The sequence below is a fragment of the Amyelois transitella genome, chromosome 17, assembly GCF_032362555.1.
Source record: "Amyelois transitella isolate CPQ chromosome 17, ilAmyTran1.1, whole genome shotgun sequence".
Classification (NCBI taxonomy): Eukaryota; Metazoa; Arthropoda; class Insecta; order Lepidoptera; family Pyralidae; genus Amyelois; species Amyelois transitella.
Window position 1 is genome coordinate 289,592 of NC_083520.1, and position 72,089 is coordinate 361,680.

Here is a 72,089-nt window from a genome sequence, read left to right on the forward strand (position 1 = left end):
GCGCATAGCAACAAGAGGATATCCATACATATAATAAATCTGTAACTAAACTTTGTCTGTACATTGAAGATATTTAAGAAAAAAAAACTATAAGGGGTCTTTTAGGGTCAATAGAAGCCAAAACAATTTTTTTTTGAATTTTTGTCTGTCTGTCTGTCTGTATGTTTGTACGCGCATCACGCAAAATCTACCGAACGGATCTGAACGAAATTCGGCACAGATATAGTTAGTAGCCTGGATTAGAATATAGGCTACTTTTTATCCTGAAATTCTATCCCAAGGGGATGAAATAGGTGAGGGCTTCAATAATGCCCAAAATGACTATTCCACGCGGGCGAACTTGCGGGCACAGCTAGTATGTAATAATTGTAGGTCCGGCAGACTGTGTGTCTGTCCGTCACGCGCCAGCTCCGAAACGATTGTTTGCATGAGTACCTTACTTTGTTGTTTGATGGCAAGTACTTACTGTACTTTTTTTGTGTAACACTATTTTTCTTGTACTTATACTGTTTAGAATAGATTTGTTTCAAAATTGGATACAAGGTATCACTTATTGACGTCACAACATCACTTAACTCTAATTGTAAATACTACCGCTTCTAAAGCGCATGTGTAGAAGAAGCGGCGATTATTATACGTTATATTTTAAGACGATTAATTCAGCAGATGACCTGTGAAGAGGTTACAAACAAACAAACTTACTATCGCATTTAAAATGTTAGTTGATTATTTGATATCTAACGGATGCTCTTACGGTGACGGAAAACATCGTGAGGAAACTTGCACATTCAGGCAACTGGACGTTCAATCATGATCCATTAATCCAAAAATTACTGCTGGTATTTTTGTGGCCTATCATTCTTTAAGACCGCTGGCTCTAGCTACCCCGCAAGGTAAGTAAACGTGGTTATATGAATGAATGAATGGTAACGTACCCGGTAGGGTATAAGAGATTGTGTTGCTGTAGTAAGATCAAAATACTATATATGGATGGAGTCGAGAGCGAAAACTAGTTAAAGATACTATATTAGGTACAAAATATACATAATTATATGATTTTATGTATATACTAGCTGTTGCCCGCGACTTCGTCTTGAATCTTGATCATACAGTCAGATACAGACAGACAAACAAAAAATTTAAAATAAAATTCTCTATCCGTTTCAGTCAAAAATACTAAATGTACAGACAAAATATTTTTACTGTTTTATTATTAGGTATGTATAGACGTATAAGCGATGTTACTAAACGGAACTTTTGGTAAATAAGAACGTTCCATTTAGATAATTCCTTGGCCCCACACCACGAACCCCGGCACCCCACATTTAGACCATAACAGTAAGTTGGCTCAGCATCCAGCTATCTTGGCGTGCCATTGTCCAAAGCTGTCATAACTTAAAAACAATATGGCGGGGGAAGAAAGATTATGCCAAATACGTAGTTTTCGCTAGTGATGGGACGGATGTCATAAATTATATCGACAATTTTTCAACGGCCCAACTTTAAGCAGAAAATGTTCGTATTAAATGTTAACTATGATATATTTTAAATAACACGTGTAATGTTTATTTATTTTTTCTAATGAGCACTTCAAAGTCAAATGTGTTCTTTTTTTTAAATTAGACATTATCCTTATGTATCTACAGCACAAATATCGCTTGAACATCGTGTTTCTCGTACAAAAATGTAACTGATACATTAGTTTTTAACCTTCAAACTATGTTCAAATTGAACTCACTAAAACAATAGATCAACAATACACCGAAATGTTTTTAGTACAAGCATCTGTTAAAATATTGTTTTTACAGTAACTTGCCATTTTCGAGGTCACATTATTTATATTCGTATATTATATGTATGTAGCTATCTTATACATATTCATTATACACTCAGAATAGTATACCTATTTCTGATGTAATATCTATAACAAAAAATAAGAGACGTGATAGATAATAGCGTCGATACATCATCCTGATTTATGTCAGTTTTAATTATGCCGAATAATTATTTCACAATTTAAAAGATATGACAAAAAAATTGGTTAGATTTGGTTTTAAAATTGTATAGAACATACTATTTAGAATATCGAACGAATGCTTTACTTTTTAACTGCTAACTTTATAAGTATAATACGAAAGGTTTACTAAACTAAATAACTATTTGGTCAACTCCCGCCTGAACTCCACCAAGAAAGGCTCTTTTTATGTCTCACTTTCCGACTTAAAAAATATGTCGATATTTTCGCATCACTAAAATCAACCATCAAGTGTGGAAGTCGACATATCGGCAGCAACTTATCGTGCGAGATTATTCCGGCAGGATTGCCGGAGGGGAAGAGAGGGGCGTTGCGGGTAGGGTGGCTAAAAGTCAGGAATTTTTTTTGAAATTAAATGGAATATGAAAAAAAAAATTTATTGTCATTTACCATATTAAAAGTCATGGCTCGTCCACAGAATGCTGCATGCATGCAGCATGCAGCAGAAGCCAGGTGAACCCTTTACTAAGGCCCTTCAGTTGGTTTTTTGCATGAATGAGATATGTAAAGAAGCCGAAGACCAGACGAAGAAGTGAAAGGAAATGCCCAAATGTGAACTGAAACTGCCACCTGCAAAGATTTAAAAGAAACTTACTAAAAAAAAAATAAGCGATATTAATTTTCAATATAGCAAATTAGGTCTAATCGTAAAGGCATAGGAATAAAAACAATATTTGTCCAATATCTTATTTACTTCTTCTTTAAAAACGTTTAATATTTTTATATACATATATCCCTTGCGGGATAGACAGAGCATACAGTCTCGAAAAGACTGCTTCTCGTCAGTTCAGTTGTATGGCTAAATAATAGAATTGAGATTCAAACGTAACAGGTTGCTATTCAATCGCCCACAAGACAAATCCCAAGTTTCTTAGCCTACCCCTTATCGCCTTTTACGACACTCATAGGAAAGACATGTATCAATTCTAAATTGCCGGAAATCACACAGATTTTCATTTATAATTTTCTGTAAGTAATATTTTTTTTTTAAATTCTATTTTGTTTTGTAAAAAGTAAAAGTGAAAAACCATGGTCACCCTCACCACCAACTACCAACAACAAAGAGACGCATTTGTGACGTCAAATTTACGAGGCACTTTTACGAGTGCAAAATAGGTGGGTCCCGGGTTTACGACCAGCCTGTATAATAAGGGACGCCGTGGTATAGCTATACGCGCTCAGATGCATTGTTCGATTCTCTTTCATGTAAAGCCTAATGACAAATAAAAGTTTATTGCCGATAAATTTTATTTTTGAAAAGACTTAAGTCCTATTAATTCTTTTGTCAGTATTCGGTTGCGATTAGCGGTAGATATTACGTGCGGTGTGGTACCCGGCACCTATGGAAAAAAGGAATAGGAGCGCTCTATCGCTTTTCCGTGGATGTCGTAAAAGGCGACTAAGCGATGGGCTTATGAACTTGGGATTCTTCTTATTCTGAAAGGCCACTTCCAAGGTATTTTATTAACATTTAGATTCAAATATTGACAGGTTGCTAGCTCATCGCCTAAAAGAAGAATCCCATGTTTCGACGACGACATCCATGGTTAACAGATATTGTGGTCCTATTCTTTTTTTTTTATTAGTACCAGAAGCAATACGGTAAAATGTATCCGCTGCTAACGAAAAATAGTATGCGGCTATATAATATCGTAAATTTTGCATATACTATGCAAACGCAATGATCTGCCTACTCTTTGCGACCGTTATGAGCTATACAACTAATTTGGGCCAGCTCCTCACTTTAATCATACTTATACCTTGTCCCGGAAGCCACTATAGTGTGGGGTTGTCTAACTATATTGCCTTTTGCAGGACATTAAAGTCCTGTTCCCCGTAACATGGTAGGTACGCGCGACGCCGTTTATATAGCGCGGTAAATTATCGCTGACGGCGTCATAATAAAAAGTGAAACAGGGATAGGTCTTCGCGCGACTAAACTGTACTTTGATAGTGTGTTAGCGAAGAAAAAATATAGTGTTAAAATCAATTAAGGGAGAGGCTAGTTAGTAGATATACTTGGGATTCTTCTCTTAATATCAAAATGTGGTTAGTATAGTAATCTTGATCTTGATTGGTCAGAAAAAAAAACCATTGCGATTTATTTCTTTCATAACCGCGTACTATTTCTTGTGCCGCGATCGATAGTGCCCGTGTGATCAAAAGATGTGCATCAAAAGAAAAAAGAATAGGACCGCTCCATCTCTCTCCCATGGATTTCGTCAAATACGACTAACTGTCACTGTCACTGTTTAAATGTCAATTCTATCATGAAGCCAAACAGCTGAACGTGGTCTTTCAGTCTGTCGAAGACTGTCCGCTCTGTATGCAAAGGATATAGACGTGATTATATGTTATGTTATACTATTTCTTGTAATTGTGTATATTTCCAAAGATATTACAAACAAACAAACAAACTAAAAAGTGTCTGCTAAGTACCAAGAAAGTCTCTTAAAAAAGTTATCAACTTCTACCTCCTGGCTTTAGTTCATGTTGCAACCTCACCACTCCGGAGATAAAGCCTATGATGACTTTGACCATGGATCCTGGATTGGGTGAGTCAGGTTTTAACACGAAGCGACTCCCGTCTGACCTCCGCAACCTTTGCAAGGGAACATAACCCGAGTTGGATCGATCATGTTATCACATTCAGTTGCCTGAATGTGCAGGTTTCCTCACGACGTTTTCCCTCACAATAAGAGTAAAAAAGTTATCAACTGTAAAAAAGTAGATATATCACTTAAATTAAAAAAAAAGTTACCTCATAAACATAAAGTAAACGAAATCTTCAGGCGAAATAGAATTTCATTAATTTAATCACGACCTACCCTCAACCTTCTGAGGGTGAGATTCACCCTCCCATTGAGGGAACTCCATTGAATACCTGAGACCAGAATGTCAAGACCTCTGAAAATTCAATTTACAACCGTAACGCGTACTAAAAGAGAAATCTTAGAGGTCAATTTTCGGTGGACGTTAGACGCCCTTGTATAAAACCAGAATCCAAAGACCCCTAAAACCTGTTATGTAGGGTACGAAGCAAGGGCCAGTTGAAGTTGGTCAATTATTTATAGGCAACAAGGATTTTTGTTCCTAACTGGAAATTGTTTGAGATAAGATTGAGAAAGTCACTTTATTGTTATTTATTATGAAAATTCCATTGAAATTGAAGTCTTAGCATAGTAGTCTTATGCTGTACCTACATACTTATTTTAAACTTACAGCTGTCCGCGAATTCGTTCGTGTGTTCTTTAATTACATACATAATACACGCCTCTTTCCCGGCGGGGTAGGCAGAGTCTAAATCTATCCACTTGTCACGATCCCCGAATACCTACTTCTTTCGTTTCATCCACATTCATAACTCTCTTCATGCAAGCTTGGCGATTTTGGTCCATTTAATTAAAATTAAGGCTTTAAAATTAAAAAAAGAATAGGGCCACTCCATCTCTTCCCCATGAATGTTGTACAAAGCGACTAAGGGATAGGCTTATAAATTTGGGATTCTTCTTTTACGCGATGGGCAAGCAACCTGTCACTATTTGAATCCCAATTCTATCATTTAGCCTAACAGCTGAACGTGGCTTATCAGTCTTTCAAGACAGCTGACTCTGTCTTCCCCGCAAGGGATATAGACGTGATTATATGTATGTTGAGCTTCATAAGATCTAGCACAATCACTATCATGAATTTAAAACCTAAACAGTGCCAAATAGCTGAACGTGGCCATTCAGTCTTTTCAAGACTGTTGGCTCTGTCTACCCCCAGCAAGGGATATAGACGTGGCCATATGTATGTATTTATGTGCAGTGTCTAGGCTATTCTTTATTTTAGCTTATCCCTTAATTGGCCTTCACAATCTGCATGGAAAGAGAAGCAGATGACACACACAATGTTTTTTCTTCGTTAACTGGGCAGTAGCTTATACTAGATGAATGTCCTAATCTTAATACCTTTATCGCCTTTGACAACATCCACGGGAAAAGTCCTATTGTTCTTCTACTTCTTCCTGGCAATAGTCCCGGTTGCATCCTCACCACTCTGGAGAGGAGCCCGGGGTAAGCCTTTGACCATGGATCCGTAAGAGCATCGGTTAGTAACTAAACTAATGTACATAACTTCTAAAACAGTCATTGGTAACATGGCCGCAGTGGGATTCGAACCGGTGCCTTTATGCGCCACCACGTTTTAACTAGGCAACTTACCGATTGGACCACCGATGCTCCTGGTCACGCTGACAAATTAAGCCTATTGTTTAGTACTCAAAAACCATTAAACTTTAACTGAGAAATAATAAAGTCTATTAAGAGTTAATTAAATAAAAATTAATCCACTTACAACTGGACTTCGAATTAAAACCGGAAAGATAAATTAATTGACTCAGTTATATTTAACGTTACAATGCTGACCTAATAATAACTGGTTTTATCGATAACCTATTTAATATAATCTGATTTTTAATGATCATTTACTTAACCGTTCAGTTTTGTAACAGTAAATCAGGGATAGGCTTATAAACGTTGTGATTCTTCTTTTAGGTGGTAAGCTAACAAATTGTCGCTTTGAGTAAAAAACTGACTGACTCACTCGATCCAGGTTTATGGTCAAAGGCGCACCCCGGGCTCCTCTCCAGAGTGGTGAGGATGTGACCGGTCAAACGCGTAACCAGGATTATAGCCAGTACAGCTTTTCAGTCTTTACAAGACTGTTGACTCTGTCTACCCTGTAAAGGATAAAGACGGGACTTAAAGACTTCATCTGTCGCTTTCGTGTCTGAGCGGCTGGATCGATTTTGATCAAATACTGAATAAATTGAAAATATCTTCTGAAAATTCTGTAGACATGTTAATATTATATAAATATAAATAAAAGTGACGTGTTGTTCCTGATTCTTTTTGGAAAAGGACCACTTCTTGCCATATCTGCCCATGGTTGTCGTATAACGCGACTAAGGGGAAGGCTCAAAACTTGGGATTCTTCTTGTAAGCAATGACTGGCTGTCACTATTTTGAATTTCAATTTTCTATTGACTCTGTCTACCCCGCAAGGGATATAGACGTGATTATATGCATGCATGTAAGCATCCTATTCGTTAATACAATATTCAAATTGAAATCTTTAACCCATCAATTACCAACGCGCTCGCTTTGGAAATTCACCCGCGGGACACAATAACCGCTATGCTAGGTACATATCTAGTAATCTAGCATCTAGATCGGGTGACGAATGCGAGCCGAACGGCTAACCGAACACAGCCGAACGCCGTCCCCCGATTCAGTATCCGCGCGCGGCGAACGAGCCACCACGCGCGTCACGAGCGAATTCGCCGCGCCCGTCGCCGCCATTTTTAAATCTCCATTTTGTGTGTGTTTTTCTCTCACTAATAATAATGTCCGAAATAGGATTGGGCTGGAACCAAGACACTGTAATGCGTTTGGTTGACGAATACAGAAAAAAACCCGAGTTGTGGGACACATCGCACGATTCGTATCGTGTGCAAACAGCCAAGTACGGCGCGTGGTCGCAATTGGCGGCCATGTTTGAATGCGATGTCGCCGATTTGAGACGCAAGATGAATTCGATTCTCGCTTCGCTCCGGAGGGAGAAGATTAAAGTTCGCTGCGGAGGTCACTCTACGTGGTTTCTGTATGAGCACCTCAGCTTCTTACCAAGACATTTGCCTAATAATGCCGTTGGTAGTTCGGTAATTATCTTATTTATAATGTTTTTTAGACTTACATGCATACATGATCACATCTATATGCCTTGCGGGGCAGACAGAGCCAAGTGCAGCTGTTTGGATTAATGATAGAAATGAGACTCAAATAGTGACAGGTTGCTAGCTTTGCCGTGTGGTTCCCGGCACCAATACAAAAAAGAATAGGACCACTCCATCTATTTCCCATGGATGTCGTAAAAGGCGACTAAGGGATAGGCTCACAAATTTGAGATTCTTTTAAGGCGATGGGCTAGCAACCTGTCACTATTTGAATCTCAATTATATCATGTCGCCAAATAGCTGAACGTGGCCATTCAGACTTTTCAAGACTGTTGGCTCTGTCTACCTCGCAAGGGATATAGACGTGACCATATGTATGTATGCTAGTCCATCGCCTAAAAGATGAATCCTAATTTATTCTTCTTTATTACTGTTTATAGAACTATATAGAATTTATATGCTTATACAAACTTTTTCTGTCGTAAAAGGCGATTTAGGGACACGCTTATAAAACGTGATTATAATTACGTATGTATGTATGTTAAAGATAAACATGAACAGCATGTAAATATCAGTTCATGGTAGGTACCTACATACTTAGTAGGTATTTTCATGTTATTATAATATAGATTTTGAGGTCCACTTTTTTATTGAAGTTTAATGTTATTTATTTTTATGGGAACTACGCATTTGTCCAGGCTTTGCTTATGACGGAAATAAAAACAAACACTTTACTTACTTGTAGATATAGTCCGCGGAATATTAGAACACTAATTCATGATGGAATTGAGATTCACACAGTGTAATAGGTTCCTAGCCCATCGCCTACAAGAGGAATCTTAATTGTATAAGCCTATCTCTTAGTCCCCTTTATGACATCCGTGGAAAAGATATGGAGTGCTTCTTTTATAAAGTGTCGAAAACCACACGGCACTGAATGCATATAAAATGCTCATAATTTTATCCATATTTAGAAATAAAGCTGTGATTTTATTATTTATTGAAACTTTAACTTTAGCTCTCAAATCATCACTTATCACATATGCTAAACTTAACTTGATAGGCCAGTAAAGGTCAAGATTCTTCTTTTCACTAAAGTAGGTACTAGATGAGCCATCATATTAAAATATTTTTTTATTTTACAGCCATACAAAGCCACAAAGAAAACTGAAACAGAAGAATCTGACCAGTCGGACCACGTCAATGACAACACTGAACAATGTGATGATGATGATGAAGAGTACAATGATGTAGAAGATGAAGAACAAGAGTTAGTTTTCATCAAGGAAGAACCCACGGTGAAATCATATGCCAAATCTTATAAATATATCGTCCGTCAGCCAATAAACAAGCCGCGGCTTACAAGAAGAATTAGAAAGAAACCTGTTAATAATAGCAGCACACTTGATAGTAAAATTCTGGAGACTCTGAGACTAATCAGAAGATCAGATTTTGCCAAAAAGAAAGATGCATGTGATAGCTTTGGACATTACGTAGCCGATTCATTAAGGAAACACGATGAAAGGACGCAGTGTATGATCAAACAAGCTATAAATAATATACTGTTTGAACAAGAAATGAAGAAATATGGACATTATGAAGTGTTGATAGCTACTGATGATAATCCGTTAATTTTAGAAGAAAATTCTAAATAAATTTCAGTTTAGAAATTACTGCAGCATGATCAGTGCGTCTTTTTGTTAACCTATAAGCATCACTTACGAGTAGATAGGATGACTTGGTATTTGTAAATAATCGTTAAACAAAACAGCTACAAACTTTTGTTTAATCTTCATGAGTATGAGATCGTAAAAATCATGTAAGTTTACTTGTGGTTGCGGTGTGGTTACCGACTCTTAGGACCGTATTTTTCATGTCGTAAAAGACTCTATTAACTAGTGTTTTTAAATTATTATTAAAGTTTGTTAAGGTTCACCTCTAAGCGTTTAATATTAAAACCTTTTTTCCCCAATTCAATAAATTTTGTAGCTGTGAAGTCTTATAATTAATTGGGTTGTGCAAAAATTATTGTCATTATACTGTAGCCATTAACTTGTAGGTTTTCCGAAAAAATAAAAATGGGAAGGGCTTATAAATTTGTAAATATTCTAGACGATGATCTAGCAAACCATGACCAAAAGCTAAGCTTTTAGAAATCAGCCTCACCCAATCCAGGATCCAAGGTCAAAGGCATACCCTGGGCTCCTCTCTAGAGTGGTTAAGATGAAATTTCAACTAAAGCGTGGAAGAAGACTATTAAAATCTAAGGCATAAAGCAGTATAAATCATTCTTAGTTCATGCGGAGCAAAACGCTTACTATTTAATACTAATCGAACTATTTCTAGTTGGTTTTGTGCACTGTGATTTTCTTAATACATACCTATAATTCTTCGTGACATTTCCTCAGACAATTAGTGCATACATACATACATACATACATAAACTCACGCCTCTTTCCCGGAGGGGTAGGCAGAGACTACCTCTTTCCACTTGCCACGATCCCTGCATACTTCCTTTGCTTCATCCACATTCATAACTCTCTTCATGCAAGCTCGGCGGTTTCGGGCACTTTTGACCTGACCCTTCACCAGGACGTCCTTAATTTGATCAAGATATGTTCGTCTAGGTCTTCCCACCCCGACCTTTCCCTCCACACTCTCCTTGTATATCTGCTTAGTCAACCTGTTTTCATTCATCCTCTCCACATGACCGAACCATCTCAACATACCCTTTTCTATTCCTGTAACTACATCTTCTTTCACATCACAACATTCCCTTATCACGCTGTTCCTTATCCGGTCACTCAATTAGTGCATCAATAAAAAATCTAAAAGCTAATACCGTTCTCATGCACAGAATCTTCCGTAACTAGACAATAAAAAATACAAACACAATAAAACATTCCATACAAAGTGTAATAGAGCGGTGAATTTTCTTTAAAATTTTCCTTGACTTTTTGCGACGATGTGGAACTTGCGTACGTGAGTCGACGCACGACGCGATGCACATTCAGTAATTACTTCAGACACGACAGCAAAACCGGTCCTCTTTCCATTACCATTTATCTTCTAAAACGCTTCTCGTATCTTCAAAGTAATCAGCAATGGTAAATAAAGACTAGTTAACATCAGTTTCATTCTTAACGTTCCCATTAGCAACAGTTGCATCCAATGGTGCTGCATCTAATTCGTTAACCATTACTTGTTTAGTTGTAAGATTATTATTTGTTGCTGTGTTGAGTTTGTGTTGGTTAGCGTGTTCTGCACTGGAGGGAGTGCATTGATCACGCCATTTGACGTCATCGGCCACTTATTTTTGCCGTCAGCAATTTGTGCGCATGAGCACGCTTTCGTTGCCATGCGATCCGTTAAATCATGCCTCATAATTTGTTTAAGACCGACCATTTCGGGATGTTTTGCGCCGATAACTGAATTAGCATCCACGGTTTAATGTGTAAAGCAATTATTTGCTATGATGAAAAACATGTTTTGAAAGAAACTGTCACAGTTATGTGTAGTTATGTTTGTTGTTACTTTGTTTTTATCGTTATTACTTTCGCAAATTGGCTTGTTTTGCCTCCTCTGAGAGTTTGAGTGTAACAAAAAGTTGCTAATAGTCGTAATGATAATATTTGTGTGTACTATTCCATGATCTTGGGTTATTAAAAGTAGATGGGTATGAAATTTGTCCCTATTTTTTTCAAATAAATTTTGTTGGCATAGGTAATATTTATGCTACATAATCTAATATATAAAATTCTCGTGTCACAATGTTCATTCCCGTACTCTTCCGAAACGGCTTGACCGATACTCATGAAATTTTGTGAGCATATTGAGTAGGTCTGAGAATCGGCCAACATCTATTTTTCATACCCCTTACCGATAAAGGTTGTCCACAATTAACATTTTTTTTTTAATTACTTTTTTTTTTATTATGTCTATTTAGGATTCCTCTTTGGGCGATGGGCTACCAACCTGTCACTATTTGAATCTCAATTCTATCATAAAGCCAAACAGCCGAGCGTCGACTTTCAGACTTTATGACTGCTGCCTCTGTCTACTCCGCGGCGGATATAGACGTGATTATATGTTATGTTATGTTCCAATTCAAACATTTCTCTTACAGCAAAATAGTGAGAACATTTCATCATTTTCCAAAACGTGTCAGAAAGAGGTCAGCTGAACAGATAAAAAAGATCACGGATTTGCTTCTGTTATTGCATCAGATAGGTGCATGCATCACCTTTGGGGAAATATCGACAAGCGGAAAAATTACTATCATAAGAAAACGATTATACATACATATGATCACATCTCAAGCGGCCTCTATGGCGCAGCGGTAGTGCGCTTGTCTGTGTCACCGGAGGTCCCGGGTTCGAATCCCGGCCAGGGCATGATGAGAAAAGAACTTTTTCTGATTGCCCTGGGTCTTGGATGTTTATCTATATAAGTATTTAATATAAAACATAGTATCGTTGAGTAAGTATCTCGTAACACAAGTCTCGAACTTACTTCGAGGCTAGCTCAATCTGAACGCTCAAACCACACGGCTATTAAGTGGGTGGGTTTCCAAACAATCCACTTGCTAATAGCCGCCTAGACTTATAGAGTGCCTGCCACACTTGTTTTTATAGGTTTCCAACAAGCAGCCATCTTGGTGTTGCTAACTAACAATTAATCCATAATAGGAAAGACGGGTTTCAGGGTACTCTGCTGTATTATTGCAAAGTAAATGTTGACTTAATACACTTGAAGGCAAAGTAATATGGCCGCTACCGTCGGCAAGGCTTGTAAATACAATAAGTACTTAAATATTGGAATTCGGGCAACGAGATATTATGATCAACCTCTCTTTTCCATGAAGTGCCGTGTGGTTCCCGATTCTTCAGAATAGTATCGCTCCTTCTCTTTTCCATGGACAACGTAAATAGCGACTTAGGGCACTCCATGGAAAAGAAAGTGTAATCATGGCATCCAGTTCCTTGAATTTGCAGATATTTTTTACGATGACTTCCCTCACCATAAAACCATTGGTCATATCAACCCTATAAATATAGTCATATCTGTATCCCCTGCGGGGTAGACAAGGCCACGTTTATGATGGCTTTATGATGAAATTGAGATTCAAGTAGTGACAGGTTGTTAGCCTATCGCCTGTAAGAGGAATCCCAAGTTTATAAGCGATGTCTTGAAATAGACGATCAAATTAAGGACGTCCTGGTAAAGGGTCAGGTCAAAAGTACCCGAAACCGCCGAGCTTGCATGAAGAGAGTTATGAATGTGGATGAAGCGAAGGAAATATGCAGAGATCGTGGCAAGTGGAAAGAGGTAGTCTCTGCCTACCCCTCCGGGAAAGAGGCGTGATTTTATGTATGTATGTATGTCTTGAAATAGAGGTATCCAAATATATTAGCCTTCAAGTGTATAGACATAAATGTGTGTAGATGGACAATGTCAGCGCTTGACATTCAAGGGTCGACCGACAATGTGACTCGTAAGTTATAATTGGAGTTTTTTATTACCTTCTTCCAAATAGACAAATAATAGCGTTGTTACAATAGAATATTGAGTAAAAAACGATTTACGTGTGTAGGAGTGACAAATACAGACAGCTTAAAACACAAATCACGTCTTCACCCGTTACGAGGAAGATAGAACCTACATGTTTTTGATAGCCAAATCTTTCGTCAAAGTACATTTCCTTTCGCACTTCTGAATGTTAAGGTGATCCCCAACTAAACTAACTTTTTATAGCTAAAGAAACTGCAAACCATAAATATATAATAGTACCGGAATTAAGATTCAAAAATCGTGACAAATTGCTAGCCCATCGTCTTAAATTGTTAAGCCTATCCCTTAGTCGCCTTACACGACATCCATGGGAAAGAGTTAGAATGACCTTAATGTTTTTCTCTATTGGTATTAATATTATTTTTCTACAGAATTAATAATGTCGTGTGGTTCCCGGCACCATTACAACAAATAATAGGACCACTCCATCTCTTCCCACGGATGTCGTAAAAGGCGACTAACTAAGGGATTGGCTAATAAACTTGGGATTCCTCTTTTAGGCGATGGGCTAGCAACCTGTCACTATTTGAATCTCAATTCTATCACTAAGCCAAACAGCTGAGCGTGGCCTATCAGTCTTTTCAAGACTGGTGGCTCTGTCTACCCCGCTAGGGATATAGACGTGATCATATGTATGTATGTATGTATGTAGAATTAATAATACATTACCTACATTGAAGTAGCAACGATACGGAAGTACGCACCTTCTACATAATTTATATCTATGTTTTTCCTTTCAACGAACACAAAGCGTGTCATGATTCTCACAGCTCTAATAGTGGGCGTGAAATAAATTAAATATTCCTTGTTTGTAGTTCAATGTGAATTTAAATGTTTATTGTTGACGGCCACTGTTATTAAATGTTATAGGAGTTGCATTATGCTCATCAAAGGGAATTGTGTCGGTAACTTTTAATAAAATGTTTTATTATTTCTATTGGTTAGTGCCTTGTGGTTCCCGGCACAAATAGAATACAGAATAATACCTCCATCTCTTTCCCATGGATGCGTTAAGGCGATTAAGGGATAGGCTTATAAACTTCAGATTCTTCTTTTAGACGATTATTTGAATCTCAACTCTATCATAAAGCCAGACAGTTGAACGTAGGCTATCAGACTTTGCAAGACAGAAAAACAGAGCCAAAAGTCTCAAAAAGACTCAAAGGTAATGTTCAGCTGGAATGGCTTATGAATTGAGATTCAAATTGTGACAAGTTGCTATCCTATAGGCTAAAAGTAATTATGAGCGATAGACCAGCAAAAGAAGAACTTTCAAGACTGCTGTTGTCTTTGTCTACCCCGCAGGATATAAACACGTGATCATATAATAAATAAATAAATATAAATAAATATATATGGGACAAATTACACTGATTGAGTTAGCCTCGAAGTAAGTTCGAGACTTGTGTTACGAGATACTAACTCAACGATACTATGTTTTATATTAAATACTTATATAGATAAACATCCAAGACCCAGGCCAATCAGAAAAAGTTCTTTACTCATCATGCCCTGACCGGGATTCGAACCCGGGACCTCCGGTGTTACAGACAAGCGCACTACCGCTGCGTCACAGAGGCCGACAAAAACCGTTTCCGGAATCAATATAAAAAAGAATAGGACCACTACATCTCTTACCCATGGATGTCGCAAAATCGACTTAGGCTTATAAACTTGGGATTCTTTTAGGAATCCTCTGTGGCGCAGCGGTAGCGCGCTTGTCTGTGACACCAGGGGTCCCGGGTTCGAATCCCGGCCAGGGCATGATGAGAAACGAACTTTCTCCGATTGGCCTGGGTCTTGGATGTTTATCTATATAAGTATTTATTATAAAATATAGTATCGTTGAGTTAGTATCTCGTAACACAAGTCTCGAACTTACTTCGAGGCTAACTCAATCAGTGTAATTTGTCCCGTATATATTTATTTATTTATTTATTTATATTATTTATTTTAGGCGATGGGCAACTAACCTGTCACTATTTGAATCTCAATTCTATCATTAAGCCAAACAGCTGAACGTGGCCTATCAGTGTTTGTAAACTGTTCGTTTTGTCTACCCCGCAAGGGATATAGACGTGATTATACATATGTGTGTTTGTATGTATGAATCAAATTAATCTTTTATTTTCTATTTTTTATTTAAAATTATCTACTATTATATGTATTATTTACTACTACATCTACCCAACACTTACGACATCCTTGATATGTAAAGTGCCTCTCTTCTATCTCTCTATTCTATCCACATTGTAAAAGACGATGAAGGGAAAAGCTTATAAACTTGAGGTTCTTAGGCGACGGGCTCGCTATCTGTAATTATTTGAATCTGAATTTGATTGGGCCATACAGCTGAACGTGGCCTTTCAGCCTTTTCGAGACTTTTAGCTCTGTCTACACCGTATGGGATAAAGTCGTGATTATGTGTTTGTATCTAGTAATATAAATAGGAGTAGTTCCAATTCTTAAGTGCCGGGAACCACACAATAATGTCATCTATCTATACTAATATTATAAAGCTGAAGAGTTTATTTGTTTGTTTGAACGCGCTAATCTCAGAAACTACTGGTTCGAATTGAAAGATTTTGTGTTGAATAGACCATTTATCGAGGAGGGCTGTATAACATCTCGCTGCAACTATAAGGAGCGAAGAAATAATGGAAAATGTGAAAAAAAAACGGGGAAAATGATTCATCCTTGAGCGCTTCAATGATGCCCAAAATAACTATTCCACGCGAATGAAGTCGCGGGCACAGCTAGTAATAAATATAAATAAATATATATGGGACAAATTACACTGATTGAGTTAGCCTCGAAGTAAGTTCGAGACTTGTGTTACGAATACTAAATTACTAACTCAACGATACTATATTTTTATAATAAATACTTATATAGATAAACATCCAGACCCGGGCCAATCAGAAAAAGTTCTGTTCTCATCATGCCCTGGCCGAGATTCGAACCCGGGACCTCCTGTGTCACAGACAAGCGTACTACCGCTGCGCCACAGAGGCCGTCCAAAGGCAAAGGCTAGTATGATATGCTTTAAAATCCACTTCATATTACCTACATCATATCAAGTCATACAATTCGTCGTATACTAGACACATCGACGCCGTCTATATTTAGACATTGCGTCAACTTGTTGTCAATTCTCCAAATGTATATCGCTATCAATAATGAGCCTTATTACCTTATAAATAAAGTCCAAAATAATATTGCTTTGCTGACCTTTGTAACATAGTTTATTTCTCTTGACAACAGAGACTGTTTATAATGTTTTGGAATTTTTTACACGATTGCCCGCGATGGTGTTGTTTTTAGATTATGTTAACTATATTCTGGGCCCCTTTGGTCGCCTCTTACGATGTTCTAGCAAGATAAGATATAAGGTTTCCATTTCTAAGGAGGTCAGATGGGAGTCGCTTCGTGTAAAAACCTGACTGAACAAATCTTGCCACAGGCATAGCGCGTGCCATTATACGGGTACACTAACATGGTCAAAACGCGTGCCGTGTGGTTCCCGGCACCGATAGAAAAAATAATAGGACCACTCCATCTCTCTCCCATGGATGTCGTAAAAGGCGACTAAGGGGTACGCTTATAAACTTGGGATTCTTCTTATAGGCGATGGGCTAGCAACCTGTCACTATTTGAATCTCAATTCTATCTTAAAGCCAAATAGCTGAACGTGGCCTATCAGTCTTTAAAAGACTGTTGGCTCTGTCTACCCCGCAAGGGATATAGACGTGATTATATGTATGTATGTTTGTACATGGTCAAAAAGGCGCACCCCGGGCTCGTCTTCAGAGAGGTGAGGATGTGACCAGGGATGACGCCAGGAGGGAGATAGATTCATTGCACACATACCTACATTGGATATACATACATATAGTCACGTCTATTTCCCTTACGGGGTAGACAGAGCCAATAGTCCCGAAAAGACTAAATGGCCACGTTCAGCTCCTCGGCTTAATGATGGAATTGAGATCCAAATAGTGACAGGTTGCTAGCCCATCGCCTAAACAAAGAATCACAAGTATGTAAGCCTATCCCTTAGTCGTCTTTTACGACATCCACGGGAAAGAAATGGAGTGGTCCTATTCTTTTTTGTATTGGTGCCGGGAACCACACGGCACATTGGATATACCTACATGTATTGTATGTGTATATGAGTGATGGGGATTTATTAACATACATATCAACTTATATACTCCTATATCCCTTGCGGGGAAGACAGAGCCCACAGTCTTGACAAAACTGAAAGGCCACTTCCAGGTTTTAATGATGGAATTAAGATACAAATAGTGACACGTTGCCAGCCCGTCGCCTACAAGAGGAATCCCAAGTTTATTAGCCAATCCCTTAGTCACTTTTTACGATATCCATTAAGTGGTTCTATACTGTAGTGTCGGGAACCGCACGGCACTTTTTTTTAATATAGTAAAGATGATTGGCACAGCTGAAACTGCTTTCTGAAATTTGGCAAACAGATGGTTATAATGACGTAGGAATCGACTAGGAAAAAAAAATTGGCATTTCCAAGAAGTAAAACTCTGGCGAAAAAATATTCTTGTACGAATGTGTGTGTGTGTATGTATGTAAGTTAATGACGCGATAACTCTCGAGCGTTATTAGAATACAATAAAATTTCTATGGAGCCGTACAAGTGGAAAAGTGTATTCTCTGCCTACCCCACAAAAGGTACGATTGTATTTTTGTATGTAACCACACAATTTCAAATTCGCTGGGTTAAAATCCGTTGAATAGTTTCGAAGTTACAATGATAATTCCTTACAGCTACAGTAAAAATAATATTAGTACAATCAGCTGCTATAATTTGATATACACGCCAACATATACTCACGTCTCTATCCCTGGCGGGGTAGTCAGAGCCAACAGTCTGAAAAATGTCACTATCAGCTTTTTAAGTGATGGAATTGAGATAATTATCATTGGATATTTTTTTACCAAAAAATATAAGTAAATGGTAAGTAGTTATTAAAAATTTAGGTCACAAATTGATGGTAATTTTTTTGAAGAATTGATGATATTTTTACACATCTTTACAGCTGACCAGTCAATCAGTCAAGTCAGTCATGTTTCGAAGCACGTAGGCAATAAGAATGACTCAGGGTTGAGCAAAACAAGATATATTATGAAGGATTTTGTTATCAATAAGAAGAAAATTATAGTAAAATATAAAATGACTTTGTTTACAAAATACTGATATCGCATCTTCCTAATGGCTTTAGTCCCGGTCGCATCCTCACCACTCTGGAGAGGAGCCCGGGGTATGCCTTTGACCTGGGTTGGGTGAGTCAGGTTTTTACACGAAACGACTCCCGTCTGACCTCCGCAACCTTTGCAGGGGAACCTTATCCATATTGGATCGATCATGGCTACTCATCCAGTTGCCTGAATGTGCAGGTTTCCTCATAAGCCTCGCCGTAAGAGCATCGGTTAGTAATCAAACTAATGCATAACTTCGAAAATAATCATTGATACATGGTCGAGCTAGGATTCGAACCTGTGCCTTTTTACGCCACACGCATTTTAAACAGGCACCTTACCATTTCGACCACAGACGCCATTATAAGAGGTCAAGTATGGATATAATAAAAACCCTATACTTACACGTGTTTGCTGTCCTGATAAGCCTGTCTGGCTGATAAGAGGTGAAAGGTTCCACCGACGCGTGCGCATCGCCAGCTATCAAGACCTTGATGTGATAAGTAATTACTTAATAGTTAATCCATAGTTTATCATTTAGCATACATATATATAGTCAAGTCTATATCCCTTGCGGAGTAGACAGAGCATACAGTTTTAAAAAGACAAAAGTCTGGATGGCAGATAAAGGAATGGAGATTCAAATAGTGACGGCATCGCCTACAATAAGAATTCCGAGTTTATTAGAATATCCCTTAGTATCCTTACACGACACTCCTGAGAAACAGAAATAGTGGTCTTATTCTAAAGTGCAGAGAGACACGGCACTTAGAGAACAAATGACGTCATAAATAACTGAAAGGGGTCACTGCCCCCAGTGAGAGAGCTTAAACAAAGCGAACCCCTTATCAGTAACCATAAATTAAACTTGACTAGTAATTAAAATGTACAAAGCTTTTTTTAAAGTATTATTATTGTATGTTTATTGGAATAGGCTATAGAATAATTATTGCGCCCGTAAGCTCTTGATAAGGGCTTCCGGAAAATAAGGACTGCGATAAATGTTCTATTCAACGCAAAAAGAATTTTTCAATTTGAATTAGAAGTTCCTGAGATTAGCGCGTTCAAACAAACAAACTCTTCAGCTTTATAATATTAGTATAGGTTAGAAAATTGATTGTTAATTAATAACCATTTTCTTGTTTTTATGACCCGTCCATTTCACTAACCTGATAATGAACTAGATTTAGTCTAAACTAGCTTCCCCCCGCGACTCCGTCCGCGTGGATGTCGGTCTTCGCGTGGATGGTTTATTTCTCCATTTTGAGTAACTCTGACAATGACATCTTATAAATATCTATTGGACCCAAATACGGCCTATAATAATTAAGGAGCTACCTCTATTGAGCTACTGCTGTTGAGTTCGCGTTCTGTAGTAAGTAGTCCGGTCAATTTAGACCAAAAAATAAGAATGAAGCTACATTAATTCGCTTCAAACTGAAAATGAGTATAATTGTTTAAAACACAATCAAAAGCATTATTTCAAAATTCCCCATGATTCCGGTTTAAGGAAAAAAAAAATTACCCAAGGTCAAAGGTAAAAAATGGGGTTTTCACGATTTTCTTCAAAACGGTTAGTTTTATCGGAAAATCAATATCGGTCCATTGTTTCAGCAGATACAGACGAACAAACAATTAGACAATCAAAACACAACATTTTTTTTAAACAAATGCTTTATTTATTATGTAAATTATGTATATATCCTTATCACGTCCTTATAATAATAAAAAAGTATAATGTATGTATGTATGTACATATCCATCAGTGAGCTATCTAAGTAAACGTGACTGAGTTTTATTTATTTTTACTTTATTGCATTTAAAAATTAACAACAATTTAATGTCTTTTAAGTCTTGTGCTATTGGTTCTGTATAAGTATATATTTATATTAATATTATATAACTTTAAATATCTGTATAAGTTTAAATATCTATGTGACAGTATTGACAGGTTTCTAGCCCATCGCTTACTAGTGGAATCCCAAGTTTATTAAGCTTTCCCTCAGTCGCCTTTTACAACATATGAGTGGTTCAATAGAACCAAAACTAATTTAGAAACCAATTAATTTACTGTACACAAAAAACATATAGGAATATAATATATACAAGATCATGACGTCCTGATAAAGGGTCAGGTCAAAAGTACCCGAAACCGCCGAGGAAGTATGCAGAGATTGTGGCAAGTGGAAAGAGGTATTCTCTGCCTACCCCTCCAGAAAGAGGCGTGATTTTATGTATGTATATATATATTGGAACCCTTTTTACAAATGTTCTGCCCTTTTTAAACGAAATCACTTCTAGCAGAGACGAATGGGCAGTACGGGCGAGACACATTACTCGCCCAAAATATTTATATACTATGACTCGTCTATATCAATATCTATTGCCGCATTTGTGATCAAGTTGACAATCTGCGGTTGCAACGCCAATGCCTTATTTATTGGCAAGGTCCTGAGCAGAGAGGCTATATATCTCCCAAAATCGTCATAGTAATCTTTGGGCCAGTCACTTGACACCAGGGGATCTTCAGTCTCCAGCTGTGGCTGCTTGATAGAAGGCTCCAGGAGGTCAGAGACTGTGGAGCTGTCTTCGCTGCAGTAGTCCAGCTCCACCTGGGTCTCGGCTTCCACTGTCACGCGTTTGATCGACCGACGCCATGATTCAGGCTCTTCTATCTGAAAATTGATGACGATTTTAACTGATTTTAAAGCTTTGCGTTGTATAGCCAGGAGGTCCTTGTTTTGAATTGTAAAACATCTCTTAGTATGGGAGGTTTTATTAGAATAGAATAGATTTATTTTCAAAATTGGATACAAGGTATCACTTATTGACGTCACATCACTTAAATCTAATTACAACTACTACCGCTTCCAAACCGCATGTGTAGAAGAAGCGGCGGAACAAACTACACTGCAACAGTATTAATATGTCCAATATATTTTCAGATATTACCTCCTTTAAGATATAGTTGTAATTTTTTTTTATCGCTGTACTGTACTGTACTGAATTGACGAGTCCTAGAGTGAAATGTAATTACCAAAAATATCTTAGCACTGTGCCTTTACTGTGTTACGTGCTGTGCCGTGTGGTTTTCGGCACTTTCGAATAGAACCCCTCCATCTTTCCCATCGATGTTGTAAAAAGCGACTAAGGGATAGGCTTATAAATTTGGGATTCCTCCTGTAAGCGATGGGCTAGCAACCTGTCGCTATTTGAATCTTAATTCCATCATAAAGCCATTACAGCTGAAAGCCTTTCAGCCTTCAAGACTGTTGGCTCTGTCTACCTCGCAAGGGATATAGACGTGACTATATGTATGTATATCTTACCACAATATTGTTACTATCCAATATCTGTCCAACATTAGTTTTGCTCAAGTGAGGTCTCAGAAAAGAGTCCATTTTCGAAAACCAAATGACCTTCGGCCTGTAATCCACACCCATGTCAATGCTCGCCGCCAACTTCCTCAACTCCTGACAGTACGCGTTTCGGAGATTTTTAAATTTTATCATAACGTGTTTTGCTTCGAATTGTGGCACTTTTAGTGTGCGAGCTATCCGACTAGCCGCATTGGCGCGCGCGATTTTATTTCTGAAACTATACGAATTGGTGTTCCATAGACACGGCTCTTTTTCGTATAAAGATATGAACTCCATGGTTTTGTCCTCATTCATTTTGAGAACACAAATAGGCTTCGCTTCCGACATTGTTGATGTACGCTCCTCTTACTCTTTGAATACTAGAATTGTGATTGATTTTTTTTTAACAAAGGTCGGTTCTAGAGGTATGTGTTCGTGTATTTTTAGGTCAACAGAAGTAGCAGCTACTTTTTTTAACCCTTTGACCGCCATAAGCAAAACCGACAAACGTGTCACCGACGCCACGGGTACTTTTTGCGAAAACGGCGGCACTTTGAGGATAGGGTTGGGTAAATAGTTATCGAAAAAATATTAAAAAAAAAACGAACCTTATTTATTCCTTGTTTAATTTTTCCCGTTACCACACATAAACATCAAACAATACATATTACTTGATTTTAACCAAAAATAATGCAATTCAAATTTATAAACACATAAAAAAAACCTTTTAAATGATTTCAATGACATCGATTTTTCACATCACTAGGCGACTCCTTTAGTCGTCCGTGGCGTCAGTGGTGTATCTTTTCGGAGATAATTTATTAAATCGATAGTGTTGTCCACGAGCACGATAAAATTATGATAGCGGTAAATTTCGATTACCTACTTAGTAATGTAATTTTATCTAATTAGTTCCAGCGGAAAATTTGATCACATTACACCAGTAGGTACAGCAAATTTTGACATCGCAACACTTTTTTTGAATAAAGACAAAACCAATTTTACCTATATAAGTACCCACTTACATAAAAAAAGTATTTTGTTCCATTATAGATTTGTAGGCCTTTGCTAACCAAATCAATAAATATATAAATAAAAGTCAAAAATTAAGTTTTTGACTTTTATTTATATATGTATTGTCTTACTTACTATACTTTACTTTACTAATAATTATTTTTTTTTATGATAAAGCTGGAATCATGGAACTACGCAAAGTGCCACTGTACACACTGCACACATGTATCTGGTGGTGCGTCGTTTTTTAGATCGAGCACAAAGTTTACATCGAAGTTTCTTTTGTTTGGGAACGTATGAAGGCATATGTCGAGCTCCGTCTCCGGGCAAGAATCGCGTAGGTTGTTCTAAGGCACGAGATGTAGACGGTAATGTTTTATGAACTGATTGCTCACCATATTTCTGAGCAAGCTGTTCTATTAATACCAATTGGTATTTCCTGAAACTAGGGCTAAAATCGTCTTTGCAAGTTATTTTAAAGATATGATACGAATTCAGCAAATGTAAGTCTAGGATGTGAAAAAATAGTTTCTTATACCATTTAATGGTTTTTCTTATGCATTGTAGACCGCTTAACATCATATCACAGACATCCACGGCACCCATATTTTTATTATAGTCAATGATACACTCAGGCTTCAGTTTAGGCAAACCAGTCATTAGGTCCATTTTTTCTGTTGGCCCCATTTCGTCTTTATGAATAGTTGTTAACATATGTATATTTTTTTTATCACGCCATTTCATAGCCATTATAGGGTCAGAATACAAAGCTTCTCTATCTCCTTTCTTTAAATTCTTAAATTTTGGCATTTCGCTTCTATTCGGCTTTACTGTACCACATGTATGTATACTTCGTTGCTTTAAAAATATAGACAATTTTGGACTTGAATACCAATTGTCAATGTATAATTTCCTATTAACACCGTAATATTCTTCTAGAAGTGTTGCAACTACTGAGCCACTTGCGCCTAAATTATCAAAATGTGTTAATTCCGTGTCTTTGCCGCAGTATACAATAAAATCCAAAATTATTCCCGACAACACATCACATAAAACGAAGAGCTTGATACCAAAACGATTTCTTTTTTTGGGAAGATACTGTTTAATAAGAAGTCGCCCTTTAAATGGTACAATACTTTCGTCAATGCAAATTTTTTCGTATGGTATAAAACTATTCTTAAATGTCTGACGAGCATGATTTACTGGGTAAATAATTTTTGACAATATAGTTTCTTCCTCAGTCCTAGGGCCTGGTTGGCAGAAATGCAACATGCCTAAAATTGTACAAAACCGGTTTCTCTACATAAGACTACCATATATGCCGGAATGCAAGTATGGGTTAGTAGACCAGTGTTCTTCAATCGTATTCCGGCTGTTTCTTGTCATTAGCATACACACAGCGAAAAATGTATACATTTCAGGAACTGTTACAGGATACCAATTTTTTAATCTTGAATGAAGTTTTATATCAATATGTCTAACAACATATTGCTGGTAACTATTAGTAAATTCAACAATTTTTTCTACATAAGCTTCATTGCAATAATGTAAAAAAATATCCAATTCTGATGAGACCGACGAAATCATTGACGGCGAAATACCGCTAAAAAAATCATCAAACGGCTCGTTTTTAATTTCGAAGGCTTCGGACGACCATTGAAAACTATATTCTCCAGCAGAAATGTTTTGACTTTCCTCAGTAGTCGGGTCCTAAAAAACACTTCTACATTAAGTAGGTATAATGAAAAAAGTAATAGTCATATATGTAGCTATTAATTTATAACCTCCTTATTCAATAAAATTATCAAACGTTTAATAAGCCTATTTTAACTAAAGTACGTTTTGTCACTTTCTTTCAACGTAAAATTTTTAAATGTGAGGTAAGGACAAAACATACTTTAGCTAAAGAAGGCTTATTAAACATTTGACAAGTTTTATGAATACGAGTGTAAGTAATTACTGAAACTTACCTCAAAATCTGATAGATCTGAATCTTCATCAGAAATAGCAATAAATTGTTCGACATTCTCCACTCCTTCCAGAATTGCAATAAGATCGTCATTTTCCATCGTAAAGTTAATTTTATCCACAGGAAATGCTACATACAATATGAATATAAACCAACAAATGATTCACGGGTATTTCGATATATTTTATTTATTTTTCTACCCACATCTTGCAAGCACTAGTCGATAAATTGCTTTCGCTTCTGACGTCACAAGCGGGCGCCTAAAGGTGTCCGTGGCGTATAGGGGACGTTAATTGTAAAATTATCTAGAAACGTCCGTAATTTTTATCGATAAAATGAAGGTATATAATTATAATATTGAGATTTTACGAAAAAGATGAATAATTTCGTTACTTAATAATTATTAATGATGCTAAATATTTAGAGGTTTAGGAAATTAATATATTATTATTTATTATTATATATAATAATATTAATTAATATAAAACACTCTTGTATACGAAACTTCAACAACATTAATATTTATTTATTACCGACGATTAACAATTATTACAGAGCTATATTGAGTGGTATTGATTGTTCTTCTTCCGTTTCTTCTCCTTCACTTTCACTTTGGATTGGTACAAATTCTATGACTTGGTCCAAATCAGGGTCCCCTCTCAACAATCTTATAAGATTTAAAATTTGCGGATATGCATTTGAACGTTTGTTTTCCGTCAAACGCTCTAATTCAAAAGCCACCAACCTTGCAAAGTCTTCATTCCTTTTATCGGACGGTCTTCTATCGTCGAAATTAACATCGGGCAAATGACGAGTAGAATAAGAAATATTTCCTTCTTTTGTAGTTTTTCTGTACACCATAGTGTCTGTAATAGTGTATTCTGTTTGTGTCTGCTTATTATTAGAATTTTCTGTTTCTCTATACTTTCTTTTACGACTTGAGAATCCGAATAATATCGACGGCGAAGATGGCCTCTCTTCTTCCATATTTAGGCAATGACAGTACTACGACTAGTTCAGATCTCATATAACTGAGAGCAATAGAAACATGCTTCAATGAATACCCACTACAATAACATAAGGAACATTAAATGTAGGTACTTGTAAAAAAACTACAATTTCCCATCACTACGCGACACTTAAAGGTGTCGTTGGCGCTACTTGATAGTGTATTTTCATTAAATTTTAGGTAATTGTAAATTAAGCTTTAAATGGGTGTTTTTATATTTTTTCTTCATTCCGCCTCGGTTAAACCAAAGTTTGACGAATAATCAAGCTACCTATCGATATTATTTCAATAAGATTAGTATTAAAGTAAAGTTTTTTTTTGTTTGAATGTGATACGAATCTCGGCTACTTAAGAAGTCGTCGGCGTCTCAAGACAGTTTCCGCTGGACGCCTAAAGGTGTCCACGGCGGTCAAAGGGTTAATCTTAACTATTCGATCTTTAATTCGAACTATTCGATTCGATTTAACTAATCGATAAATTTCTATTCGATCACGGTAAATGCGAAAAGTATTGAAAAGTCGAAGGTCTAACTTAAAAACTGGTGTTTTCCATCATTAAATGTCACATAGTACTCTAAACGAATTGACAGTACGTAACACGCGTGTAAAGGCTGGTCACATAATCAATAGCGTGTCAGTCGCGTGACGTGAAGGCTCCAGCGTGGGGGAAGCGTGCGAGCGACCCGCGTGGCCACGCCTTACTGAAGAGAAGCCTTGGAGTTGAAAGCCACGGCAAAGCGTCGAATCGAAGCGTAGTGACGTCACGCTTCAGCGTAGGACGCAGGCGTGGCGGGCTTCAGAGCTCTGTGGAGGCTTAAAATAATCCAATGTGTCTAACATACATACATATGGTCACGTCTATATCCCTTGCGGGGTAGACAGAGCCAACAGTCTTGAAAAGACTGATAGGCCACGTTCAGCTATTTGGCTTAATGATAGAATTAATTGAGATTCGAATAGTGACAGGTTGCTAGCCTATCGCCTAAAAACGAATCCCGAGTTTGTGAGCATATCCCTTAGTCGCCTTTTACGACATCTATGGGAAAGAGATGGAGTGGTCCTATTCCTTTTTTTCTATTGGTGCCGGGAACCACACGGCACACAATATTTATGATGAAAAAAGACAAGTTAGGTTTGAACACTATCATATAACAGCCAAGCAACCCCGCATAGCAACAAGAGACATTACAAAGCAATAAAAAAAACACGAACAAAGTGCAGTTAGAACTAGTTGCATCAGACAAAGTGGCGTGATGCGTCGCCATAATGCATTTATATACCGCTACACAAGAAAAACAACCTATTCACTTCAATCATTACGTATATAATTGCTTAACACCTAATTCTTGTTGATGTAAAAACGACGTGTGAAATTGAATGTAAGTGCATTGCTCGTTGGCAAAAGAAAAGCTACCTTATTTATTAATGAGTAAGGTTTATAATTCCTAAGCAAACAAATTCTTGTACAAAGCAAAAAAGTATGCGTAAGTGCAAAATTTATTGTTGATGCAAATTGTGCTTTGTCGTTGACAATTTAAGGTTGAAATGGGTTTGTTTGCAGACAGCACAAAGAGGTGCCAAGATGTCTAGGCTACGTGATAATGGTAAGCTAGAATGTTCTTAGTTTTATCGATAAGATAGCGAAAAATCGATAAAATCTTTATTTTTTGAAGATTTAACGACTTCGATTAATGATTTCACAATTACTGACGTCAATAACACTTTCTTGTTTCTTGTGCATCCATATTTTTCTTTTCTAGGATGTTTTAAACGGAGACTAAGGGAAAGGCTTGGGATATCCATTGGAAAGAGAGGGAGTTGTCAATTTTAAATATTCCGGGAATCACACGAACCATTTCATAAGTTTAAGGTCGCCTTGTGGACGAGTGTTGTTCCTGTTTGAAATCCTGGAAAGAGGATTTTCTGAAGAAAGTTTATATAATTGCTACCCGCCCGCGCAAAGCCGGGGCTGATCGCTAGTTTACATTAAAGCTATTATTCCAATTGAATAATGACTCCGTAAGGTATATTCCATACATAATTGCAAAAAGGAAAATCACCGTAGTTAAAGATGCCTTCATCATGTTAACATCGTGTGAAGGCTAATATTAAGTGTCTAGTTACATACAGACAGACGAGCCGGCTCCACACCGCAACTAGGTCTAGACTTAGCCTTGAAACGGACCTAGAATATGAGCTGGAATATTGTAAGTCACTTTGGAACGTGACAAAAAGGCGTAGCAAAACGAATGACTCATATCTATTTTGTAATTTTGAACGTTACTTAGAAATTAACTACCGGGTATCCTTAAACTAATATTATAAACTAGCTGTGCCCGCGACTTCGTCCGCGTGTAATAGTTATTTTGGGCATCATTGAAGCCCACAAGAATTAATAATTTTCCCCGTTTTTCTCAGATATTCCATTATTTCTTTGCTCCTTGTAATTGCAACGTGATGTTATATAGCCCAAAGCCTTCCTCGATAAATGGTTCCAAAAACCAATAGTTCCTGAGATAAGCGCGTTCAAAAAAAGAAACGCAAGCTTTATAATATTAGTATAGATGTAAAAGTGTGTTCGTTTGTCGGTCTTTCACGACAAAATCATGAGTTCGAATCCTGCTGGAAATATAGGTAGTCATAAAATTGAACATACATACATTTAGTCATGTCTCACTTGCAAAGATGTCGTAAAAGATGATATGCTAGCCCATGTACTAAAATCCGAGGACGCCGAAAACCGGACCAAGTGGAGAGAGAAATGTCGGAAGGCGGACCCCGGGCCCCGAAACACTTGACCCTTGCGGGGTAGACAGAGCCAACAGTCTCGTTAAAACTGAAAGGCCACGTTCACCTGTATGGCACAATGTTGGAATTGACATTGAAATAGTGACACGTTTCTAGACCGTTGCTTAAATGGAGAACCACAAAATTATTAGCCTTTCCTTTAGTCGCCTTTAACGACATCCTACTAATAGCGCCGGGAGCCCTACGACACAAGGCCATTATGCAATCCGTACTAGTCTGTCAAAAATTCCACCCCAATACAAAAACATGGAGTAACAATTTTGTCGAGTTAGTTAAGTATACAATCACCCTAGTTCCACCCCTGTTTTGTCTCGCTCTTTCCTTCGTAACATGATATATAGCTGTCCTATTCTATCCTGCGCTGACTTCAGTCACGTAGTCAGATTTGGCTAACCTTAACACCGGTTTACCTAGATATTTTTCCTTGTATTATTTTTAGTGAACACTTTCTCACAAGTCTATATTTACTTATTAGCTGTGCCCGCGACTCCGTCCGCGTGGAATAGTTATTATGGACATTATTCCTCAAGGGTGAATAATTTTACTCCGTTTTTTTTCACATTTTCCTTTATTTCTTCGCTCCCAATAGTTGCAGCGTGATGATAAATAGCATAAAACCTTCCTCTATAAATGGTCTACTAAAAACAAAAAGAATTTTTCAATTCGAACCAGTAGTTCCTCAGATTAGTGCTTTCAAAGAAACAAACAAACAAACTCTTCAGCTTTATAATATTAGTATAGATTCACATAACACGCGCGACGCCGTCTTAATCGCGCGAAAAACTATAGCTGTTTCGCTTTTTATTATGACGTAAAACGGGACGGCGATAGTTTTTCGCGCTATAAAAAAGGCATCGCACTTGCTTTGCTACCGATAAATTTACATATATCATACATTCGTTATGGGGTACACTACATAACATACATACACGTGTTACCGGGTAGACAGAGCCCACATTTTCGAAAAGACTGAAAGGCCACTTTTAGCTGTATGGCTTATTGATAAAATTGAGATTCAAATAGTGACAGGTTGCTAGCCCATTGCCTAATAGAAGAATCCCAAGTTTATTAGCCTGTCCTTTAATTGACTTTAACAAACTGCATGGAAAGAGAAGTAGTTCGTACAATCTAACTTATTTTTACGCTACCAGACCAGTAGGTATGGAAGGTTATCAATAAATTTATTTATAAAAAAAAACTCATTTGTGACTTACTATTATCTTATTAACGGTTATAAATCGTGTATGTATGTGTGGCACAATTAAACTCGGTAATTACAAAGATTATTCACAACAATATTGCTAGTTCAAGGCTCACTGACTAATAGATTTTTATTATATTTTTCCATTAAACTTGTTTTTGTAGATACTAACTTTTTCCCGCGACTTCTTTCATTATTATATATTATATTTTTCGTTACCTAATGCCGTCGAGATTGCATGAAGAGAGTTATGAATGTGGATGAAGCGAAGGAAGTATGCAGAGATCGAGAGAGAGAGACTCTTCATGCAAGCTCGGCGGTTTCGAGTATTCTTGACCTGACCCTTTGCCAAGCGACCTTAAAGTTATTCTTCATGTTTTATAATTTAACTTATATACTCGTATGTACCTTGGTCTAATGCAATTACTGTTATCAGTCAAAAAATATCGTACGATGATAACAGATGTTTGTTTGTCGTGATAACAATTGTTTTTGTGCTTGCATTAAATTTGATAATTAGTTGGATGACAGGTCATCGACGTAGGAAAAAAAATCTGCCAAATTTTTTTACTTAATAATATAATTCTTATTGCTTGGTTTCAAACTCTAATAAATTTTGTGGAAATGAAATTGTTAAGGACATAGATACTTATTACAATCCCATCTGTATCTCTAACGGGGTAGACAGAACCAAAAATTGAAAGACCACGCTCAGCTTTATGGCTTAACTAGAGGCCGCATGGAAACCCTATCAATCCCGCGGGCACTCCGAGATAAAAAGTAAAAAAGTAACCTATATTTTACTCTGGCTAGCTGAAGACTCAGCTACCTACATACCAAATTTCAACGTAATCGGTTCAGTAGTTTTTGCGTGAAAGAGCAACAAACATCCATACTAACAAACTGTCGCATTTATAATATTTGTAGGATAGTGGAATGATGGAATGGATAGAGATTCAATAATGAAGCGAAATAATTTGTTAGTAAATTTTTTTTTCAAGCGATGCCAAGTTGGACGGCCAGTTATGTTCATTCAGGAGAATTGCAACAAGTCATGAATTTTATCAGAACGTGCACATGAAATTTCTCCGAGTCACGAGGGCTCTTATCGCCTCATTTTAATGCATCTGACACAAAGTAACGTGGCAACAGAAAGTTAATTCACTTATACTGTCAGCCTATACCAAATAGATTGCATAGATCAATGTGGATGAATCGAAAAAGGCTTATTTTCCATGGCCTTGCTTGCAAACAAATTTACTTTTATGGGGAGAGAAAATTAAGTGACAAAAGCTGCAGATTCAGGCAACTGGTTGTCATCATGATTCTCTGCAAAGGTTGCGACCGGGGTCGCTTCACTATAATTACATAGTATAAAACAAGTCGCTATTTTAGTCTGTTTGTCTGTATGCTTAAATCTTTAAAATTACGCAACGTATTTTGATGCGGTTTTTTGTAACAGGTAGAGTGATTCAAGAGGAAGGTTTTTATGTATAATAACATTTATAATTTTGCACCCGTGTGAAGCCGGGGCGGGTCGCTAGTCATGTATAAACCTGACATGATTTGGTGGGTTGGCAACGTGGCCTTGCAGTGTATGTTTTCAATACTAAACGAGGTATACAGAGCCATTTACTTACTGTTGGCTCTGTCTATCCCACAAGGGATATAGATGTGACTATTTGTATATGTATGTATCTATTTTGTAGATATCGAATAAAGTCACTTGAATTGAAATTATGTTACCTTTAAAGATAAAAGCTCAAGCAAGATAAAATCTTTCTGTTATTTCATTATTTTTTACACGTGAATATGAGTCATACATTTCATGACTTTTGTATGTATAAACATACATAGTCGTGGCGTTGCGTCAGTATAAACTTTCCAAAACCTTAATTTATATATTATTTTATTGTGTTATAAACATTGACGCGTGACGTCAAAAGAATAACAAAATAAAAACGTGTTTTATGACGCTATTTTCTTTATTTTGCATGAAAAATATAATTTTTCACGAAAAAGTCTAGCCTACCATACAAAAAAGGCCAACGTTATATCATTGAATCAGTATCTTTTATCACAACTTTTAAAATCACTTTAAGGCTGATTCAATCTGTGTAATTTGTGCCGTATATATTAATAAGTATATATTTATATATGTAAAATGTATACATATATATACACACGTAGATAAATATGTATATCCGTCTAGAAGTTAATAAGATTGTAACGTAGATTAATAAGTACCTACCTACGTTATAAACGTATTAATTTCTGGACGGATTTTGATGATTCAAAGTTCAGAAGTTATATCTTTTTCTTCAGAATATTCCCGTAGGTTCGAAACCCAGGGTCAAAGTCTAGTATATCTAAAATCTAACACGGTAGCCGTATCCAAATCTGAACAATAAAATATTCTGATTTCTGTGATGAAGGCATCTTTGCCGCGTTGTTCCTGGCACCTAAGACTAGGATGACCCCTTATCTTTCCCATGGTTGTCGTTAAAGTCAACCAAGGCAAAGTATAATAAACTTTGGATTATTCTCGTAGGCGATGGGCTAGGCCACTATTTTAATGTCAATTAGCTGAACGTGGCCTTTCAGTCTTTCCAAAATTGCTAGCTCTATCAACCCCGCAAAGGATACAGACGTGAATATATGCATGTAAGTACGTAAAGCTCCTCGCTTTCCCGGAAAACAATTCAAAACATATTTCCCTTTTCAAAGAAGTAAAACAAAATAATACCCAAGTCGCATACATAAGAACAAATTTGTATTACAAATGACAAATTACATAGAAATATCCTTAATTACAAGAATTAATTGCAAACAATTACATACCCCCGTTTGAATGTGACGAGACAAAGCCGGCCATAAAGTTGACTTAATGAAATACATGTGAACCTGCATCATACAATCTGCACGGTAGGGTGGCCATGAAGAAGGAACTCTTTGAGCCAGGAAAAAATATTAATTTTCCCTAAAGGTAAAATCTATGAAAAAAAAATATAAACGAAATCTTTACTTTTTCAGTGTAAGTGTTCAATCTTAATACACATACATGTAGTCACGTCTATATCGCTTGTCGAGTAGACAGAGCCAACAGTATTTTTAAGTGAACAATAAATATGCAGTTATGTAATTTGTTCCTCCTCGTCCCCTAAACTTTTGATTTGGGAGCAGAAGTTGATTATTTTAAGGCTCAAAGCCTGTTTATTGATATTCAGATTTTCTTTCTTCTCTGATTGCAATAAAGAGTTTATATTTCTAACTATATTCAATAAATCTATTGACGCCATTATTCAAATAAATTTCTAGACAAGAACTGCAATAAAATAATCACTTTAATATTATGAAATTGATGAACTAATTACAAAATATGGTGTACGTTAACTGAATCACGCATCACCTTGTAATGACGCTCGATCATGTCGCGATAACAGACATTGTTCGTGCCAAATTCATCTTTATGTGTATGAATATAGAATTCAAAATGTTTAATAGCTGAACAGCAAAATCGTAACGGATTTGAATCTGAATCACTGTTGTTGCTACGCGGTACTGATGAAATGTTATTATTAGAATACGTTTTTTACTTTGATATTTTTTATTATTGCTGAATCTAAATTTACGAACGCATTTCTGCAGTCGGCAAGTCGAGTAAATGGAAAATGTGATTTGTTAAGGTTTTTTTGGTTTCTGTAAGAACGGGACTGCTCCACTTTTGAATTTCTTAAAAAAACTACTAAATTTAGAAGTTGAAGCACTAACCTCCAGTGTTTCTATAATAGCACCTTTAATAATTATCTACATGTAATAAAAAGTAATGCTTGTGTTATTGAAAGACTTTTCACGACATAAATGTTAGGTTATCAGCTGAAAGTAACACTTCAGCAGTTTTAGTAATTTTAAGAAAACATATATGAGAAAGCCATCAGTCTTATAATAGATACATATATTATTAGAGATATTTATTGGTATTAAAATAACGGCTGATGTTTTAATGTCTTTTATTATGATTTGATGAGCTAAGCTAATGTAAAACGCGACGATTTAACATTTTAATTTAACAACTCTTTTAATATAGGTAATTTCAACGTTAAATTTATGAGAGTATTTCTAGACTTTTCCAGAAACTTTGATCCCAGAAGTATTCAAAAAGCACATCATTATAATTATCTGTATGTGCTAAGGTTACTTATGCAAAATTTTATATTCAAGGCAAGTGTGAATAGGCACTGATTGTACTATAGTTGATAACTCAGTCGCCTTTTACGTAATAATAACAATAAGATACCTACCAGAGAGCAAATCTTAGCCGTTTAATAAACATACGACAATATAGCAACATCTCTTTCCAGTAAGTATGTATAGGCAGAGACTACATATTTCCACTTTTCCGAAGGTACCTACTTTATTTTTATTATTTTACTAGCTGTACTAGCTGTATTTTACTAGATGAATAATTTTCCCCGTTTTTTTTACATTATCCATTATTTCTTCGCTCCTAAAAGTTGCAGCGTGATGTTATAGCAGCCTTCCTCGATAAATGGTGTATTCAACACAAAAATATTTTTTCATTTCGAACCAGTAGTTCCTGAGATTAGCGCGTTCAAACAAACAAACTCTTCAGCTTTATAATATTAGTATAGCTTTACATACATCAATATTTTCATGCAAGCTCGTCGGTTTAAGGTACTTTCAATCATACCTCAGCCGGGCTGGCTTCCGCTAAATACCGCTGTCCCGTTTCATCGCCATTATAAAAAGCGGAACAGCGATAGTTTATCGCGCGATAAAAAGCGCCGTCGCGCTAGCCTCTCAGATAATCGTCGTTCGTTTAAAATACATAAAATCAAGCTATTTTCTTAAAAGTGTAGACTACATCTTACCACGATCACCTTCGTGTTATTCCAAAATGTAAAAAAAATAATAATAGTGTGACTTTCACGATTATTATTAAAACGAAAATAAGACTTTACACTTATCCCGCGAACATCGAAAATTGAGGTGACCCTGGACAATAAAACCTTGTCAGTGGCGCCACCTGGTGCCTGGGGAGCCGTAAATTCCAGAATCATTTGTGTGATTGCAAAGGTTTGGTCGGAATTGTCGTTTGTTGCAGACGAGCGATCGAGTCTGCTGGGTTGGCATGGCACGCGACGACTTTTTTGTTGCGCGATAAACTATCATACACACATGTACCTATATATATATGTATATATATACATGTAATCATGTATATATCCCTCGCGAGGTAGACAGAACCAGCAGCCTTGAAAGAGTGACACGTTCAGCTGTTAGGCAAAATGATAGAATAGAGATTTCCCGTTTCACGTTATACTAAAAAGCGAAACAGTGATAGTGCCGTGTAGTTCCTGGCACCAACAGAAAAAAGAATAGGACCACTCCGTCTTTCTCCCATGGGTGTCGTAAAAGGCGACTAAGGATTAGGCTTAAAAACTTGGGATTCTTCTTTTAGGCGATGGGCTATTAACTTATTTATTATTAAGGGCTGTCACTATTTGAACCTAAATTTTATACCAAGGAGAGTGTGGAGGGAAAGGTCGGAGTGGAAAGACCTAGACGAACGTATCTTGATCAAATTAAGGACGTCCTGGTAAAGGATCTGGTCAAAAGTACCCGAAACCGCCGAGCTTGCATAAAGAGAGTTATGAATGTGGATGAAGCGAAGGAAGTATTCAGAGATAGTGGCAAGTGGAAAGAGGTAGTCTCTGCCTATCCCTCCGGGAAAGAGGCGTGATTTTATGTATGTATGTATGTATTTTATACCACACAAAATAAATCTATTCTAATCAATTCTATTTTTTATATTATTTTACTTATTTTTATTAATAGTCTCCCGTCTAATCAAACCCACCCTTTCCATTCCTCTCATCACTGGTATGATGCAATACACTCCATACGGGATTATGACGGCATTTGCCGGGTCACGGCCGGAATTCCGGTATTTTTACCGTAACGTAGGTACGGGGCTTCTGAAAAGATAGTGAATTGCTTCCGTGGTTTATAGAGCTATCACTCTTTGTGGAATCGTTGAGCAGAATACATTCATATATATATACTATAATCACGTCTATATCCCTTGCGGGGTAAATAGTGCCAGCAGTATTGAAAATACTGAAAAGCAGGTCACTTTCAGCTGTTTGGCTTAAAGATAAAATTGAATTGAGATTCAAATTGTGACAGGTTGTTAGCGCATCGCCTAACAGAAGAATAGCTATCACATAGTCGTCTTTTACGAAATCACTGCACGGCAGTGGTTGAATACTAATAAACAAACAAGGTCAAATGAGAAAAAGTTAGTTTTTCATTATGATCAGACCTTGACTCTGTATACCTCGTGTAGTATAAAGACGAGACTGTATCTCCCCTAGAGAAAAATACCAATTCAAATCAAGTAAAATGCCAACAAAGCGTCCGCATCACGGATCGAGTTTCAGAGAATCGATTGTTGATAATTCCGAGTAAGAGCTCGCCTATCTGCGTCCATTCGATTAAAACAATCGATGTTTTGCCTCACTCGGGTTGCTATGCGAACGTCGAGCACGTTTTCACCAAATACAAAAGAAGGGTTATAATTTTCTTTGTAAGATATTGGTGACGCCCGCAACTCCGTTTGCGTGTTATTGGAAATAAGAAGGTTAAGGTTATTAAATGAGTAAATTTTATAACCTTAACCTTAATATAATTGGGATGATTTAGCTGGTATATAATGATTCTGCATTAGGTGTCCCAGATCTTCGATTTTTATCCGCTAACAGAAAACGCTCACTTAGCTTTCCGATATTTGCTATAGTTTAGCTGAGTTGTTATGGTTGGTATGATGTCAGCTGTTCCAGATTCCAAAATTATAATACCCTATACGTAAATCAGGCATAAGAGCTAAACAACAAAACAAGTTTCATTCAAATCCGTTCAGTAGTTCCGAAGATAAGCGCGTACAAACAAACATACAAACAGACTGACTTTTTTTTCTAATTTATGCTCGGTTCTTCGTCATTTTTTTTATGGTCTGCATCGTTTTTTTTTTAATTTTTTTTTTAAATATACTCAATGTACAGACAATTTTTTTTTTACTGTTTTATCACATTTTGAAATGAGTGCAGTTATTATATTAGTAATCAGCAATCATAGAATTGAATTAGCACAAATTCATAAAGATTTAAAAATTCGCTATGGACAGCTTGTACGAAATAATTTTGTTAACTTGGCGCGTTAAATGTATGTTTCCAAATACCAAATAGTTTACTGTAGATACTTCGCAAAACTAGTCAACTTGCAATAAGCATTTATGTAACCATAATGATACAGTTTTACAACATTACATAAAATAACACGGCGGCTAATGATTTCCTATATCATACACCTTTCTCGAGTTCATATACATATAGCGGTTCGTTCAGACTTATATTATTGTTAGGTGTGTTTTACACTTTGGATTGCTAAAATTCCTATAATTTTACAGTCTATCGTGTATAAAAGCCCTAATATTTGAATCAACTTTCATATAACTATAATTACGACTTTATCACTTATAAACGGGGTAAACAGAGCCAGGGAATGGTTTTGAAAAGCTACGTTCAGATGTATAGCATAAACTTTATCGCTTTTTAAAAATGTTATTCTAATTATACAAAGAACAAAGAGAAATGGGCCGTGTGGTTCCGTGCACTTTATTTTAGGACCACTCCGTATATTTTCCATGGATGTCATACAAGGCGACTAAGGGATAGCCTTATAAACTTGAGATACTCCTTTTAGGCGATGGGCTAGCAAAATGTCACTTTTTGCATCTCAATTCCATCATTTACTTTTACAGCTGAACGTGACCTTCAGTATTTTTAAGACTGTTGGCTCTGTCTACCCCGCAAGGGTTATAAACGTGACTATATGTACAAAGAAAAATGTTATTCATTCCTATAAATTACGTGTTTCTTGTGAAATACTTACAGCTTTTGTTTCATCATCGCTGATTTCCAATGATGATGAAATAACTACTGAATGTGATGCGATACGTACCTATACAAAGGCGATTCAACTGAAACTTGTTCAGACATGTTTTTATTTATCTACACATGACGTCAAGGTACGAAAGTCCAACATGTTTCACCTAGAATTTAGGAAAAACTTGAATTAAAGTAAAAAAAAATACGGTCGAATTGAGAACCTCCTCCTGTCCTGAAATCGGTTAAAAATAGAAAAGGAAATTATTATTATTATCACCTATACAAAGGTTCTCTGCTTAACTCAATGATATACTGCTAGATAATGCTATTAGCATTAAGTCCGCCTATTGTACTTTACAAATTGTAATTGTTACAATAAAGAATAATTAAATAATTTAGATGGTATACATATAAAGAGTGCCGTGTGGTTCCCGGCACCATTAGAAAAAAGAATAGGACCACTGCATATCTTTCCCATGAATGTCGTAAAAGGCGACTAAGGGATAGGCTTACTAACTTGGGATTCTTTTTTAGGCGATCGGTTAGCAACCTGTCACTATTTGAATCTCAATTCTACCAGTAAGCCAAACAGCTGAACGTGGCTTATAAGTCTTTTTAAGACTGTTGGCTCTGTTTAACCCGCAAGGGATATAGACGTGATTATATGTATGTATGTGCCGTGTGGTTTACGTGGCCTTACTGTGTTTTCAAGACTGTTCTGTTTACCCAGTAAAGGATAAGACGCAAATATAATGTACCTATGTTTGTATGTATGCCATGGCACCTAAACTTACATTAACTTTTGTAAAACAACTGGCTATAGCTAGTGCAAACAATACACTCTATTAATAAACTAAATAAATCTAAAAGTAAATCAAATAATGACAATAGGAAAGTGCTCATTGTTCAGATTACTACACACGCCTTGTCTGTCTGTCTGTGTGTGTGAGTCAGTGTGTGTAAGTCAGTGTGTGTAAGTCAGTGTGTGTGTGTGTGACCTAGATCGCAATCTTTGTCTGAACTCTGACTCATTCCATTTATTTCTAACCGATTTAAAACAGTGTAATATTAATCACGTCTATATCCTGTGCGAGGTAGACAGAGCCAACAATCTTTGTAAGAGAGGGGAAGGCCATGTATGGCTATTTGATGTTAATTGACATTTAAATAGCGACAGGTTGATAGCCCATCGCCTGCAAGAAGAATCCCGTGCTTATTCAACCCCTCCCTTAGTCACCTTTTATGACACGCATTGGAAATATGGAGTGGTCCTTTTATTATGGCCAAGAATCACATGGTTAAAATACTAATATTATTGTGATAAATAATTTTGAGATCTGTGCTTGTCTGGTAAACATAACATACATAGTAATAATGTGCCGTGTGGTTCCCGGCACCAATAAAAAAAACATTCCCATGGATGTCGTAAAAGGCGACTAAAGGATATGATTGTAAACTTGGGATACTTCTTTTAGGCGATGGGCTAGCAACCTGTCACTATTTGAATCTCAATTCTATCATTAAGCCAAACGGCTGAACGTGGCATATTAGTCTGTTTAACACTGTTCGCTTTGTCTTCCCCGCAAGGGATATAGACGTGATTTAATGTTTGTATGCATGTTATAAATAACATAGTATGTACCAGCTGCTTCTCTTCCTGTGTAAGTTGTAAAAGTCAATCAAAGGCAAGCCTTTTACACTTGGGATTTTAAGCGATGAGCTTGCAATGTATTAGTACTTAAATGAATCTCATTTCAAACATACTCGTAAATATTAAGCTGAACGCGAACTTACAGTCTTATCGACACCGTTGCCTCTGCCTACCCAGTAAGCTATTAAGATGTGATGTACCTATATATAAGTAAATGCAATGCATTTTGTAGTAATATTGTACAAGATTACATCAGCTGCCATGCGCGAAGATTGAATCACTTTCTTTTACCGACGTGTATAGGTACATACATATATATAATCACGTCTATATCCCTTGCGGGGTAGACAGAGTTAACAGTTTTGTGATGTGTTCAGCTATTTGGCTTTAAGATGATGAGAGATGAGATTCAAATAGTGACGGGTTGCTAGCCTTTCATCGCCTAAAAGAAGAATCCGAAGTTTATGCCCAAAATAACTATTTCTCGCGGACAAAGTCGCGGGCACAGCTAGTTATTTATAAAAAGGTATTTTATACTGCCTGGAACTACACGGTACAAATTGTAGACTTCAGTCTCAATATTACGATTTTATAAATAAGGTTAATAGACATTGATAAGCTGATAAGGAATCTGGATTTAACTGGTCGCGAGTGTGTGATTGATATTTTTACTTATAGCATTGACGCAGAGTAGGTAATATGAGATATTGATAAGAGTGTTTACGCCTGTAATAAGTTTGATCTGAACCTAGTTTAGAAAGATCTTTAGCATTTTGCTACATAGGAAGATTAGACATACATATAATCACGTCTATATCCATAGCGGGGTGGACAGAGCCAACAGTCTTGAAAAGACTGATAGGCCACGTTCAGCTGTTTGGCTTGATGATAGAATTGAGTATTCAAATAGTGACAGGTTACTAGCCCATCGCCTAAAAGAAGAATCCCAAGTTTTTAAGTCTATCTCTTAGTCGAAACAAGCAATAAATAATATTCTTAATTCAAATTCAAAATTCCACATTTTTATACATTATTATAGGATACTTCGTATCGCTTAATAATTGTCGAAACGTATGGTTTAACAACATTGGTTGACGTCAAATAAATTACTTAAAACTAAGTTTACTGCCGCTTCCAAGGCGTCAGTGCAGAAGAAGCGGTAACAAACTGCACTGTAATAATATTCTATCTTCTTCAGCACATCATAAGAGCCCAGGGTGCGCCTATGATCAGGATGATAGATTGGCTAAATTATTATTACGAAGCGACACCTGTGTGGTCTCGGTAACCTTGCCAGAGGATTCCTATTCCATCGTGGTTATATCCAGTTGAAGGTGAAGGTTTCTTGACCATGTTGTTCCTCACTGTCACCCAGAAAATAAACATTAGCCGAGGAGAAAGCGGCGGGCAGCCACTCCGTCCGCGTGAAACGATAAATTCCATTAATATCCGTTACCGAAAAATTTCAGGACATCTTTTTTTAGTGTGTGCCGTGTTGTTCCCGGCACCAATACAAAAAAGAATAGGACCACTCCATCTCTTTCCCATGGAGGTCGTTAAAGGCGACTAAGGGATAGGCTTACAAACTTGGGATTCTTTTTTAGGCGATGGGCTAGCAACCTGTCACTATTTGAATCTCAATTCTATCATTAAGCCAAATAGCTGAACGTGGCCATTCAGTCTTTTCAAGACTGTTGGCTCTGTCTACCCTGCAAGGGATATATACGTGACCATATGTATGTATTTTCTTAGTGCATCTCTACATGGTATATATGAACCTAGTGGTTTTAGGTCATAGGTTGATATGTCACTAAATCAGTCATTTCCATCTCATAAACATTAAGATTCTATTGATTTTCTTATCCATAAAATCCCGTTCAGCCTGTCATCATTCCATGGTCAAGAAACAATTACCCAGTGTATAAACGAAAGCAATTTCTGGAGAAATCTGAATTCCCACGCACCTAACTTCGTATATAATTAGCAGTATGGGACGTTAGCGGTCTAACTGCGAACAAACAAACAAACACGCCCACTGGTTTTTACATGGTTTATGTTAGAAGTTTAGGCGATGGGAACATTAGGTATGTCTTATAGTATTGGTGATCATACATACATGCATACCTACAAGCATACATACATATGGTCACGTCTTTATCCCTTGTGGGGTAGACAGAGCCAACAGTCTTGAAAAGACTGAAAGGCATCCCAAATTTGTAAGCCTATCCCTTAGTCGCATTTTACGACATCCATGGAAAAGAAATGGAGTGGTCCTATTCTTTTTTGCACTGGTGCCGGGAACCACACGGCACATTGGTGATCAAGTGAATATTAAATGTGATACCTAAAAGAGGCACAAGTTCAAACCTCGGTCATATATTAAGAGCTCTTGTATGATTTATGTACATTAGTTTGAGTGCTAACCGACGCGTTTACTGTGATATGTAGAGAGTAAACCTGCACATTCAGGGAACTGGATGGGTATACATACATACATAAAATCACGTCTCTTTCTTGGAGGGGTAGGCAGAGACTACCTCTTTCCACTTGCCACGATCTCTGCATACTTCCTTCGCTTCATCCACATTCATAACTCACTTCGTGGATGGGTATTGATGATCCAATATGAGTTAGGTGCCACTACAAAGGTTGCGGAGGTCAGACGTTAGTTGCTCCGTGTAAAAACTTGACTCACCCAATTAGGGTCATGACCCTGATTGGATTTGACCATGGTCAAAGACGCACATCGGTATCCTCCAGAAAAATGATTATTTAACCGGGACTAACAATAGTGGACGATGACTTTTTTCAGTAAATATGTATATAACTTGTCATTGTGTTTATCTCTGTCTCAATCCCATGTATTTCGTAAAAGGCGACTAAAGGCTATCCCTTAGTCGCATTTTACGAAAACAAGAATACTAACTTAATGAGCCTATGCTTATAAACTTAGGATTCTCCTTTTAGGCGATGGGCTAGCAACATGTCACTATTTGAATCTCAATTCTATCATTAAGCCAAACAGCTGAACGTGGCCTATCAGTCTATAAGGCTGTTGGCTCTGTCTACCCCGCAAGGGATATACTTAAAGTTTGAGACTTGGCAGATGGGCCGTCTCTCTTGACTTAACACACTCGGTCTTTGGTCTTTTTATTTGACTTGAGACTTTTACGGTTGGCTGTTATATACTTACCAACATTTGTGAGTTAAATGCAACACAGCAATCACTTGTGGGCGGAATATAGTAAGTCAGTCAGTCGTAATTACAATACAGGAAGTTTGCCAGAGAATAGACTGGTGAGGGTTTCACGGCTGTATGAGAGGTGTAGAAGATTTAGTTTTTTTGAAGGAAAAAACTAAAAACCGACGACAAATCTTTTCTAAGTATCCGTCTTCTTCTGTGCCGTGTGGTTCCCGGCACCAAAAACAAAAATAATAAGACCAGTCCATATTTTGCCTATGGATGTCGTAAAAGGCGATTAAGGGATAGATTTCCAAAAATTGCTTACTTCATATGTAAGTTCTATTTCTGAGATATAAAGTTAAAAATGAGTAATTTAATTATTGTTGATGTTTCCTCAAATAGAAACGCGTCAAAAAAACAAATTAAATATTTTTCAATACTCAATTTTACAAAATCACTCTTTTTTGCTTCATTTAAAGCCGAATTTTTTGTATCCACCCTCAGTAATTCAGTGTCCCCTACTCATAATTACGTTCGGTAATCTCCGAACTGTGAAAAATAAAAATAAAAGGCATCTGTCCACCCCTGACGCAATCAGCGGCGTTCAGGGCTGTCAACTCTGACTAAATCATAAATAATTTAAAAATCAGCTAACTTTTTGACTTCGATTCGAGCATTTTATTTTTGCACTTTTAGTAATTTTAACATAATATTCGTATAAAAAAACTGTAATTTTTTTTTTATTTCAGTTCAGTCGAGTGAGAAAATTCTGTCAAAGCAAAGAGTGGATAAAAAAACCAAAATAAATATTAAAACTGAAACTGTAAAATAAAATGTGATATCTTATAGCACTCAAAACTTTAACTTTTAAACACTGCCATATCTTTGCCACGGATGTTTAAAAAGGCGACTAAGGAAAAGGCTCATAAATTTAAGAGATCTATATTTGTAAATTGACGTCCGATGAAACTGCTGCAGGGTAGTTTGTTCCGCCGCTTCTTCTACACATACGCTTTGAAAGCGGTAGTAGTTATAATTAGATTTAAGTGATGTTACGTCAATAAGTGATACCTTGTATCCAATTTTGAAAATAAATATCTATTCTATTCTATAAACTTGGGATTTTTAGAGCTACCAACCTGTCACTATTTTAAATCTCAATTTAATCTGACTATATCTGAACCGCAAGGGATAGGCAGCCCTACTTCCACCCCTTCATTGAGTTGTTTGTCAGGGGCGCCGCGACCACGGCCGCTTTGCTAAATACTAGTAATTCCAAGATTACTGGAAATCATTTCTGGAAAATTGGAGAGGTTGGACTATATTTTGGGTAAGAATAAAAACCGTAATATTAATGTTGACACTGTCTGCCCAGAAAGGGATAAAGACTATATGTATAAATATATATAAACATACATATATAAAATCACGCCTTTTTCCCGGAGGGGTAGGCAGAGCCTCTTTCACTGGCCACGATCTCTGCATACTACCTTCGTTTAATGAATGAATGAATTTTATTTATATAAGTAACAAGGACTCATTTGTATTAGTAATGCTTACAAAATCCACATTCATAACTCTCTTCATGCAAGCTCGGCGGTTTCGGGTACTCTGGACCTGACCCTTTACCAGGACGTCCTTAATTTGATCAAGATACGTTAGTCTAGGTCTTCCCACTCCGACCTTTTTCTCCACACTCTCCTTGTATATCTGCTTAGTCAACCTGCTTTTATTCATCCTCTCTTCATGACCGAATCATCTTAACATACCCTATTCTATTCCTGTAACTACATCTTTCACATCACAACATTCCCTTATCACGCTGCTCCTTATCCGGTCACTCAATTTCACACCCATCATACACCTGAACGCTCTCTAATATAAAATATAATTTTTTTACATTAAATTTGTTTTTGGTAATTTTAATAAGGTATTCCCTGAAATTTGGATTTAGCTGAATATTTTTACATGTCATAATATTTCTCGCCTTCTTTATGAGAAAAAAATAATTAAATTGTATTGTATCTTTCAAAATCTATAAAATCATTAAGTATCTACTCCAAACTGAAAATACGTCAAAGCATTATAAACGCTTAATTAGATTTCTTATAAAAATCGATAACTACAGATTTTCTTACGTCAATAAGATTCAAATGTGGTACATAAGCATGTATTTTTAATTGTAATACTTTTGGTTTTTTTTTTTGGTAAGCAAAAACCACTCACGTGCAGGAAACGTGCGACTAAATCGATTGATTAGCGAGATCGATTTTTTTGCAATATCGATTGTAAGCAATATAAGAACATACCTACTGAACTGCAATATTGTCTTTTGTATATTTGATTTTGTGCCGTGTGGTTCCCGGCACTAATAATAAAGAAGGAATAGGATCACTCCATCTCGTTCTCATGGATATCGTAAAAGGCGACTAAGGAATAGGTTTATAAACTTGGAATTCTTCTGTTAGGCGATGGGCTAGCAATCTGTCACTATTTGAATCTGAATTATTTCTTTAAGCCAAACAGCTAAACATGGCCTATCAGTCTTTTCAAGACTGTTGGTTCTGTCTACCCCGCAAGTGATATAGACGTGATTATATGTATGTATATTTGATCTTAAACTCTTGATGTTTACCCGACAGTGAGACGCAAAGAAAGGTTATGTGTTTATGAGTCTTTGTATTTATGAATGTATCACGTCTATATCCTTTGCGGGGTAGACATCTCGTAACAATATTAAAGACTGATAGGCTACAATTCAAATAGTGACAGGTTGCTAGCACATCGCCTAAAAGAAGAATCCCAAGTTTATAAGTCTGCCCCTTAGTCGCCTTTACAACAACGAGAAAGTGATGGAGTGGTTCAATTTTCTTAAGTGTCGGAACCCACACGGCGCCCGACACTCCTGATTGATATTTGATACCTACGTGATTTTATGTAGGTAAGTATAAATTTACAAACAAAAAGATATAATAACTTAACTATAACTAACAATTTCTCTTTATTGGTAGGTAGGTATGCATAAGATGTAGATACTAATAAATAAATAAATATATACGGGACAAATTACACTGATTGAGTTAGCCTCGAAGTAAGTTCGAGACTTGTGTTACGAGATACTAACTCAACGATACTATATTTTATAATAAATACTTATATAGATAAACATCCAAGACCCAGGCCAATCAGAAAAAGTTCTTTTCTCATCATGCCCTGGCCAGGATTCGAACCCGGGACCTCCGGTGTCACAGACAAGCGTACTACCGCTGCGCCACAGAGGCCGTCAACTAATGAATATCATGTAATAATATCTTCTCTATTTTGCCTTGGTAGTACCTTCCTTACCCTTCACACACCCTCTTTATCGCCGGGGGTTAAAGGCGGGTCCCATTACCTATTAGATACGAACTAAGCATCGAACCGTGGACCCTCATGCCGCTTGGTCGCATCCGAACAAAGAATTACAACTTCTTTGTGTATCACAAAATAGCATCGAATATTGTTTAATCTCGACGTATGAACGTTATTACGAAGGCAATAGAAGTTATTTTAGAATGATTTTCAAATTGAATGCTGATAATAATTTTGGTCACAATTACAGCATTGGCCTTGTTTATTAAAACAATGATACCTACTACTAGGTACATTGTGAATAATAATGATCTAATGATAAAATTTGACAGAGATTGTGTCTAAAATGGAAATAGAAAATAAAAATTGGATAAGTCCGCCATTGCAAGTGATTTGTTTCTTTTATAACTACCTATGTACTTACTATTTTCTTGTTACTGTGTAAATTTCTATGCAATAAAGATATTACAAACAAACAAACAAAAATTCTATACCCCAGGATATAGACGTCACTATACTATATAAATAGTTTATATCCTGGGGTATTTCGGGTTTCACAGAGCCAACAGTCTTTGATAGGCCACGTTCAGCTGTTTGGCTTGATGATAGAATTGAGATCAAAACGGTGATAGGTTGCTAGCCCATCGCCTAATAAAAGAATCCCAAGATCATAAGTCTATCCCTTAGTCTCCTTTTACGATAGCATTACGTTGATAAAGAAACTAATGTCGGTTATCGTCCATTTTGAACTTGTCACTATCGTCAAATACACCACTACGTCGAGAAAAAGCAATGAAAAATCTACAAAAATTGTTAAGTTTTTTTTTTTATCGATATCGATAATTGTCCATCACTACCGTATGACCTACTGTTTGCGCCGGGTTTGCCCCTATTTCGGTTGCTAAGCGAAATGCCGTTACTACGGCCTCGCTATCAGTACTTTTTCAATTGTATTATTGTAAGGTTAACGTTTGACAAACGCTTTGGTTCAAGATTCGATACTTAGGTATCCAGCAAGCTATATTTATACATACATACTTATCACGTCTTTATCTCTTGCGGGGTAGACAGAGTGGACAGTCTTGAAAAGACTGAAAGGCGTGGTCTTTCAGTCTTTTCAAGACTGCCCGTGTGTTCCCAGCACCAATATAAAAAAAAAACCACCCCATCTCTTTCCCATGGATGTGGTAAAAGGCGACTAAGGTATAGGCTTATAAACTTGTGAATCTTCTCTTAGGCGACGCGCTAGCAACCTGTAACTATATGAATCTCAATTATAAAGCCGAACAGCTGAACGTGGCCTATCAGTCTTTTCTACACTGTTGGCTCTGTCTACCCGCATGGGTATAGACGTGATTATATGTATGTAAGTAAAACCTTATTATGTTTGTATGTGTGCACAATTGAAGAGGAATGTTATACCTACTACTTATATTAAAATTTGAAAGTTTGTGAGAATGTCAGGATGTCAGTATGGATATTTGTTACTCTTTCACGCAAAAGCTACTGAACCGATTACGATGAAATTTGGTATGTAGGTAGCTAAAGACCTAGAATAACAAATAGGCTACTTTTTATCCCGGAGTTCCCGCGGGATTGATAGGGTTTCCATGCGGACGAAGTCGCGGGCGGCCTCTAGATTATATTTTTGAAGTTACGATTATATCCGCCTGTTCTTATATTACGAATACAAAGATGATAACATATATTTTTGTATGTAAATATGTATTAGCATTCAATATTTCAAGGCTATACTGATAACAATTCTGCAGTAAATACACTGACTGACGTTTCCTGGCTTGATAAATGTAACTGTTATAATTTTATTATCTGAATTAATTTGGTTAAGCTCATTGACTCACGTTAACACGTTTTTATTAATTACGGGCAAGACAGCACTAACTAGTTATATATACGCAAAATTTCATGAAGTGTGACACACACACTTCATGAACAGATTACAGACAGACAGTGTTACGGGTAGGTACTTAGTTATATATACGCAAAAATTCAATGAAATAAGTATTTTTCTGAACCAATGTTCAGAAAATACTTAACTCGTGAAGAGACATCAAACAAACAAATAAACTTACTTTCGCATTTATTATATTAGTTGGGATAAGCCATTCCCTTGATTGACCTTACAATCTGTGAAGGACGAGAAACATCTGGCACACACTATGTCATTTCTTCAGTAACAAACCAGCATTTCGTTGCAACTATGCAATAATTATATTATTATTTATTATTAAAATAGCACATTTGATCGCTTCTTTAATCGCCTTCAACGTATTCCTTTTAGAAATCCACAGGAAAGAGATGGAGTCATATAATTCTAATGTTTTGGGAACCGCGAGGATACTTTCCAAAAAAAAAATCTGTGACTTTTTAACATACATACATACATACATACATAAAATCACGCCTCTTTCCCGGAGGGGTAGGCAGAGACTACCTCTTTCCACTTGCCACGATCTCTGCATACTTCTTTCGCTTCGTCCACATTCATAACTCTCTTCATACAAGCTCGGCGGTTTCGGGTACTTTTGACCTGACCCTTTACCAGGACGTCCTTAATTTGATCAAGATACGTTCGTCTAGGTCTTCCCACTCCGACCTTTCCCTCCACACTCTCCTTGTATATCTGCTTAGTCAACCTGCTTTCATTCATCCTCTCCACATGACCGAACCATCTTAACATACCCTTTTCTATTCCTGTAACTACATCTTCTTTCACATCACAACATTCCCTTATCACGCTGTTCCTTATCCTGTCACTCAATTTCACACCCATCATACTCCTTAACGCTCTCATTTCCACTGCATTTATTCTGCTTTCATGCTTCTTTTGCCATACCCAACTTTCACTCCCATACATTAATGTCGGGACCAACACGCCCCTGTGCACAGCCAGTCGAGCCTTTTTGGATAGTTTCTGACTGCTCATAAAGGCATGCAAAGCTCCATTCCCATGTTCGACTTTTTAAAATGAAAAATATATTTGCAGCAGATTACATACAGAGATTATTTAATATCTCATGTCAGTCATACATACATATGATCACGTCTATATCCCTAGCAGGGTAGACAGAACCACCAGTCTTGAAAAGACTGATAGGCTGCGCTATATAGAATAGTGACAGGTTGCTAGCCCGTTGCCTAAAAGAAGAATCCGAAGTTTATAAGCGTATCCCTTAGTCGCCTTTTACGACATCCGTGGGAAAGAGATGGAGTGGTCCTATTCTTTTTTGTAATGGTGCCGGGAACCACACTGCAGTCATGAGACATTTAATAATCTCTGTCAGAAATGATTTAACCAACATGGATAAAAATAAGTAATTCCAACGTCAATATAGAAATGTTACAGTCATTGTTTCTGATTTTACATCACATAGGAATCTTGCGATAACACAATGTATTTACAGAACTATGTCAAAATGGTATTAGAAAGTTATCAATCAAATGAATCACGTAAAACTAAACATTTTCTTTGTAACTATATATTTTCATCGTGGTCTAAAATATAAAGCATCAATATCTGTTCTATAGTATCGAAATACACTGCCGACCTTCATTGCCGACTCATTTTAAGTACGTTTCCCAAAATTGGCAGAAGTTTTTGAAGTAGCGAAAAAGGGTCTGTTATGTCCTTTCTGGCAAACTAATGCCAGATTTACAAATAATTAACTGATGTGATGTGAAAACTTCAATATGAATCAGGTTTTTAAACGGTATGTAAACTTCGTGCCGATGGTTCCCGACATAAATAAAAAAAAAGACCACTCCATCCCTTTCCCATGGATGTCGTAAAAGGCGACTAAGGGATACGCTTATAAACTTGGGATTCTTCTTTTAGGCGATGGGCTAGCAACCTGTCACTATCTGAATATAAATTTCATCATTAAGCCGAGCAGCTGAACGTGGCCTTTCAGTCTATTCGGGACCGTTGGCTCTACCCCGTAAGGGATATGGACGTGACTATATGTATGTATGTATAAATATACCCTGGGTTATTCTGTAGAGGATGCTGCGTGCGCCCTTTTGACTAAAAACCTGAATTGGGTCCTGACTTACCCAATTCAGGTTTGTATTCACACGAATCGACTCCCGTCTGACCTCCGCAATCTTTGCAGAGAAACCTAACACAAATTGGACCATGGCAAAAGTTGCATTAGATGAATAGAATAGAATAGAATAGATTTATTTTCAAAATTGGATACAAGGTATCACTTATTGACGTCACATAACTTAAATCTAATCATAACTACTACCGCTTCCAAAGCGCATGTGTAGAAGAAGCGGCGGAACAAACTACACTGCAGCATTTTCATAGGACGTCAATTTACAAATATAGATCTCTTAAATCTAAATCGTGGACGAATGCACATTGTCTACATTAAAAAACATGTATGAATGAACATGTATTAGATGAATGTGCCTATTAATGGGTAGTAACGACAGATTTTTCTCTTGTCACGAAGAAATGGCTAGCTGGGAAATGATATTAGGCCAGTATATTAGCAATGAGCGAGGTAATGACTAGTTGGCTTCGTAAATCACAGGGAATTGCCTGTAATACCAGTAATCTGACAGGGACTGACGAAAATTATTGTTTCTGTTACAATATTTTCGGTAATTATAGGCGAGGTGGAATAATAACTTGGGCTTAATTATGATGCACACTTTATTCCCCTTGATATTGATAAGACACGATAGTATACGGTACAGTATTATGATATCAGACTGGAGTCGAAATAAGTCATGTTTTAACACGAAGCGAATGCAGGGAACAGAATGTTTACAGTTAGAACGCAGAGCTCCTCCTTAGAATGGTGAAGAATTTGTTGAAGAAAATGCTGCAGTGCAGTTTGTTACCGCTTCTTCTGCACTGACGCCTTGGAAGCGGCAGTAAACTTAGTTTAAAGTAATTTATTTGACGTCAACCAATGTTGTTAAACCACACGTTTTGACAATTATTAAGTGATATGAAGTATCCTATAATAATGAATAAAAATTTTGAATTAGAATTTGAATTTTGGTGAGGGTGAAACGTGAAGCCAGGACGACGATAATCATTTCTTTCATCATTATACTTACTTTCAATCTGTTTGTTAAAATACTTACACTATCATCAGAGCAAAGGGAATTCTATATAGGGAATATTTTCCTTCTCTTCCCACTTCATCATCCTCCAGAATCAGTAACAAATGGTGTTACCAAAATTTCCTAGGCAAGTTGGTGTGATTCATTTTGATGGGAACTTACAACATTAAACGGAGGTCCCGGGTTCGAATCCCGGCGAGGGCATGATGAGAAACGAACTTTCTCTGATTGGCCTGGGTCTTTGATGTTTATCTATAGAAGTATTTATTATAAAATATGTTATCGTTGAGTTAGTATCTCGTAACACAAGTTTCGAACTTACTTTGAGGCTAACTCAGTCTGTGTAATTTGTCCCGTATATATTTATTTATTTATTAATGTCGTAGGACAATAAATACCTAAGAATTCAGTAACAGTAAACTTATAGATATGCTCATACATAAATAGTCACTACATTTTGGTCAAGTCAAAAGATGAGTTGCATTTAAGAAACTTATCTGCAATTCTAGATTTTACTATCACTCATAATAATAGGTACATTTACATCATAATTATCGAGTGGTACTACTAAAGCTTTATCTTTTCCATCAAAATATCAGTATAAATAAAGTATTTTGTTGTTGATAATAATACTTTGTTCAAAATTTCTTTAAGTAAATTATTATTCTGTATATCTATTGAATTAAGATCACATTCTTTTAAAACCGTTAAAAATTGATAGTAAGTTTATTATTCGTATATATATGTACTTAATTGGAATCTTAAATTTATCAATAAAATTAGTGTCTATTCCATTAATTAGGACAAGTCATGTTATAACTTATATCGATGTGAATTTAATTGAGTTTGACATTATAATCAAATTGGTCGCCATTTTGCATAAAGACAAACATGTCTGCTCAGTTATCTAAATTCAAATAATCATTGCACTATCTAAATTGCTAAATAGTATGTCAGGGTATAACTTAACGACCTCATATCTCATGAGTAAAACAGATAATTCATTTAACTACTGATAACCTATATTGAGGGCATTATCTGTTATTTTTGCACGACGTGTGAAATAAAATAAATTAACGTTTGATATATATCATTTATTTTTATCACAGTAACAATTTGTATAGGTACATGAAATAGATAAAAATTATACAATTCAAATCACATTTTGATGAAGAAAAATGCCTTACATCTAAATAAATTAAACAATTACAAATTAGCGCTTATAAGACAATAGCATCAATTGATGATGATAATTATCACGTGAAAAAAAAAAAGCTTTATAACCCTTATTCTATTTCATTTAAGGAGCTAATACAAGAACACATTGTATTAGAACACAATAGATACACACGTGTTAACCTAACTAAGAAACACGACATAAACAAAACCACTTTAAAATTGCTAATGAATTGTTGCCTAAACTTAGCACAACGTTAAACGACTTTAGAATACTGATCACGAACTACAGCCAACATACAAATGAGGCTACGCATCTAAATGAAGAAGAATATGACTCCCAGCCACTTAAAACTAAAGTTGAGACATCTGAATACGATCGTGTTACCGCTTAACACAAAACATTTGCTACCTTTAAAGATAAAAATAGTAGACACAGTGAGGCCATCTAATGCATTATGGAATGGCTAATTAAATTTCGTTACGAACCTTAAGTTGAGAAATATGTCTTCGCACACCAATAGCATTCAAGATAAATGTTTTCTTATAAATATGTAAATGAGTGAGGTTTTATTCGTTTCCATTTTTGCATATTGTGTTAAACTTTCCGAAAATAAGACGGTGCGCAGTTTGGAACAAGTTTAGGGACAGGTTGAGACATGTCGAAGCTGTTTGACACGCGATAGGTTTGGGTCCAAAATTGTAACTCGGTTTAACTTTTTTTGTGGTTGTGAAGGGAAAAGGACGGATACAAACGAATTTATTGGGTATCGGACAAATAACTTTAACAATTGTATTTTCTATTTTACTTTTATAATGGGAATGTAAAAATTTATAATAAATATAATAAGTGACGGAAGGGCAAGTTTTGGCAGGAGAACAACATAACATCAACTTCTCCAAAGGACTCTTCGTATTGGATTTAAGAATGCTTCTCTAAAAACCGTAACATCCAAAAGGATATATAAAAATAATGTTACTACAGTAAATTTCGTAATAATTCTATTTGGGAAAAAATTATGAACAACAAAAGAAATAACAACAAAAGAAATAAAATGGTCCGAAAGCAATTATATCTACAAATAGATAGCCGTAATAAAGTAAACTGACAATAATGAAGATAAACCAGCGAAACGAGACGCAATGTTTAATAATTTAGGATACATCAATCTACCGATTATATAAAATAAATTGAGTCATTTCACATGACGTGAGATGAGCGTGTGCACATCAGACGAATGCTTACACGTTATATCACAAACAAAACAAATGAGGTAGGTATCATGTAGATGGTTAAGATTAATTTCAAGCGTTTCATCTTTCTCTTGATTTGGATCCTTGAAGGATTTAACTAAATCTTTCACCTGCCTAACGTTGTACCGTTTTTATGATCTAAATATTATAAGTAAAAACAAGATTTTTTCGGCATTTTTTTTTTATAAAGGTGTTGAAATAATCCTAATTGTCAATTTAATACCGCAGGCAGGTAACGGTGTTTACTGGGAAAACGGAGGAACCGCCTGCACCAATATTGTGCCAAGCGGTCCCATCATTTCAGCAGTTAAAAAACATGACAATCTATCAAATAATCGGAATATCGACGTGTAGTTTGATTCGCTCCGGCGTGAGTCACGACGCCCCAAGGCCGCGGAGCCGGCCGGCGCGGCGTAGCAACCGCTTTTTTCTTTCTCTTTTTTGTACCATTGTTTTTGTGGCCAGTAGCCGGTTTGATGTTGCCATGTAAATTATGATATTGTTCCGCGAGATCATTAGAAAGGCACGAATAATTTTTTTTTGATTCGAAATTTGAACATTATGAAGATGGAATTGACTTAGAATTTGTTTTTATACAAAATTTGATTACAATACGTTATTGTAGGTTTGATAGATTTTTGTTTGATGCTTGCCTTGAAGTTTTATAATTATTTATATTAATCTGAATCTAAAACTACTATAGGTATATGTATTTACTTGAAGAATTACATAACTTTGTGGGATTGTAATTAAGAATGAAGATGTACGAGTAGCAAATAAATTTGTTTTATCACAATTTACGAAACACTAAATTTTAGAGCTTTCACTACAAAAAAACTAAGCACCAAATTTTTGAATATCACACAATATATTTTACATGGAATTTAGCCAAATTGCGTATCATTAAAAGGAATTGGTAGACATGGAAAGAAGGAAGTTGGTAGTAGAGAAGCTGCCAAGTTTTCTATTGGGTGATGCAATCTGCCGAGCGTATTGAATGGCTTCAGCGAGGTGCTTCTGATGATTGGTTCTGCTTAACACGGTATTTTCGGAATTTCACAAATTTTCAGTTACACTTGTACAAATAATATAGGAGCATAAAATGAATAATCCGACTTTTCAGAACACCTGTATCAATTTATTTTTAAGTATCATTCTGGAAATTTCACTTTATTAATTATTTATAATTACTGTGTTTTTGTTTGTCCTCTTTATTATTTGAGTAATATTCTGTATTATTATTATAATTAGATTGTTGAAAGTAATATTGAATTTCATGAACGAAGTATTTCTTTTATTTGAAATTCTACTTTGATACGATAAAGGTATTAAATAGTTTGCTTTAATTTATATTTCTGATAAATTGTTTTTGAATAAATGACCCATATAAAATAATATCAAAACATTCAACTCCAATAAAATGAAACAATATTTGTGATATGATAGCACAAAATACCTAATATTTCGCTCGCTTCAATATTTCTGACGACATATTCTAAATAGATTTAATTTTCTGTAACAAGTCACCTATCTTATAAAGATATTATTTGAAAAATTCTAATTTAACCAAAAATCTTTATCTTTTCATTTATAACTCAATCAATTCGAGATCACCTTATTATTTTGCAGACATCATTTGTTTATCACAATTTATATCTACATCCTCATATAGGTACGTTATCACGAGTACCGTTTACGAGACAAACCGGCTAGTCATATCGACGCCTGATAATAATTTATACACTGATTAAATTTGAATAACATTTTAAATAACATCAACTTGTTTTTGTAAAACTTATCAGTGTACTTACTCGCTTGACTGTTAGTAGTATTATAGAATTTTTTTATCTCTTTTTCATTATGACTTATCGAACTAAAAACTTGTCGGGACTTGTTTAAAAATTTTACCAGTGTGTTGGATTTTGATTAAACTTTAATCTCACTAAAGTTAAATAAACTTTATACAATTATATTAATAAAATTGATCAGAAACCAGAAAAAAATCATTTTTTCTTAATTTTCAAATTGGAATTGATAAAGTTACAAAGATAAAGAAATGAAATCGCACTATTCGCTTGTAGGTAATTAAAACTATATACAATAATATCGCTAGAACTAGTGAAACATCATCGGTATACAATCAAATTGAAACAAAGGAACGGCTGGGGGCCAACATCGACAACACTACCGAGACAAAGAAAACATCAGTTACAGAGAGTCCTTGATTGTTCTCAACAAATTCACTTGACTGTTTCTTTTAATCACGGATTTATGGTTTATAACACGATTTAGATAAAACAGTTCTAACAAGAACTGGAACAAAGAAGCCGGCCGGCGTACGGCCGGAAGCCGGCACAGAGCGACGCGGAGACGACCGCCGACCACCGCGCCGCGGAGCAACTGGCGCGCGGGGCCCCCGCGGTCGCCCGCGGAGAGACCCCCCGCTTCCCCGCCCGCGGCTCTCTATATAACTTGCCGCGCTTCCCCGTATCGTCAGTCCGTCACAGAAAGCGACAAGGGTCGGGTGGGTCGAACAGTGAGCCGAGGGCCAGTGACGAAGCCCTAAGGTTACGAGATCAGATCTGATGCGGTCGTGATACCTTCGGACATTTTCAATTTCCCATCGATCTCTCCACGATAACTAGTCGCCGGTAGTGAAACCGGTTGTTCAGTGCGAATTCGCAGTACAAAAGAGACTTGTGATATTTTTCTAGATTTTAAGTTCCGCAACGGAACACTTTAATTTTTTGTATTAAAAGTGTACAATATAAGCAAAGATTTGGAAAACATGGAGATCCTGCCGGTCACCAACCAGTTTAATGTCGGATTCAATAGTGAAAAAGGTGAGTTGAGACTTTCTATTCTTGCGGTGGTGGTGGTGTGGGGCCGGCTTTCTAACCGGCCTCTGTTGCTATGCGGCGCGCGCAGTCTCCGCTGTCGGTGGAAATCATTTTTCTCGCGGAGTGACAGCTCGGGCCGGGCTTCGAGTCTCTGAACGTCATTGCCAGCTGACACGTCAGCTGTTCCGCGGCGATGCGCTCCCGTGCCCCGCATCTGATACACTCCAATAAGATTTGGTTTCGCATTTTCCCTTTTGTTTTGTAAGTCTTTGTTGTTCGATTCGAAAATTTAAACAACTGAAAGATATAGTGAAGTGACAGTCAGTTATCGATAGTTTTATAACTTTGCGAGATCCAAATTAAAATTTGGAATAATTGTTCGAAATTTTAAACGCTTTTCTGTATTGTTTCAGCATGGAACGGTCCGACCTGGAGGGAGGCGCCAGTGCCGGTCCCGACGGAAGCGGCGCTGGCTCAGAGGTTGGAAAGAGAGTTACGGGCCGCGAAAGGAGCCAGCGAACTAGCCGCGGCCGAAGTCTTGGTCCCGGCAGAACTGCTCTCCAGGGCTTCTAGACAAACTATTGCCTTGGCAGAAGGCGAACCTTGCGGATCCAGAGGGACGGCGCTCATCGTCGACGTCGGGGGAAGAAGATTAGCAGCTTTCAAAGTAGACCCCAGCACGGTCACGACGCATGAAATCCATTTACATCTGGAACACGACACGACGAACTGGACTAGCCTGTTGCCGCAATTCTTAAAGTGAGTATTGTGATTAGATTTTTTTTCTATATTAATAAGTAAGTAGGTAGATAAACTTGTATTTTGCTCACCTTATCGACGCTGATATAATTATTTAATCAAAACAATGTTTTATCGTTTATTATTGAATTTACAGTTTCCATTAGTCTATCAATATTTTTTTCTTACAAGATTCTTTTTAGATTTTCTGAATTAGGACCTAATTTAAACTTTGTCATTTATCAATGTTTCTAATGATTTCTTTCTTTCCAGAAATTTGACTCGAAGCGGCACCATCATAATCAGCCCCCAGTTCACGATAGAAAAGAAGAAATTGTTTCGTGGCCAGGCCGAGTAAACCGCCTGTGATACAAGCGCGTGACGAGCGAGCCGACTGACTGCCCTCCTCGATCTACGTATCGTTATTTTAAATATCAATATTATATATATTAATTATTATATATTTTAATAAGATAAAAAAGCACAGCGTGATATAAAATGATTAGTTATAGAGTAAGCGCGCGGGATCGCGTGCGATTTTAGTTTGCGGCACACGGCGCGTCGTCGGCAGCTAGTGATGCGACACGCCCTTTGTGTTGATAAAGTGTCGATGTTGCGTCGCTGGAGGCCGGCGACGCGGCGGGTGGCGCGTGCGACGGCGCGCGGCGGCGAGCGTCGATCTCGACCCTTCTCCTTTAACCCTTCACTTCCCTCTGCCCACCGTAACGCCCGTCTCCTCGCGCCGCCTGTACTTATGTTAATCATTGTTTGTATTTTATTATTGGATATTTTAATGATTGTGAGTCTTGCTGGTTGATGTGTGTGTGCCGTGGCGGCGCCCGGTGCGTACCCCTGATCTCAGTCGCCGCCGCGCGTGTGATACTGATACCCTGAACGATTTAGTCTTAGGTATTATTTTTTGTTTCGAGTTCAATTCTATTGTGAAGTTGTAGAATTGTATTTTCATGTATTGTAATTGTATTTATTAGAGGCGACCTCTCGAGAGGTCGGAGATATGTGGACGTTTTTAATTGTACTAATTTGTACATTTGTTTGTGATATTACGTTTACAATGTGTAAGTAAAATGAAAAAATAAAATGATAAAAAATATACTTTTATGGATGTAAGAACTTGAATGAGAGATGTATCTTAGATTGCCGTAGGAGACGGTAGCAATAAGTGAAGAGGCTAGCTTCGCTGGTCTCTCAGAAGAAATCGATCTCAGGATATATTATGATATAGTTATAAAAAGTATTAAGTTATTTAAGTTAATATAAATGTGTAATTTTTGTAATATTTGTTTTCTATCTCTGCGCAAATTTGCGTACTGTGTGGTCCAGTGGTTGACCAGAGACTTGTACTAACAGTACATATATTGACGAGTCATGTTGCGATCAATGCATTTTCTTAATCCAGTGTATTACTACCTTAATGTAAATCAATAGACTAACAGTTTTTAAACGAAATCTAAATGTCTGTAGGGTCCAGTGTTTTAACGCACAATATCATAGTACTAGAGTTCACTTTCATCAGAAGAGATTTTAATATGCTACAAGAACATTTTACTTCTAACTTAAAAAATAAAATTGTCAAAATTTACAAAATTAACAATAATAATAATAAATGTATCAATTGTTTGTTATTGATATTTATTTGATAGAAATTAAAAAAGGAAATGTAGAAATTATTGAAGAAAAAAAAAATTGAATACATAGTTTCAATAATGGACGCCATTGTTTCAATATTACTCACCTACTCCTTAACCTTCCATTATGCTGAAGCACAGTTCATTAAAGTAAAACACCAGCCGGTTCTAAATAAAGAACTGAAATATGACACATCGAAACAAAGAAAAAAACAGAAAGACATTAGCGTACATACATTACCATAAGACCCGAGCTTACTAAAAACAAGTTGAGTGGCAGTAATAGACATAAATTTATGTAACCGGCTACGTGTCTATGGTCGTTCACGAACCGGTCAGATGACTCCGAGATTGGAGCACCCCCATCTCTAAAGAAACTTGTTTTGTTTCACATTATATTTGTTAGAATATAAAAAAAAAATAAAGATAATTGCGTTTTTACGACCTACCTTACAAAAACAAATGGTATAATTATGTAAATAGACTGGGCAATATAAATAATTTTTATCATAAAACTAATTCTTATATTTAAAGACTTTATATGCATTATAAAAACAATATACGACTGACGGCCTCTGTGGCGAAGCGGTAGTACACTTGTTTGATGATACCGGAGGTCCCGGGTTCGAATCCCAGCCAGGGCATGATGAGAAAAGAACTTTCCTGATTTCCCTGGGTCTTGGATGTTTATAAGTATTTATCATAAAATATAGTATCGTTGAGTTAGTATCTCGTAACACAACTCTCAATATTACTTCGGGGCTAACTCAATCTGTATAAAATGCAGTACATCTTGTGGTTTTATTATGAACTGCAATCGAGATATTCACATCACAACATTTATAGACCCTCATTCGTCAGATTAATATCTCCCACGAGCCTGGACCGAATGACAGCTGATATAATTCATGATAACAACTCGTAGACATCATTGGCTGGGTACCTACAGACAAACATCTCTTTGTACAAAAATGTTTGGACCGTTAACCACATTAAGTGTTATTATTAAGAGAAATACTTATATGGTGGAACATCTTTTCGTAAATATTATGAAGAGAAAAGATTTAGATTTTTATTTGTAAAAGATTCAAATAAAAATTTCTGAGCCGTTTTTTATGATGATCACAGTATCCTATATAAACTGAAGCGATGTCTATAATCGCATAAAATTAATCTCACGGACATATGATATAGCTTTATATTTTTATGACAGAATAATAATAATAATACTTGTTTTAATTTCATATCATTTATTACTTGTTTAATTTTTTCTGGTGTTTGAAAAACATGAAAAACGCTATATAAAACTAGAAAATAATAATTAATCAACGAATTTCACTGTTACGCACACTATCTTCTGAATAAGAAAAAAAGAGATTCTTCATCAATTCACACAATGAAATATAAGTGTAAATTATACTTTCATTATTACGGCCATAAACACTCATCAGTTGACAAAAATAAAACATTAAAATCTAATCCACATGTATGATTTACATCCAAAACCAATTTGGCGTGCTGTAATCATACCTATGTCATTGTAAATTGGATTTTGGACGTTATGCCGTTTCGATTTGTGCAAGAGCTAATTTCATATCGACCGGACTTTCTAACCGCAGAGCCGCGGTACGCAACCACAGACTTCGAAAGGGTTTATACGGCTCTATTTTTTATGTATGTATTCCCAAATATAAACGCCAATACATAATTTGTATTAATATAAAAACGTCGATATATAATTTACATGAACCAATTATTATTATGCAATTTTTTTTATTATAATTCGCTAAGTCACTAATGAATACATTTTTAGCATTTTAAATGAAATTGGAATCAAAGCTGTGGCTCACGTATTTTTTTTTTTCTATTATTAACGGTAATAAATAAAATATCTGCACACATAAGACGTAAATGCAAAATAAAGAAAGAATTTTTCCTTCTGATTTTTATTGAGTAGAGTAGTGTTTCATTTTCCATTTGTAAGAATTCTATAATTTTCCTAAATCTATATACCTACAAAGTGCGTGACTCGAGAGTCAATCGACATCGACAACCGATTATCGAGCATTACGCATCACTATCGCATTAGTGACGGACATGAATACGGTAAACGGTATATAACAATATGCGTTTTAAATAATTCTCAAGGTATTTTTAGTTTTGAGTACACTTTCGATATGGTAGGGCCGATTGTCTAAAAATAAGTGGATAATGATAGCAGATTGCGTACACGCAAGTACCTACAACAATGCTTTCATTCCATAAATAAATTTAACAGTAACCTACAATTTAACATACATACATATGGTCACGTCTATAACCCTTGCGGGGTAGACAGAGCCAACAGTCTTGAAATGACTGAATGACCACGTTCAGCTATTTAGCTTAATGATAGAATTGAGATTCAAAAAGTGACAGGTTGCTAGCCCATCGCCTAAAAAAGAATCCCAAGTTTGTAAGCCTATCAAGGGATAGGCTTACAAACTTGGGATTCTTTTTAGGCGACTAAGGAGTCGCCTTTTACGACATCCATGGGAAAGAGTTGGAGTTACAATTTAATGCAATGTTAAAGTTTCTATAAGCTACCTTAAACTTTTACCCGAGGCTCGCTCCAATTGGAATTTGCAGAAAAAGGTACCTGCGTATGACCTACGATAATTAATTAGGTAAGGTTACTCAAGGTAGGTAGGAAAATTTATCAAAAATGGGCTGGATTAAAAAAAAATGAGTCTTGATTATCTTCATAAGATAATTTTATTCCGTCACTTGAACAGATTATGACAGCGCAGGAAAACTGTCACTGTAAGTCAAAGGTCATTAAAAAAGCTGAAATATTTAGTCAGTAACAAAATTACAACCATCCGGGTGTAAAAACGTTGATTTCTTGTTGCTATGGCTGTAATTTAACTTTTTATTGCAATGACATTTAGCTCACGATACTCTTAATGCCATCTATGATAAATAGTCGGAACTAAACTTTAGGTTTGAACTGAAACATTTCTAGGTTCCTAAATTCTAACTGTAAGCTTTTAGGTTTCAGTTATGGGTAAAACTTAAAAAGTAAAACCAATGATAAGGCTAAATTGATTCTAAACCGCCCGAAAGGTTGCATTATTTTGGCTAAAAAAAAGTTATAAAAAGTATTTTTTTTTTCAATTGGACAAGATGGTAGGTACAGATCCCATCATGTCATCCACGAAGTGTTACGGAGTGTAGGTACACTAAGTTCTATAAACAGGGGGAAATGGAGAAGTACTTATAGCAAACATTGCAACCAACCTCACACATGATATCTTCCTGTTTAGTTTCCTTGTGCCGTGTGGTTCCCGGCACTAATACAAGAAAGAATAGGACCACTCCATCTCTTTCCCATGGGTGTCGTAAATGTGATTAAGGGATAGGCTTACCAACTTGGGATTCTTTTTTAAACGATGGGCTAGCAACCTGTCACTATTTGAATCTGAATTCCTATCATTAAGCCAAATAGCTGAACGTGGCCATTCAGTCTTTTCAAGACTGTTGGCTCTGTCTACCCCGCAAGGGATATAGACGAGACCATATGTATGTATGTATTGGTTTCCTTCCACTCAAAGGTTGACTGGAAGAGATTGCATTAACGATAAGTCCGCCTTTGTACCATCTCTGTCTGTTTTGTGCTGTTTTGTATGTTTTACTCGTATGGTGCAATAAAGAGTTTTATTTATCTATCTATGATATGACAGATAGTGGTCATATAGATAGAAATCTATGATATGACCACGACCGGAGTGGTCGTGGTCATATATATATAAAGAGTTTACGACTGAGAAGAGATTTTTGACAAAGGTACTAAAATGCTTAGTGAACATTATTAGATAAACTATATAGATTTTGATTACATAGTAGACGCGTTGTCTGCTAGTTTGTTTGTTCACTTGCACACATCGTTATCAACGCAGCTGTTTGATGCAGCCTTATCAAACGCCGATAAACTGATAACAGAGGTCACTGCACTTTGAGTCAAAGGACCCTGGAATAATTCCATCTGGCAGCCGAAATATATAGTGTGTACCACCTGATACTCGTCAGTCATGAAAAGAAAGGCTTATTACAGGAGAATAAGAAATTAGAAGACTTATAAGAAGAATGGTGTGCCGTGTGGTTCCCGGCACCACCAATAAAAAAAAGAAAAGGACCAATCCATCTCGTTCCCATTGATGTCGTAAAAGGCGACTAAGGGATAGGCTTATAAACTTGGGATTCTTCTTTTAGGCGATGGGCTAGCAACCCGTCACTATTTGAATCTCAATTCTACCATTAAGCCAAACAGCTGAACGTGGCCTATCAGTCTTTTCAAGACTGTTGGCTCTGTCTACCCCGTTAGGGATAAAGACGTGATCATATGTATGTATGTATGTATAATAGGAATCTCAAGACTGCACTGACACATTGGAAGCTGCAGTAAACTTAGTTTTAAGTAACTTATTTGACGTCAACCAATGTTGTGAAAACAAAAGATATGATAATTATTAAGTGATATGAAGTATCCCATGGTAATTAATACGACAAAGACTCAAGAGAAGTTTTATTAGTTCAAGAAATTTTTACGGCATGTTTGGACATTAAAACTGAATAGGTTTACATATAAAGAATTAGTAACATATTGCTTGATTAGTCGATCGGCCTTAGTCATCAAACTTTATCGTATAAATATGCTGTAAAAATTAAAAAACTCATTCTGCATACTTCAGATTCTTCTTTTATATAATATGCTCTTATTACCTCTTAATCTCGTTTCCACTTATTTGGGCCTTGTGTCTATGTTCTGACTTCCACGGAAGGGTTGAAGGCATGATGTGTTTGTTTTATTTTGTCTTTTGAAGGCTTGAACAATGAGACAGACGTAGGTAAAGTTGCTGACAAAGCAAAGTTCAATAATTTCTACATCGTTTAAGCATTTGTATAAATCAGAAAAAAAAACGATGAAATTTTCGACAGCCACTCATTAATTAGGCTCCGAAATAGATAGAAGATGATATCATAAATGATTTAAAAGAATTTACTTCGCACATATAATTTTAAACAACACCGTTATATATAATCTGCCCTAAAAGATATTACACTTGCCTTTCAAAACCGCGAGAGCTATTTATTTTGGGAACAAAGCACACAAAATCTTGATTTGCATAATTTGATGATGTAATAAGAATACGTGGAGCGGTCAAATGTCTGTTTATCTTACGTTTTTGGGTCGGAAACCACTCATAACATAATGGCGAAGGGTGTGCCCCAAGGCACGGTATTGGGCCCTCCGCTATTTCGGTTAATACGTTTCAATTATTTAAATTAAGTTTTTGTGTATTCGTTTTAGGTTGAAAATGTGCGTGCGTAATCTTGGAATCTATGGTGTTATGCAATGTCGTATAACTGACTTCAGATGTCAAATAAAATTGTGATAAATTGTCGTGAGTTGGGAAATAAATTAATGATTTAGTTCTTAAAGTTTCTTTAACAAAAAAAAAAGATGGCAAAGTTAAAGTTTTGATTAAATAGTATATCAATGAAAACTAATTACGTAACTACAGTTATATTTACAAACTGAAATTATCAAAAATTAATTGTAAAAATAAATATATTATTATCACTGTTTCTATCTACTTTTTTTAGGCGATGGGCTAGCAACCTGTCACTATTTGAATCTCAATTCTATCATCAAGCCAAAAAGCTGAACGTGGCCTATCAGTTTTTTCAAGACCATTGACTCTGTCTACCCCGCAAGGGATATAGACGTGACTATATGTGTGTATGTTCTACCAACATTTCTAAATCAGATATTCTCACTGTATTCTCTAAAGGGTGCGAACTGGCAAATTTATGGAACTTTTTCTTACACCTTATTGATTGGTTCTTTAAGAATAAAGACAAGTTGAGATTTATTGTTTACTTCGAGGTAATTTGTTATCAAGATAAACTATTGTTACCTTGTGGTTTTTTTAGTTATCATACTAGCTTATTCCAAACAATCAATGTTAAAATTATACTTTTATCCTCAATAAATTTTTTACGGTCGATATTCATAAAAATACCTTCACTTTCAATGGTGTATTTTATGTAATTATAATAATATGTTTAATTAGGTAATATTATAAAATATAGTTATGGTTGTATTCCACAGCCTCGGAATAAACACATTTTTATTTTATTGATTAATTTACGATTAATAATTAACGGGACAGGTGTTTATTCATTTTTATATGGTACGGACATAAATAAAACGAATGAACAAATTTACGAATGAATTCGCGGGCAAAAAAGTTAACAAGACTACTTACTGTCACTATTAGCATACGTTAAAAAAATAATAAATTAAAAAAAAAGAAAAATTAAAAAAGAAATTCCGATGAAAATCTTTTAATATTATTACATCCCTTCCCGTTACGGCAATTAAAAAGAAATCACAATAACTTTCAGGAAGGCGAGTTAATAATTTCGTGGAAACGAAGGGTTCTCGTAAATCACTTATTCAGAATACAACCTCATTTCCATCACAATCGCGAGATTTGAATTAAATCCCGCAGACGCTGGAAATAACTGGGCAAACACTGTAAAATTTAATGGTAACAAACCTTACTTTATCGTCCCTACCATTCTACATACCAACTTCAAAATTTACTCCAACAAACTCCACTGCTCAGTTGATTCTGATGTTGATATTATTGATGAAGTAAACGCTCCAATGGATGCTGTTGGTAGCGATAAAGAAGTTGATACGGTTAGTGAATTAGATGTAGTTATACACGGCAATGGATTAAATCCAGACTACTGGCAGTAGCAAAGCAAGTGGTAAACAACGCAATTAAGGCTCGACTTCAATTGGTTGCATGTGTTAGAGTTAAGTACACAGTATAAAGAATATTCAATTGAAAAAACGAGTTTGAAGTAGTCTGTCAAATTTGTGTTGGATAGTTAGTTGGTCTGTGGTTGTTTTTGGCCTCGTTTGGGTATTTTTAGATGGTTGCCAAGTGAGCTTCAATTCGCTGTTAGTACGAGTGAGATCGTTTTATTAAACGTGTAATTTTTTTTATGTTGTGTTGCTATTTTGCAATAAAGTGTACCTGTGTATTTCGTGTGTTAAGGTTAAGTCCTCTTCTTTGTATTTCCGATGAAATTCTGTCAACAAACATGGGCGTCTAAGAGGTAGTTTTAAATGTTAAAATCTTAGTGTTAGTTGATCAGTGACGTCCATTTTCACAGAAACGCAAACATAATTTTGAAATACACAGAAAAAGATCCCTTCATGGGTTAAATCCGTCATTACAAATGTAAATTTCTTTGCAATAAAGATTTTTTATTTTTGTCGGCATCAACGCTAACTTTTGGGTCCGCTTAAACGCCAACTCAATTTTTTTTTAAAGATGCATCTGCTATACTGTCTTTGATGCTTCGTCTCAAAGATCAAATTTCTACAAATAAATGATAATCCTAGTAATATTATAAATGCGAAAGTTTCTGAGTATGTCAGGATGTCAGTATGGATGTTTGTTACTCTTTCACGCAAAAACTACTAAACCGATTACGATGAAATTTGGTCTGTAGGTAGCTGAAGACCCAGCATAACACATAGGCTACTTTTTATCCCGGAGTTCCCGCGGGATTGATAGGGTTTCCATGCGGACGAAGTCGCGGGCGGCCTCTAGTAAAAGATAAAACAAGAGCATCTAGTTCTAGGCATAATAACAAAAACACAATGATGTATTCTCGTTTCTAAATATACCATCTAATATTATATCAGTCAATTTATAGCCCTATAGTTACAGTCACGATCGCAATGAGCCAATGACAAACAAATAAATTTACTCCCAATAAAATTGTTTACCAAGAACATTTTCTATCCAATCTTTACTATCAATTGGATTATGGACTCTAATATTTGTGCAGCAAAGTTGATGTATCTGGCTTTAATGGCATTGCAATGTTGTTTCAAATACAAGGGCCTAAAAGTGTTAGCAGACGACGTGTTATGTTCGGATCAGACTAATTCTGTGTGTAAGGTGTCATACACACACAATTACACATAAAGTTAAACACGTACTACTTTCCAATAAGGATTTTGACGTCACTTTACGAGTATGTAGCTATCTGTATTAGTATACTGTCTTATATATCTGGCAAGTATGCCAGATAAATAAGGCACCAATACAAAAAAGAATAGGACCACTCCATCTCATTTCCCATGGATGCCGTAAGAGGCGACTTAGGGATAGGCTTACAAACTTGGGATTCTTTTTTAGGCGATGTCCTAGCAACCTGTCACTATTTGAATCTCAATTCTATCATCAAGCCAAACAGCTGAACGTGGCCATTCAGAGTTTTCAAGACTTCTGGCTCTGTCTACCCCGCAAGGGATATAGACGTGACCATATATATGTATGTATACTTAAAACTCAGGACGCTGAAGACCGGACAAAGAGGAGAGAGAAAACTCGGAACCCCGGGTCCCGAAGCACTACTGTAGATGGTGTAAATGTTATCCGATCTCTGGCCGAGAGTTCAACCCGGGACATAGTGTTACAGGCAAACACACGACTGCCAAATGGCCGAAAACTCGGAATGCACCCTGGGTCCCAAAGCACTGCTGTGGATGTTGTAAATGTTATCCAATCTCTGGCCGAGAGTCCAACCCGGGACATAGTGTTACAGCCAAACGCACGACCGCCAAATGGCCGTCGAAAACTCTCCCGTTTCGTGGCCCCACAATCGTCGGCAAGTGCTATTAATTTAGAGCACGAATTGTCTCAATTGCTTCTAGATTGGTTAATTGTGGGGATTATTTTTAGATGCGGAACTCCTGCAATTGGATTAGTTTGTTTGTCCGTCAGTGTTGTGGGGAAAATTTAATTAATAGACGGTGCGGTTAGAGGGAAATGACCTAATTTTGACTTGTTCAACCTTCCTTGCTTATATTATAATCAGAATGAATTAGGAGAAGAAAAATGAATTTATTTATTCATTCATATATCACGTCTATATCCCTTGCGGGGTTGACAGAGCTAGAAGTCTTGAAAAGTCTGAATGGCCACGTTCATCTATTTGGCTTTAAGATAGAATTGAGATTCAAATAGTGACAGGTTACTAGCCCGTCGCCTAAAAAAGAATTCCAAGTATGTAAGCCTATCCCTTAGTCGCCTTTTACGACATCCATGGGAAAGAGATGCAGTGGTCCCATTCTTTTTTGTATTGGTGCCGGGAACCACACGGCACTACAAGAGAATCATCATCGTCTTCTTCTTAAATTTAAGAGCTAACTCTTGTCGGTGGAGTTAAATGCAGCGTACTCCATTCGTCTCTTTTCTCTGTTAGATGTGTGCATCCCAGAATGATTAAAAATCTAAACACACATATAATTACGTCTATATTCCTTACGGGATAGACAGAGCCAACAGTCTGTCTGACATTGCAACAGGTTGCTAGCCCATCGCCAAAAAGAAGAATACCAATTTTATAAGCCTATCTTTTAGACGCCTTTTTAACATCCATGAATAGATGGAGTGGTTTCAATTCTAAAATGTGTCAGGAACAAAGTATGTATACACTGAATACAAACACACATACATACATATGGTCACGTCTATATCCATTGCGGGGCAGACAGAGCCAACACTCTTAAAAAGACTGAATGGCCACAATTGAGATCCAAATAGTGACAGGTTGCTAGCCCGTCGTCTAAAAAAAGAATCCCAAGTTTGTAAGCCTATCGCTCGCCTTTTACGACATCCATGGGAAAGAGATGGAGTGGTCCTATTCTTTTTTGTATTGGTGCCGGGAACCACACGGCACACACTTAATCAGAGCCTGAAGTGAATCTAGATATCTAGAATTCTCCGCGTCCTCGCTACACGCCGGTTCATTCACTCTGAGACCCTGACACGGTTTCTTGTAATGACACGTGGTATTGTTGAGTGATTTGACTCGCTACGGTCAGTCAGATCGGGCAGACACAATAATATCAACCCAGCACGCCCTGGAATAAATAAATATAAATAAATACTAGAGGCCGCCCGCGACTTCGTCCGCATGGAAACCCTATCAATCCCGCGGGAACTCTGGGATAAAAAGTAGCCTATGTGTTATTCTGGGTCTTCAGCTACCTACATACCAAATTTCATGGTAATCGGTTCAGTAGTTTTTGCGTGAAAGAGTAACAAACATCCATACAAACTTTCGCCTTTATAATAGTAGTAGGATATACGGGACAAATTACACAGATTGAGTTAGCCTCGAAGTAAGTTCGAGACTTGTGTTACGAGATACTAACTCAACGATACTATATTTTTATTATAAATACTTATATAGATAAACATCCAAGACCCAGGCCAATCAGAAGTTCTTTTCTCATCATGCCCTGGTCGGGATTCAAACCCAGGACCTCTGGTGTCACAGACAAGCGTACTACCGCTGCGCCACAGAGGCCGTCAAATCAAGAGGAATCAATACATAAAATAAAACTACATACATATACATGTGATCACGTCCCCATCCCCTACGGGGTAGACAGAGCCAACAGTTCCGAAAAGACTGACAGGCCACGTTCAGCTGTTCGGCTTAATGATAGAATTGAGATTTAAATAGTGACGGCTTGCTAGCCCATCGCCTAAGAGAAGGATCCCAAGTTTATAAGCCTATCCTTTAGTCGCCTTTTACGACATCCATGGGAACGAAATGGAGTGGTCCTGTTCTTTTTTTTATTGGTGCCGGGAACCACACGGCACATAAAATAAAACTGAAGTCTAAAAAATCTGCAGATTTTAATTATCTTTTCTGTGTGTCTAAATGCGCTTCCTCCTGGCTTTTGTCCCGGTTGCATTATCACTGGAGAGGCATCCCGGCATATGCTTTTGACCATAAATCCTAGACTGGGTGAGTTTATTGGCCCTTCCCTCAGTCGTCTTTTACGTAATCCATGGGAGATACGAGTATATAGAGTATAGTCCTATCCCAAAATGCCAAAAAAACACACAGAACACATAACAAACAATAAAACAAGGAAACAAAACAATATCTATGCTAATATTAAAAAGCTGAAGAGTTTGTTTGTTTGTTTGTTTGAACGCGCTAATCTCAGGAACTACTGGTTGGAATTGAACAATTCTTTTTGTATTGAAAAGACCATTTATAGAGGAAGTCTTAAAGCTATATATCATCACACTGCAACTATTAGGAGCGAAAAAATAGTGGAGAATGTGAAAAAATCGGGGAAATTTATTCATCCTTGAGGGCTTCAATGATGCCCAAAATAACTATTCCACGCGGACGAAGTCGCGGGCACAGCTAGTTAAAAGATAAAATTGTTTATCTGTTCCGTAGTGATCATTGAACTACAAAGTTCTTGAATTTGCCAATAAATCTTACATGATTATAAAATATGTGATTAGATTATAAAGGTTCAGTATAATACATACATTAAATCACATCTTTATCCATTATGGGGAAGACAGAGCCCTCTCGAAAATACCGGAAGGCTATAACTGTTGCTAGCTCATCCCCTAAAAGAAGAGTCCCAAGTAAAAGTCTCTTTCTTAATCTGGGTGCGCGGGAGTGCACCCGCCGAGACAAGCCAAGCGAAGCATAAGTATAACACTACCAACTTCTATTTTCAAAAAACATTTCCTCATTTTCGCCATTACAATTTTCGCAGTAACAGCCGCACACTGTTTTCATTCGTTACCACTGCTAGATATGAACCCTACATTCATACATAATACATATAATCACGTCTATATCCCTTGCGGGCTAGATAGAGTCAGTCTTGTATAGACCGATAGGCCACGTTCAGCTATTTGGTTTTAAGATAGAATTGAGATTCAAATAGGTTGCTAGCCTAGCTAGTTGTAAAAGAAGAATCCCAAGTTTATAAGCCTACCCCTTAGTCGCCTTTCACGACATCCATGGGAGAGATATGGAGTGGTCCTATTCTTTTTTCTAGTGGTGCCGGGAACCACACGGCACGAACAATTTTGCATATGAACCCTAATGAGAAAATAAACTGATAACCTTATCTAAATGTCTAGAATCAAGGTCGAATTAAAAAATAAATCGTTGCGCAACAGACGATACAAACATATTTGCATGCCACTTAAATTATACATTTCCACTCGCCTTTATAACCTACCGGTTAGAGTTTTTTATCGTCTAAATCTTGGTCAGTATAAATTGGTAACGTTCATCAAGGTGAAATGATTTGCGTATGCAGTATTTATATTTGATAGGTTTGGGATGGTTAGCGTTTGTGAAAAACAAGATAATTTATCTCAGAGAGAGTTCATAGCACTATGGCTTCCGTGTTAAATTTAGATTAGGAATCTTTAGTTTTAAACATAAGTATCACACATACAGATAAATATAAATAAATGAATATATACGGGACAAATTACACAGATTGAGTTAGCCTCGAAGTAAGTGCGAGACTTGTGTTATGAGATACTAACTCAACGATACTATATTTTATAATAAATACTTATATAGATAAACATCCAAGACCCAGGCCAATCAGAAAAAGTTCTTTTCTCAACATGCCCTGGCCGAGATTCGAACCCGAGACCTCCGGTGTCACAGACAAGCGTACTACCGCTGCGCCACAGAGGCCGTCAGATGTAATGATAGCGCTATCGGGAGCGATAGTTCAGGCTCGACCGCCACCAAAAGGAAGATCTTCCGCCAGGCTAGGTGTGATGCCTGGGGAACCGCGCTACAGACGATGTTGTGTCGGAGGCAACCAATGAAATCTTTGCTTGCGCGATTTAGATTCTTCGCTGTGATTGGCCGATAGCGTCGCTTGATTGGCTGTTGTGACTTGTTGCGTAGAGATGTTGCCGTTAAGGCATACTGCACAGCTCGTCTTTATAATGGTATAGATATATACAATAATCTTAAGACTGGAAAACACGTTTTAATGGTAAATGAATTGTAATTATTGAATCGTAAATCCTTTATAAAGAAAAAGTTATGTTTATAAAACCATTAACAAAAATGAGCAGATTAAAATTGTAATCAATTGTTAAACAAAACGATTAATAACTTATAATATGTATGTTTAAATGTAATTTTGATGAAATTATCACTTATTTAATATTTTTTTTAGTCTTCAAGGGTTCCGTTATTTGCAATTTCACTTGCAACCCTAAATATACATACATACATATGGTCACGTCTATATCCCTTGCGAGGTAGACAGAGCCAACAGTCTTGAAAAGACTGAATGGCTTATTCAGCTATTTGGTTTAA

The 72,089-nt window shown here is 36.5% G+C and overlaps 3 protein-coding genes across 4 annotated transcripts; 2 read left to right on the plus strand and 1 right to left on the minus strand.

The window, feature by feature from the left end:
• The first annotated feature begins 7,326 nt into the window (after positions 1 to 7,326).
• On the plus strand, positions 7,327 to 9,441 carry LOC106139605 (uncharacterized). Its single transcript, XM_013341078.2, has 2 exons — positions 7,327 to 7,739; positions 8,900 to 9,441. The coding sequence occupies exons 1-2, from the start codon at positions 7,425 to 7,427 to the stop codon at positions 9,407 to 9,409; spliced, it is 825 nt and encodes a 274-aa protein (XP_013196532.1). The 5' UTR covers positions 7,327 to 7,424; the 3' UTR covers positions 9,410 to 9,441.
• Positions 9,442 to 20,258: 10,817 nt separating this feature from the next.
• On the minus strand, positions 20,259 to 32,896 carry LOC106139614 (uncharacterized). Of its 2 annotated transcripts, XM_013341093.2 has the most exons (4): positions 32,758 to 32,896; positions 26,440 to 26,711; positions 21,887 to 22,335; positions 20,259 to 21,232 (listed from the first exon to the last, which is right to left on the minus strand). In XM_013341093.2, exons 3-4 carry the CDS (start codon positions 22,262 to 22,264, stop codon positions 20,915 to 20,917), a joined length of 696 nt encoding a protein of 231 aa, XP_013196547.1. In that variant the 5' UTR covers positions 22,265 to 22,335; positions 26,440 to 26,711; positions 32,758 to 32,896; the 3' UTR covers positions 20,259 to 20,914. The 2 variants fall into 2 exon arrangements, with proteins under 2 accessions (XP_013196547.1, XP_013196549.1); XM_013341095.2 differs by lacking the exon at positions 32,758 to 32,896 and having other exon boundaries at positions 21,887 to 22,296; positions 26,440 to 26,720.
• A 23,180-nt stretch (positions 32,897 to 56,076) lies between these two features.
• LOC106139607 (protein charybde-like) lies at positions 56,077 to 58,912 on the plus strand. Its single transcript, XM_013341082.2, has 3 exons — positions 56,077 to 56,448; positions 56,859 to 57,204; positions 57,457 to 58,912. The coding sequence occupies exons 1-3, from the start codon at positions 56,394 to 56,396 to the stop codon at positions 57,539 to 57,541; spliced, it is 486 nt and encodes a 161-aa protein (XP_013196536.1). The 5' UTR covers positions 56,077 to 56,393; the 3' UTR covers positions 57,542 to 58,912.
• The last annotated feature ends 13,177 nt before the right edge of the window (positions 58,913 to 72,089 follow it).

Bases quoted from the DNA above. Each gene is read 5' to 3' on its own strand.
- LOC106139605 (XM_013341078.2), top strand. From the start codon at position 7,425: ATGTCCGAAATAGGATTGGGCTGGAACCAAGACACTGTAATGCGTTTG. The intron at 7,740-8,899 runs GTAATTATCTTA...TTTATTTTACAG, and splicing joins ATAATGCCGTTGGTAGTTCG to CCATACAAAGCCACAAAGAA.
- LOC106139614 (XM_013341093.2), bottom strand. From the start codon at position 22,264: ATGTCGGAAGCGAAGCCTATTTGTGTTCTCAAAATGAATGAGGACAAA. The intron at 21,233-21,886 runs GTAAGATATACA...ATCAATTTTCAG, and splicing joins TGGATAGTAACAATATTGTG to ATAGAAGAGCCTGAATCATG.
- LOC106139607 (XM_013341082.2), top strand. From the start codon at position 56,394: ATGGAGATCCTGCCGGTCACCAACCAGTTTAATGTCGGATTCAATAGT. The intron at 56,449-56,858 runs GTGAGTTGAGAC...GTATTGTTTCAG, and splicing joins CGGATTCAATAGTGAAAAAG to CATGGAACGGTCCGACCTGG. The intron at 57,205-57,456 runs GTGAGTATTGTG...CTTTCTTTCCAG, and splicing joins CTGTTGCCGCAATTCTTAAA to AAATTTGACTCGAAGCGGCA.